Genomic DNA, 72,089 nt, shown 5'->3' with positions numbered 1-72,089 from the left:
CAAGTAAAACAAACCAAATATTTCTCTATTATTTTTGACAGTACATCTGACATCTGAAAACTGGATCAAACTTCCCAAATTTTACGGTACGCTGTCATGGATAATGACGGGGTGCAGGTTTGTGAGTCTTTTGTTGACTTCATCGACACAAAGGACAAGCATGCTGCTGGAGACGCTGAGATGATTCTAGAGAAACTGCGTTCGGATGGCTTAGACATAATGGACTGGAGTGGTCAAGGCTATGATATGCTGTGGTCATGAAAGGTCAAAACTACGGTGTCCAAAAACGTATTCTAGAAGTCACTATTCATTGCCTGCTCAAACCATTCTCTTAATTTAGCAGAAATTCGAGCTGCTGAAGCTGAAGTCAATTCGGTAACATTTTTTTTGGTACACTGGACCGTTTACACGCCTTTTTCTCAACTTCAATACACCGCTGGGATATCCTCATCAAAATAATCGGAACTAGCCTTAAACGTTTATTTGAGACCAGCTGGAGCGCCAGAGGAGAAGCCGTCAAGATGGTTAGGGATACATTTTCTAAAATTATAGAAACTCTGGAGACATTAACTAGCAGAGATGAAAATTCATTGACTACATCTGAAGCAGGTGGATTATTGGTTGCTATTCAGTCTTTTAGTTTTCTCACCTATCTTGGATTTTGGGCTCCTGTATTAACTGAAATTAATGATACGCAAGTCTACCTTCAAAAACAAGGATTGTCTATTCAAGACTGCTCACTCAAACTAAAAACATTAGAGACATTTTTAAGTAGTAATCGAGAGGACATCGCTGAAGCCAGCATTACCTTTGCCGAAAGCGTTTGTTCAGATCTGAGAATCAGTACAGAACCTCAAGAACGTATTGGCCATAAGAAAAAGATGCCTGGTGAGAAAAGTGACGACTCTGTACTTACACACAAAGAAGAGCTACGAAGGGAAATTTATTCTACTTTGGACTGGATTGTTCAAGAAATAATCACCCGATTCGAGCAACTTCATGATGTAGTAGAAAGATATGAATTTTTGTCGCCTTCCCGGCTATTAAATCCTCAGGTCGAAATCAATCTCGACAGTACACCTAGCGACATTGATAAAAACGAATTTCTGCTGGAGCGAAAGAGGCTTCAACGGTTTGTGACAGTTTCATCAGAAGCCTCCGCACTTCCAAAACAAGAACCAATTGAGCTCTTGAATTTTATAAAAAAAAAAATATCAGCTAGATGATTCAGTCCAGAAAATCGTCATCATGGATTCGCATATTTTTGACTATTGCGGTAAACGTTGCTACATGCGAGAGAAGTTTTTCCAAATTTAAACTGATCAAGAATTACTTGCGATCAACGATGACATATTTACGACTCACTCATTTGTCCATTTTGTCCATTAAACAAGAGCTGGTGGAAAAAATTGATAAAATTATTGATACTTTTGCAAGCAAGAAAGCGCGTAAAATTCATTTGTAGTATGTTTATGTAAAAGCGATTTTTTTGAATTAACAATATTTGATTAATGAATACGTATTATTTTGAACAAAAAAGTAAGGTTTTGCAATGTTATTGATTAGTTTTTTTTTGTTTTTTTTTTTGGGGGGGGGGGGGCATCAAGATGAGGTACCGCACCAGGCACCAGGCTACGCCACTGCGTAATGGAATTTTTTTCATTTGACGTCATATGGAGTTAATTCTTTAAATGAAATGCTAAAAGATCTCTCGCGGTGCACCAATGTCTATGAACACTCGACAAGCTGATCGTATAGATGACATTTTTAGTCTAACTAGGCCGTGTGACGTAGTGAATTTTTTTCCTTGACGTCATATGGAATAAATTCTTTAAATGCTAAAACAACTCGGTATAGTAATGTTTATTAAACCTCGTAATGTGACTCGCATTTTAAAGACATAATAGTTAGATTTAGATCTAATCTAGATTTTTTGCACTAGATTTTTTTTACACTAGAGCTAGATTTTTTACACTAGATCTAGATTTTTTTTTCTCACACTAGAGCTAGATTTTTAAAACTAGATTTAGATTTAAGTTCTAATTAAAATCATTATAGAATCTAGATCTAGAATTTCTTGGTATAGTTTAGAATGTTTGTTGTTTTACATGGACGACGGGGGATAGGAACGGGCAGGGTTTGAACCTGGGACCATCGATGAATCCAAACGACAGTCCAGCGCGCAAACCGCACTACCAGACAGCCAGGATTTAGACTAGATCAAGATCTATAATTAAAATTTCTAGGCTTAAAGTGTAGATTTTTATTTCTAAAGTCTAGATTGTCAATATGTCAATATTGCAATGTTATAAAATACTAAAACTAATCTACTATTTTAATATTTCATATTGCAATTAGTCTTTTAATTGATTATCTAGTGTGTTTTTTTAATATAAATCTTATCTAAATTACATCTACATTATCCCAAATATATATTTTAGATCTAGATCTAGTAGATATAGATATTAAGAGTGCTAAATTAGTAGGTTAATTTAGGTAGATCTTTATCCTCATTCTAGTTCCATTTAAATGTAAATGCTCAATTATCTAAAATCGCTCTTCTGACATATTGTACATATCCGGTAGTTGTCATTCCGTAATGTGTAGGTATATTATCAATAGTAGGCTATTAGTTTGTAACCAGTTTGTCATTTTATTAAGAGTAATGCCTGGTCGTGCGGGTAGCGCGCAGGACTGATTATCTCTACGGTCTCGGTTTCATACCCTGCTCGATGCCATCCTCAGTCGACCAGTGAATATGCGGATCCGACAGGGATCCGTCTCCCACGGGGGCCGCCTCTGAGTTTGTTTGACACACAAACTCTCTTTGTAATCTTGTTTGGTTTGATTTTGTTTATTTTAGGTGAGATTTTAATACTAAACTATCACTTGCCCTAGCACAGCATAAGAGGTTTTGAGTTAAAAACCCCTACCAGGGGGTGTTTGAGTTTAAAACCCCCTACCAGGGGGGGGGGGGTTGGAGTTTAAAACCCCCCTACCAGAGGTTTTCGCAGTTAAATTCCCCTCTTCTATAACACAAAACAAAAAAATGCAAACGACAATTCCCCAAATTTCACGCGCACAGTTAAGGAAGATTTTGATTTTTAAACCCCCTCCAAAATTTACGATAAACCCACTCTTCAATATAAAAAAAGAAAATTACATACTCAAAATTCTATGAGCGTAGCCAAAGGGGTTTTGAGTTAAAAAAAGCTAAAAAATACTTCTTCAATACCCGGTATAAAAAAAACGCAAATTACGCACTCAAAATTTTATGAGCGTAGCTAAATGGGTTTTGACTCAGTTTTGAATTTAAACCCCCCTTCAGCGGGGTTTGAAGCTAAAAATACCTCTTCAATATGAAAAAAATGCAAATTATGCACTCAAAATGTTATGACCGTAGCTAAATGGGTTTTGACTCAGTTTTGAGTTTTAACTCCCATTCAATGGAGTCTGAAGCTAAAAAATACCGCTTCAATGTAAAAAAAAAAAAAGAAAATTACAAACTCAGAAATCTATGACCGTAGCCAAAGGGGTTTTGAGTTTAAAACCTCTGAAAGCTACGCCCATGATATATATATATATATATATATATATATATATATATATATATATATATATATTAGGGGTGCACCGGATAGTCCCTCCGGCTCCGGCTTCTGCCGAATATCCGGCATTTTTTACTATCCGGTGCTATTCGGCTCCGGTCCGATATCACTACCGGATAGTAAACCGGATAGTAAAAAATACACCTATTTAATATGCATAAAGTGGACCTCGTTCCATTACTGTCTGTTATAGAATGTATTAATGCTTATATGAAAATAAAATAATGTGCTTAAAAATAGAGCCATTATGAATATGCACCAAACTTCGTTTATTATAAAGACAAGGCGTGTTAATAACTTAATATAAATAGAGATGAAACTTTACATCATAAATGCGCTTTACATACAGAGCAGCAATGGCTGGCACTTTTTTCAATTTGTCTTGACCTTTGAGTAAGTTAGTTAACATGTTAAAATGCTACATTCCTTGACTACGTCATGCTGACCAGACGTCTGTCTAGCTGTGCGGGTATATCTCCAGAGGTAGAGATGAACAACTCCCACCCCCTTTTATTTGTTTAGTCCATCACATTGAGTTCATTGATTGACAGGTGACCCCAAGTCAGATACGATGGACGTAGGTTTAATGTCAGCGTATTGACACTCTCTAGTGGTCATACCTTTCGAGTTCGAGGGAACTGAGTTTGTTTACTTAGTAGTTAATCCTTATTAGGGGGGGGGGGGCTGGACTACAAGAGCCACACCTCTAATGTAACCAGGTATATTTCTAGATGAACAACTCCCTTCCCCTTTTATTTGTTTAGCCCATCACATTGAGTTCATTGATTGACAGGTGACCCCAAGTCAGATACGATGGACGTAAGCACTCTCTAGAGGTCACACGAGGGAACTAGGTTTGTTATTGGGGGGGGGGGTGGACTAGACTTTACATTATAAATTCGTACTACATACGTAGCAGCAATGTCTGGCACATTTTAAAAGCTTGTCTTGACCTTTGAGTGGTCTTGTAAACACGTAATATTCCTTAACTACGTCACGCTGATAATCTGTCTAGATGTGCGAGTATATCTCCAGAGGTAGAGATGAGCACCCCCACCTCCTTTTGTTTGTTTAGTCCATAGCCTTGAGTTCACGGATAGGCAGCTGACCACATTAAGCCAGATGTCAACGTGTTGACACTTTCTAGAGGTCACATCTTATGAGGGAACTGAGTTTGTTTACTTGGAGTAGAATTTTTATTAGGGGCGGGACTACAAGCCAAATCTCTATAAGGTTAATCTGGTATGAGTTTATTTATTATGAGATAGGTTGTCAATCAAGGGTCTGGTCCACAAACCAAATTGTTAAGACATATTGACACTGTCTAGAGGTCACTAGATGATGACACTAAGTTTGTTTACTTGGAGAGAAATGTCAATTAGGGCGCTGAACTACAGGACACATCCCTACAAGTATTTTGTTACACAAGCCACGGGTATAAAAGTGGCTTGCAAGGGCATTTAGTAAATTAAATAATAATAATAATGGCTGATAAAAAGTCATCACTTATATGGCGTTACTTTAATGTCAAAACAATGGACAACTCTAAAGCAGTTTGCAATGCTTGTAAAATACAACTGTCACGTGGTAAACCAGGCAAACCTAAAGACTTCTCAACCACCACTATGCTTAGTCATCTACGCTCGAAACACCCAGACTTATTCAACGAAATGACTGCATTGAAATCAGCATCAAGTAATATCACTGCCTGTGCCAGTACGTCTACGAGCTCCAGTGATTCGTCAAGCCTCACACACAAGCAGCAACCAGGGATTAAAGAGGTCTTAGACAAAGCTAAATTGTGGGATATTAATAGTGATAATGCTAAACGCATTCACTTGGCCATAGCAAAGATGATTGCAACTGACATGGAACCTTACCAAGTAGTTGAGAAGCCTGGATTTATTGGACTTTTAAAAGTACTGGAGAAAAGATACACTGTGCCTAGTCGCAAATATTTTACAGAACGTGTTATTCCAGATATCTACGACAATATTTCCTCAAAGCTTCGTGAAATGCTATCTGATGCTAAAAGCATCGCTTTCTCAACGGACACTTGGACAGCTGATAATACCACCGAATCATATTTTGGTTTAACTGCCCATTGGTTGAATGAGTCATTTGACCGAAGCAGCTATGTTTTGCATTGTACAAAATTTAATGGCCAGCATACGGCTGCAAATTTGCTGTACTTAAGATATTTACTAAGCCATTATCTGTATTAGATACAAAACAGAAGCGGTTTGTGGCCTTTAAAACACGAGCCTAATGACAAGTTGATGGTGTCAAATACATGAACACAAACATCTACCCACTATACAACTTAGATTGTACTTAAGAAAGATTTACGCTATAAAACCAAGAGTGAACTTTACCTTTGAAAGATTTACATTAGTTACATATATGTTTATATATTCTGCATGAGTTATCCCACATTCTACTTTACAATACATACGCACACACCATCTCATGTTACAAAGATTAGTTTATGATAAACATATCTGTAAAAAAAATGCTGTTCATTTTAATTTATCAATCAGTGATAGAGTTAAAAGTAAGAAAGTAAATAACAAAATAATATGAATATAGGTATGTTATATAGAAGATTTGCAAAAACTTCAGTTAAACGAGCTGTTTGAGTCATGTAGGTATCCGGCTCCGGCTCCGGCCGAATATCTAATTGTACTATCCGGTTATATCCGGCTCCGGCCGGATATCAAAAAGTACTATCCGGTGCACCCCTAATATATATATATATATATATAAATATATATATATATATATAGAGAGAGAGAGAGAGATAGATAGATAGATAGATAGATAGATAGATAGATAGATAGATAGATAGATAGATAGATAGATAGATGTGTGTATGTGCGTGTATGTTTAATTTAAATTGACGTTATATTAGAAGCAATACGTTAATATAATTTTGTTATCCTCTTTTGAGCCCTAGAATAATTTTTTTTGGACATTAGCGGAGTGATAGTAGCCAGCTAAAGGAGTCTCAGTCTCTGACTCAGCCAGAGCGTCTAGAATTATTTCCTTTGTTTTGAACTTTCAAATGAATCATATGGCGTGTTTTCTGCGCCAAACAATTATTATAGGTCAATCTGCTTTGTACTTCTCTTTATTATTGGAGACCATTGACTGGTAGAAAAATAAAAACATTACCATGTGAAATATTTGATGTGGTAGGTTTGAAAGTTAGAAGACTATAGTTTTCCGGCGGAGGAAGAGTGTGAAACTCATAAACACTGATTGTTACACTGATTGTTAGACTGATTGCTACATTGATTGTCACACTGATTGCTACACTGATTGTCCCATTGATTGTTTCACTGAATGTTCCACTGATTGTTACACTGAATGTTACACTGATTGTTACACTGATTGTTACGCTGATTGTTACACTGATTGTTACACTATTACACTGATTGTTACACTGATTGTTACACTGAATGTTACACTGATTGTTACACTGAGAGTTAAACCTTACACTAATTGTTGTGTTACACTGATTGTTGTGTTACACTGATTGTTACACTAATTGTTACACTATTCATACTGACGTGGTTACCTTTGTTTTGAGTTTTTTAATGAAGGGTATCGTTAATCTCATCCCTCCTGGAATTTGATGTTTTTGTTAGACATTTGCTTGAATTTCTCGTAGATTAATGTTTATTAATGGAGCCCAGTGACGTTTATTGGAAAGGGTTGAGCCTTATAGCCACATCTCTCTCGCTACAATCCCCAAAATTAGTAATTGTAGTTTTGCATTCGTTTATTTTTTACCTTCGAAAAAACAACTGGGATATGTTGATTCTGTGATTGTAGATGTGATTTTGTTTTAGTTTTGAAGGATAGGGGTAACCTTAAATTCTCAATTGATTTGATTTGATGAGTTTTGATTTTTTTTTTATTAGGAGGGAGAATTTGGTTGGTGACTGTTGGTTTTCTATAGTTTTAACCTGAAACTAAACCTCTTAGCTAGGATATTGAATTACCTAACTGTAGATTGCTTTACAATTTTTTTTAATTTTATCTATGTATCTATGTATCTTTTGTATCTATCTTTCTATCTATCTGCTATCTATCTATCAATCTATCTATCTATCTATCTATCTATCTATCTATCTATCTATCTATCTATCTATCTATCTATCTATCTTTCTATCTATCTATCTATCTATCTATCTATCTATAAATGTTGAATTTGTATTTTCATGTGTCAAAGTAAAAAACTATCTGCGCAAAGTGTATTTCTTAAAATATTTAGTACGCGATTCATTACGGTATTGTCTAATGAAAGAATGTTCGTCAGGAAATCTGTAGTCACAGATATAAGGAACTAATTTATGTAAAAAATGCTTTTGAAACACAAAATTGAAGGTTAATTTTATTATATAATGAAATCAATGGATCTTCTTTTGTATTTTCATGTGTCAAAGTAAAAAACTATCTGCGCAAAGTGTATTTCTTAAAATTAGATCTAGGTCTAAATCCTTTCTATCTTTTCTCATGTCAACATTGTAGACATGGCCTAGATCCATAAAATACTATAGCTGTAATAGAGTCGGACAACTTTATTTTTTTTTGAAGGTCTTAAGTTTGTTTTAGGGCTACAATACATACACTACGGTCTAAGTTAGTACCCAAGGAACATTCCTGCCTAGTTTTATCAAGATTGGTCAAGCGGTTTTGATGTCTATAAGTAACATACATACACCTCACATTCTACTTTATAGTATACTAGACATATGTTACCCGCGACCCGCGGGTCTTTATTTGCGCATTACTGTTGATATAGTCACTGAGAGTGTTTTGTAAACAATTAAACGAAATAATAATGTAATAAGTAAAGCAAATGTGTCAATATAAAAATAGTGTGAATGAAGCTATCAAATCAAAATAGCTAATAGGCTTAAATCTTTTTTTTTTTTTCAAATTAAAACATTTGCTTGTAGGCCTACATATATTTGATTAAAATTTGAGATGAATAGACTAAATTTTGTATGTTCATGTGTATAAAGTATATATTGAGGTAGACATAGATCTAAATCTACACTAATCTAGAGTTAAACATTGGCTTTTATAGAGTTCATTCTGTGCTGTGCATGCGTGAACTTTTTTTCATGAATGAATATAGGCCTATCTCAACACGGCTACGCAGCTTTAGCGAACAGCGAACGAATGTATTAAAATGCTTTAGAAAAACAAATTTGAATGTTAATTTGATTAAAATATGAAATGAATGGACAATAATTAGTATATTTATGTGTTAAAGCACAAAACTATCTTTGCGAAAAGAAGTTTTATCATCTTAGAGTTCAATAAGAGTTTTAGACCTAGGCCTAGGAATAGACTCAGTAGAGAGATGTGTTAATGTGTAACCATTGGTAATGTCTAATGAAATAATGTTCGCCAGGAAATCTGTAGTCACAGATATCAGGAACTAATTTATGTAAAAAATGCTTTTGAATAATCTAGTGGATTGGATTTAGATGTATGTTAAACTTAGCTAATAATCCTTTCACGTAATTTCTCTTTCGTTACGAAAATAAAATTAGTTTTGCGAAAATGGGTTTACCCGAGACCGATACATTCATATCTATTAAAAACGAAAAGAGCGATAGCTTTGTTAAATGAATGGGATTATAAAGTGAACAATTAAACGAAATAATTTTTAGTACCGTACGCGATTCATGAATGAATATAGATCTAGGCCTATCTCAACTCGGCTTCGTGGCTTTCGTAAATGTATGTAGCTTTAGAAAACCAAATTTGAATGTTTATTTGATCAAAATATGAAATGAATGGACTTTAATTAATATGTTTATATGTTAAAGTATAAAACTATCTGTGCGAAGAGAAGTTTTATCATCTTAGTGTTGAATTAGAGTTTTAGATCTAGGGATGGGATTATAAAGTAACAATTAAACGAAATAATTTTTTGTACGCGATTCATGAATGAATATAGATCTAGGCCTATCTCAACTCGGCTTCGCAGCTTTCGTAAACGAATGTAGCTTTAGAAAACCAAATTTGAATGTTTATTTGATCAAAATATGAAATGAATGGACTTTAATTAATATATTTATGTGTTTAAGTATAAAACTATCTGTGCGAAGAGAAGTTTTATCATCTTAGAGTTGAATTAGAGTTTTAGATCTAGGGATGGGATTATTAAGTAAACAATTAAACGAATTAATTTTTAGTACGCGATTCATTACGGTATTGTCTAATGAAAGAATGTTCGTCAGGAAATCTGTAGTCACAGATATCAGGAACTAATTTATGTAAAAAATGCTTTTGAAACACAAAATTGAAGGTTAATTTAATTATATAATGAAATCAATGGATCTTCTTTTGTCTTTTCATGTGTCAAAGTAAAAAACTATGTGCGCAAAGTGTATTTCTTAAAATTAGATCTAGGTCTAAATCCTTTCTATCTTTTCTCATGTCAACATTGTAGACATGGCCTAGATCCATAAAATACTATAGCTGTAATAGAGTCGGACAACTTTATTTTTTTTGAGGGTCTTACATTTGTTTTAGGGCTACAATACATTCACTAAGGTCTAAGTTGGTACCCAAGGAACATTCCTGCCTAGTTTTATCAAGATTGGTCAAGCGGTTTTGATGTCTATAAGTAACATACATACATACATACCCCTCACATTCTACTTTATAATATAGATATATATATAACAAAGGTTTTAGAACTCGAAAAAAAAAAAAAAACTATAAGAACCATTGTTTTATTGACTCCATTTTTTTTTGTAGACAGAGAAGTTTGTTTTGCTTTGTTTTACTTGTTCAGCTATTCCTTCAGTATCCAAAAATATTACATTCTACCCCAAGACCTTTCCGGGACGGTGGTTGAGGACAGCAAGCAATATTCAAACCCTGGACCTTCCGCTGGACAGTGGGTGAAGACAGCAAGTGATATTCAAACCCTCAACCTTCCGCAGGACAGTGGGCGATAACAGCAAGTGATATTCAAACCCTGGACCTTCCGCAGGACAGTGGGTGAAGACAGCAATTGATATTCAAACCCTGGACCAACTAATGCGGTTATAGGGCATATGTTCACACTAATGCAAAAGTAGAGCATATGTTCCAACTAATTTCGGATGTAGGGCATATGTTCACACGAAAGCGGTTATAGGGCATATGTGCAGGGCCGGTCTTAGGCCACTCCAACCTATGCGGTCGCAGTGGGCCCCGCGCTTTCATAGGCCCCTTGCTAATTATATTTGTAATTATTAATTGCAAAATATATACGAAAAATTCCTGGAAATGTCCTGCACTTATTAAAATCTGAAAACTCATAAAAATCTCATGAAAAATAGACAAAATTGTCATTTGTATGTCATACAGTACGGAAAACACCAATCCTACTCGCGATAAAAAAAAAGGCATTGTCAGCTTTCGTGTAATAAAAGGTGATAATCTGAGGAATTTTCACCTTTAACCGGAAGTTCCAATACCTTAGTTACTTTTATAGTCACTGGCATATAAATATGCCATAGGTTGTAAGATTCGTAAAGTAAAGTTAACTTGATTGCATGAACAAAATGCAAAGCCGAATTGAATTTTCTAAAACAAAATCTTAATTTTCACTTATTATCCTTATTCCCACCCAGACTAAGCCCCGCGCGATCATTTTCGCATAGGGCCCCGCAATTGCTAGGACCGGCCCTGCATATGTGCACTCTAATGCGAATTTAGGGCATATGTTTACACTAGCGCGATTTCAATAGTCAAAGGCCTAGCAAGATACACGAGGTCACGGGTTCAAGAATGAGATGGCGGACTCCTCCCCCCCCCCCTTGTGTGATGTGTGGCTGATAGTGACGACGTAAGACCTGTGACGTGGCAACGAGCTATTGGTTGAAACTGCCATCAAGCCGTGACGTTGCAGGTCAGTGTTCAGGCCTTCTATAACGATTGGCCTCACATTAACTCGAGCTGAGTCTGCTAGACAGCACAGAAACCTGTCAGATACCGCACCACTCCCCCTTTTCAGTTCATAAGTGAGATATGTCCATAGCGCTCTGCTCTTGCTATAGCCTGAACAGTGGGCTAAAGAAAGGTTTGTTGTTTTGTTAATCGAAGGTTGAGTGTAATAAAGAACTGGTAATGTCTGAAGCCTCTTCTCACCTGCTCTGAGGACCTCCATGAATGTGTGGCGCCAAGTTGTACTAGGATGTCATCGCAACTCTTATTATGCGTATTTCATTAATTAATTCAGTTAAAACTGTAGTGTGTGTGTGTTTGTTTTCAAATGAGCAGAAAGAAGAGTGTTACAGTATATGTGGTCGTGATGTTCTCATTGTTACATTAGTCCCCGTGTTGATTGAATAGATGTTTGAAATGATGAATGATTTTATGCAGGTTCTTATTTGTTTTACCAGACATGTAGTCAGCACTGTTGTCTGGTGTGTGTGTGTGTGGGGGGGGTGCACCATCTGTCTGTATCTGGTTGCATGAATTTATGACAATGGTCCATATTGTAACTGAATGAATCAATGATAGTCGGAGTCACGACTATAAACAGTAAAGTCTTGAAAGTTATTTGTCACCCAATTTTATTCTCTCCTCTCTCTGTCCCTCTCTCTCTCTGTCTCTCTCTCCCCCCCCCCCCTCTCTCTCTCTTACTCATTGCGTTTTCATGAAAGTTCCTTACGGTACATTAGCATAATGAATCATCTGATGGTGTTTCCCTCATTAGCAAAAATCTATGACCTATTTTAAATGGTCTAATTACAACCCGTCAAACAACTGTTTAGTGTGTCTATTTATGGACAACCTCCAGCGCATACTAGATTTAGGGATAGTAATCCAAGCTTATTCTAATCATGAACTGGGTTACTTTTTTTAGCAGCCCCGAAACGGAAAAAGACCTATCAGTCTTGTGTGGAATGTCTCTCCGTCCGTCCGAGCGTCCGTCCGTCTCGTTTATATCTCGTAAACTATAAAAGATAGTGAAAATCCGACATCATAATATTTTAGACCATTCAAAGTTCCGATGCAACGGCTACTTTTTTCTTTTCTGAAAGCGAAAAATCTAATTTTTTAAATCACCAATGCAAGCAGTTTTTTCATAAAAATACACCACTTTTACTACTATTCACTATTAATAGTAACAAATACGGAAGGCTGTTTTGTAGTGGAGGAAAGTATAAAACATATTTTCAACACATTTATGCAAATGGTTTTAGATTTTTGGGAAGAAAATGTTTGTTTTTTTTACATTTATATTGCTAAGTTAGATAAGCTCTGTCATACTATTTACAACATTTACACACTAAAAATTGTTAACTATTTAGGAGAAAAAATCTATTTAGTATGCATATAAGTTGGGCATAATTTAAAAAAAACAATTAATATGCAGTTAATCTAATTACAACCCGTCAAACAACTGTTTAGTGTGTCTATTTATGGACAACCTCCAGCGCATACTAGATTTAGGGATAGTAATCCAAGCTTATTCTAATCATGAACTGGGTTACTTTTTTTAGCAGCCCCGAAACGGAAAAAGACCTATCAGTCTTGTGTGGAATGTCTCTCCGTCCGTCCGACCGTCCGTCCGTCTCGTTTATATCTCGTAAACTATAAAAGATAGTGAAAATCCGACATCATAATATTTTAGACCATTCAAAGTTCTGATGCAACGGCTACTTTTTTCTTTTCTGAAAGCGAAAAATCTAATTTTTTAAATCACCAATGCAAGCAGTTTTTTCATAAAAATACACCACTTTTACTACTATTCACTATTAATAGTAACAAATACGGAAGGCTGTTTTGTAGTGGAGGAAAGTATAAAACATATTTTCAACACATTTATGCAAATGGTTTTAGATTTTTGGGAAGAAAATGTTTTTTACATTTATATTGCTAAGTTAGATAAGCTCTGTCATACTATTTACAACATTTACACACTAAAAATTGTTAACTATTTAGGGGAAAAAATCTATTTAGTATGCATATAAGTTGGGCATAATTTAAAAAAACAATTAATATGTAGTTTTTCATATTCAAGATTCGCAAACATACAAAGATATAGCCATGACCTAGTAGCGCAACAGTCTGATTTTAGTGTCCAAGACTGTGCCTTTGTCTTTCCAAATTGTTTTGAACTTTGCCATTGCTGCTGTGGACTGTGCAATTCTGGCCAGTGGTTCAATTCTGGCCAGTGGTTCAATTCTGGCCAGTGGTTCAATTCTGGTTTCTTCGTCTGAAACAATAGGTATCAAAAACCTCTGACACTTGCCAGCTTTTTTACTTCAATACTGATGCACATTGTAAAGCCCTTTTGCCTATTGCTCATAATGTGTGTTTTTTTCAGCATCGATTAACCTACCATGTGCTGATGAAGTCTTGTCGATGCGCATCATCAAGTCAGCTTGCTCTTCCTCTGCCCCTGCTAGACTAAATTTAAAAAAAAGGGTCGATATTGAATTGTTTCCTTGTGAAAAGATCTGAGATTTGATGCATTCTCCTGGCGCATCTTAGTAGAATAACAAGATTACAAAGAGTGTTTGTGTTACACAAACTCAGAGGCGGCCCCCGTCGAAGTCGGATCCCTGTCGGATCTGCATATTCGCAAATAATATTCAAGAGGTGATTTAATTTTGATGGTCAAAAGTAATAATGTTTCAAAGATTCATTTGCCGTAAATTTAAATTTAAATTAAATAAAAAATAGTAGATTAGTTTTAGTATATTACAACATTACAATATTGATCAAAACGTTTGGAAATGAAAATCTACACTTTTTTTTTTACACTTTAAGTTTAGAAATTGAAATTCTACATCTTAATCTGGTCTATTTTAGTCTAAACTAGATCTAGAAATTCTAGATCTAGAATCTAGAATAATTTTAATTAGAATATAAATCCAGATCTAGATATACTGTAATAAAAATCTAGATCTAGTTTAAAAAATCTAGATTAGATCTAAATCAAGATATCATTCCTTTTTTAAACGCGAGTCACATAACGAGGCTTAATAAACATTACTATACCGAGTTCTTTTTTCATTTCATTTGAAGAATTAATTCCATATAACGTCAGAGGGAAAAAAAACACTACGTCACACGGCCTAGCTAGACTAAAAATCGCCTTCATCATTACGAGCCATTTATCAAGTGATCATAGACTTTGGTGCACCGAGTGCGTTCTTTAAGCATTTCATTTAAAGAATTCATTCCATATGACGTCAAAGGAAAAAAAAAACACTACGTCACACGGCCTAGCTAGAATAAAAATCGCCTTCATCATTACGAGCCATGTATCGAGTGTTCATAGACATTGGTGCACCGAGTGCGTTCTTTTAGCATTTCTTTTAAAGAATTCATTCCATATGACGTCAAAAGAAAAAAAAACACTACGTCACACGGCCTAGCTAGACTAAAAATCACCTTTATCATTACGAGCCATTTATCGAGTGTTCATAAACATTGGTGCACCGAGTGCGTTCTTTTAACATTACATTTAAAGAGTCCATTCATATGACGTCAAAGAAAAAAAATTCCATTACCTCACAATAGGCTAGTACCGGTACCATAAAAAAAAATGTCTTTATTTACACGAGATATTTAACGAGGGTTCACAGACATTGGTGCATTGAGTTCTAATAGAATTTATTTAAAAAGGATCAAAGCCGCATTGTTTTTGCTTTTTGTCTGTCAGTCGGTCTGTCCGTCATCTTGATATAAAAAAAAACAACTAAAAGTTATTAAAAATTGATTAACCTTTATTTTACGTTTAAAAACATCGCAATAATTTTTAAGTATGAACACAATTGAAGAGTTTATATAATAGATTGTTCCGGATGTTTGTATAAATAGTAAAAGAAAAAGAGAATTTCAGTTAAATGCAATACCGTTAATTAAATTTTTTGGATGGTCTCGTATAAAAATTAGATGTACTACAGCCATGTGGAGAGATTTTCATACCTTACTTTGGTGTTTGGATTCTGTTTTCCTTAAAAATCGGAACATAACATTATCGATAATTAGATTTTATAATGTTTTAGGTAGAAAGTTAAATGTACTGTAAGAGAGTAGTGAGTTAAAATATGTTTCATAAAAATCCGTAAAAACATTATTTCGTAAATGAGAAGATTATTTGTTAATTAATTAGAAGAGGGAGTTCAAACAATTATTTGGCGTTAGTAGATTTTTAAATAAATTCGGAAATTTCTGGCGACGATTTGTAAGAAACAAAATCCGGAACTTTCTTTATCGATTACAAAACTTCTATGTTATGTTTTAGCAAGAAAAAAAAATGTCTAAAAAGTAATTTTCAGTAATCAATTCTAGTAAATTACTTTTTTTTAAAGCCCTGAACAACCTATTGTCGATATTTTAAAAATTTGTTTAAAGATAAAAATACGGAACAATTTGATATTGATAACCAAATTATAGTGACGCATTGTCAAATAATATAAGTGTAATATTAGTAAATTATGCGATTTCAAACAATCATTAGGCATAATTCATGCTTTGTAAAACAATATCCGGAACATTTTTACACTTAATGAAATATAAGTCAGTATAGAGATTTTGATTTAGCATTAATATGCTTTTTACATAAAAAACGGAACAACCTATTATTGATAATGTGTTTTTGCAACGTTTAAGCATGGAAATTGAATGTAATATTAATTAGAAGAGCAAACAAACATTTGTTGGGGTTGATTAGTTTTGCACAAAAAAAAATAAATCCGGAACAATCAATTTTTAGATACTTAAAACTATTGAGATGTTACGGGAGGAACATTAAAGTGTAAACAGATTTTCAATAGCTTTTAGAGTTCTAGTTTTTTTAATCTAATCGTGACGGACAGACCGACCAACAGACAAAACGCACAAAAATAATATTCTTTTATTCGGATAGGGGCACTAAACAAAAAATAAATAAAATCTGATTTTTTAAAAAAGTTTAAGGAATTGGTTAAGCACCTGGTCATGTTGCGACGTTACGCTACTGCACGAAAATCGCTGCATAAAAAGTCCATTTAAAAAAATGTGCGCGATATTTACATACAAAGTGCATTATTAGCCTTTATAAACAAAGAGAAATGTTTTCTTTTAATTTTAGCTGCTAGTTGACCAGAAAAAACATCTTTAAGTATTATTTATATTTGTTGTAAACATTTCCTGTACATTTTTAAAATATATTTGACTTAGTGATACTGAAAATACACAAAAATTGTTAACCTTTGTTAGCATATTGTAACATTGCCTCCCTTACATTTACGTAATTGTTTTAGAATTGGTGTATTTTTATGAAAAAAATCGCTTGCATAATTAATTTTATAAATTAAACGGTTTGCTTTTAGAAAACCAAAAGTAGCCGTTGCACCTAAACTTTTCAAGCCGCATTTAATGATGAAATAATATTTTTCATATCTCGTCTAGTTTTCGAGATCTGAGTGTGACAGACGGACAGACGGACAGACGGATATTTTGCACAAACCTAATAGCGGCTTTTTCCCCTTACGGAGGCCGCTAAAAAGTGGCAGGTCAAATGAAGTTTCATAGAGTCAGAGAAGGAGGCAGCAATAGTCACTACCACTTAGTGAGGTACATTGCGGATACATATAGCGCACGCACGTATGTAAGATCATCTTAGAGTTAATAAAGACGTCTTGTCTCTGACTTTTTTTTTTTGTCAGACGAAAGTCATTATAAAGATTTACGAAAATCGGAAGAATTTCGCCATTTCTAACAACAAGGAGAATCATGTTGTCAGTTTTGAAATGTCGGTTTTGTCGCAGATGCCTATTGTGAAAACCAATTCATTTTAACAGACTCTCATTAGAATCTGAAGCGATGTCAATATTTTTAAATATTGGGATTTTTTTTTTGTTATTGAAAAATGTCATTAAAAAATGTAATTGCCCTTTTCAAACCTTTCGATCTATAGGGCAAATGATGTTAAGGTGATCTGTTTCTTAACGAGCAGAGTGTCATGTGGCCAACACAACGATCATCCGCCTTTACTTTCCCCAAGTAAAGTTGGATACCCATTAGAGTTGAGTACACTCAGATGCGCCCTGAAAATCCCGAAATTCAAAAGTCTACGCCGATATTCGAAACCAAGACCTCAGGTTGCTTAACCGCTCGGCCACCAGGCCCCCAATAATGTCATTTTACTTGGTTAATATTCAAACATGGATGAAAATACTTTTTTTTAAAACGGGTTCACCACTCTCACACCCTTTTGTCATAGTTCAGTCTGTTTTGTTGGTAAACTCCCTGCCCCCTTTGATGACGAAAGTGGTCACCATGAAAGCACGACGGAAGGTATATATATATATATATATATATATATATATATATATATATATATATATATATATATATATATATATATATATATATATATATATATATATATATATATATAATATAAACCAATTTGATCGATTGAAACTCTCTAAACTAGTCTAAACAGTGAAGATTTGAAATAAGAAATAATATATTTTTTGGGCCATTATTTGTATTTGTATTCAAAATTAAATTTCAACTATTCAAAGACTTTTTTTTAAAGTAGTACCACGGATGACCATTTACGTAAAACTAGCTTTTATAATACACGTCATGTAAAATATATTTATACATACCTTAGAAATGTAGGTTTCATCTTATTCACTACAAGGGAGGTTATCGGGATAATAAGTAATCCCTTTTTCCTTGGCTATTTCCCTTCAGTTCTTCAACATTCCTGCTTGCCTGTCATCTATCCACAGTATCGACGTTTCTTATATAGTACTATACTTCTCTAAGATTGATAAAATATTTTTCCATCTACTTTCTTTCCTATTTAAATTTGTTTTTTTTTTTCATCCTCAGCTTCATTAGACTAGAAGAATTGATGTCTCTAGGGCCAGTCTTACACATTGCGGGGCATAATTTAATAGATGCTTGCGAGGCCCCTCTTCCAGTTTTTTTTGTTACACTAAATATTACTATTAATTAGATCAGGGGTGGGCAAATTACAATCCGCCATCTTATCTTATGCGGCCCGCCGACACCTACAGAAATCAGGTGAGCCCACGGTATATACATATAAAAATGCAAATACATTTAAAATAATATCTATATAAATTATTGAATCTGTCTTATAAAATGTTTCAAGTAAACGAAGATTTTGCTATACATCAATACACTCAATTCAAGACACAATCTCTGATCAGCATTTATTCGATGCTATGAAGAACTGTGTTGAATGTTGGGTAGGCTTGGAACAAGATTGCAAATGTAACAACTGATGGAGCTCGATCTTTGAGTTTTTTTTTGTTTGTTTGTTTTTATATTTTTTATAAAAAATATCCCAACCATAAACTCCAAACAGGAAAGTTTGCACAAAGCTGCATAAAATTTCAGTATACTGTTGATCGGAGAAACATAACAATCAAACTTATTAGAGCTAGGGGTGTTAACCACAGGTATTTCCGATTTAGGAACAAAGTAATCCAGTGTATCCGCCAACTTAGCATGGGCAAGGCAAATGAGAACAATATAAAATCTCAAGGAAGAAATTTTTATGTTACTTGAAGGACACTGACTGTGAATTTGTTACCAATATTTCTAATGAGGAGTGAAAGACAGATTTCATGTGTTTCATAATTTCTATTGCAAAGGGCATTTTGCATATGAAATGTAAATGCATGTTAAATCTTTTCAGACAAGGCTTTCCCATTTCTACAAGCAAGCAAAAGAAAACAGGCTTTGTCATTTTCCTTTGCTGAAAGGTGAAACTATTTCTAGTGAAATGATTAAAAGTACAAAACTTATTTAGATTCCTTAATTGTGCAATTTATAAAAGCAAATTTTAAGATGTCAAGAACCAGTTTTCAATACCAATTCTAAGTAAAGAGAAGTTCCAGTCAGTACTTCCACGGGTGTTTATGGGTGCCAGAAGCTGTATTTCAACACTATAAAAATTTGCTGTTGTTAACACTATCTGTGTACACAAACACATATACATACATATGCTCTCCTTCTTTGTTTTCATGAACCGCGCAATGGTTTCCATATCATGCAGTTCACCTAATAGTTTTGGTTCTATAGGAAGGCTTTGGGGCCAGAGTCTTGTTCGGGTCTCTTGATTTAGTATGCACTATTGAAGGACATGGTCAGCATTCTCTTGTGATGCTCCACAAGGGCAAGTTTCGCTAGTCCCGACATTTAACTTCCGGAACATATATTGTCTGATTCAGTGAACAAGCTTTTTTTTTTTTTTTTTGTGGAAACTAAAACAGTATAATTACTGGTCGATTTTGACTGACTGTAATTTGACAGCAGTCACAAGAGTAACAACTAGTAAGCTAGTTCCACAGTTCCGGAACATATGCACGAGTGTAAAAAGTTGAATACTGCACATTAAGTACTACTGTATATTTGTGGGGATATTGTAATATAAAAAGGCAACAGAAATTTTAAAAAAATCGTAAAATTGATTTAAAAAATAGCTAACTCTTGTTGTAATTCCTAAACGTGGAGTGTGAAAAAAAAAGAAACGTGAATGTAATACAGTGTAAATATGAATTAAAAGACATTCTACACAGTTAGCTACAGTATCTTTCTATGTTGTATATATATACAAGGCCGCCGCGAGGGTTGTGGCCACCTGCGTGCGAAAGAATTGGAGATGCGGCAAGTTTCAGCTCAAGTCGCCAAGGGGTATGATTCCAGGGCGCTGAGCTTATTCTGGCGTTTTCAGCTTCAGAAATTCTTTCTCCTGGCGTCTGTAACGCCTTTTTTTCTCGTAATAAGAAGAGAGAATATTTTTAAAAGGCAAACATTAAAGTGTTTTCTTTTCGAGCGGACTTTTCATCCTAGTAAAAATAAAAGTTGAGGGTCATATTAAGTCTAATAATAAAGAGGCAGCCCTGGTCAACAGTATCATGCGAGGACATTCCAGGTACATATAACACACGGACCTCTGCAATGGGCGTGGTCTTTTTATGATCATCTTCGTGGAAAGTAAGACGTCTCTGTCGCGGACCTTTATTTCACACAACAATCGTCACTATAATGAAGTGTAATAGTCTCGCGAAAACACTCTACATTTGACAAAGTCTTTTTAGAAGATGAACGACGTTTCTTACTTAAGATATTTTAATTTTTAAACATTGGTAACATTTTACTAATATTACTAATATATTAATAACTACAATGAAAATAACTCCTTTTTTTTGTCGTCCCCCTCACCCCCCTAGCTGTTGGTCGGTCCTTCGCTTGTAGCTTACAACTCAATGTAGATCTACATCTATAATCACCCAAAACTTCTCTACGCTAAACTAACGGCCATTTCTTAACATACAAGTGAATTGACTGTATAATGACTAGATCTGCTTGCAAGGCGGGGTATTCTACTAAATAATAATATTCATAAGTAGTAAGTAGATACTAAGAAAAAAGAAACAAATGTGTTGACTGATCTGCTTCTGTAAGCGTCATTCAAAACAAATATTACAAACAATTCAAGGTCAGAAAGGAGTAGGCGCCTATAGAAAAACCCGCGGGAATCTTTCGCTCAATTTTTTTTTCATAAGTTTCCAAAAATAACTTCCATGTAAGAATATCTTTTTTTTTCTTTTTTGTTTTTGCAGGATAATGGAATAATTAGAATTATTATAAAACATTAAAATATTTAAGTAATTTTTTTAATTACACAAAAAAAAATTTAAAAAAGATAACCTTGGAATAATGATTTGGCCTCCCCCTAAATTCGGCCGCCTGCGTGCAAAGCACACATTGCACAATAGGTGGCGGCGGTCCGCCATTCCAAATTTTTTAAAAAAATGCGGCCCTCGATACAAAAAAGGTTGCCCACCCCTGAATTAGATCATTATATCAACATTTATTACATACATAGGAAGCAACTGAAACGCAGCAGGCGCGAGTGACTTTGTTAAAGTTACGATACACTAAATATATTAACCCTTTAAACCCTACATCCTTAACTCTAACATGGTAGTTAGTGATATGCAAAATGTAAATTGCGGGACCCCTGCAGCGATTGGTCAAATTGGTCAAAGACACGTCTTGACTGTCCCACTTGTGACCTGGACAATGTGCCACATTTTTGGCTATATGTAAGATTTGTTGAAGCAAGGCATTCTTTATTCCTTGTAGTAATCAAAATGTAACAACTCATGGGATATAGCCTATCATTGACAGTAGTGTCAATATGACTAGATACAAATGTATAGAAATAGCTTTACAGAAAATATCATCACCTCAAAGAAATAGACAGCTAATGAAGTGCTAGACATTTTTTTATTGCTCATTGAGCGCAAATGACAATTAGTCTACTTTTAATGAAGAATGCGTACTACATGAGACCTTTGTGAGCCCGGAATGTTCGGCTGCACACTGGACGGGTTATTCCAGCTTCAGCTAGTGTCATTGGCCTTGAATTTTTTTCTATGACGCTTTTATTCTGCCAGCGCTGATCTCTTGTCCTCCGCGATCTGTGCGCCAGTTTTCACAACGCGACGCCATGATGCTCTGTCATGTGCTACTGTCTCCCAGGTGGCTGGGCTGATGCTGAACGCTTTCAGAGAAGCTTTGAGGGTGTCCCTGAAGCGTTTTCTTTGTCCACCTTGTGAGCGCTTTTCTTCCCTTTTTGGACATACAAGAGTCGTTTAGGGATGCAGCGGTCTTCCATTCTGCAGACGTGTCCTGCCCATCTCAGCTGGGACTGCATCAGGGCTGTGTGGATGCTTTGGACTTCAGTATCTGCAATTTTTTTTTTTGCCATTTAACATTCAGAATTTTTCTGAGACAAATCATGTGGAACTGGTTCAGTTTTTGCATGTTTTTTATATACTGTCCACGTTTCTGAGGCAATGTAAGGAGGATGACAGCTCGATAGACCCCCTAGTTTTGTGTTTGAGGTGATACCTCGTCTTTTCCAAACATTTTAAGACAATCTGCCATACGCAGGTCGATTTCATTATCAATCTTTCCGTTTCAGGAGAGTGTGCAGCCAAGATAAGTGAATCTGTCCACTTCATTTATATTAGGCCTATGTCCATTTATCTTGATGCTTGGATACGAGTAGGCTTTACCTGGAGCAGGCACATGTAAGACTACCTATATTGACACTATTACTTGTATGGAGTCCTAACTGAATCACACGTAATTACATTACTACTTTTAATAAGGTACACTACTTGCATTGGAATGTCTATTGATAAATGTACCGATACATTCAGATCACTCAATTGTTTTGACACACACTTAGTTCGTCTTACTGGGGGAGGGGGGGCCCACCGAAATAGTCTTGAACCCGGGCCCACGGGAACCTTGCTGCCACGGTCTCTTGCTAGTTTTTTTTTATGGATTCTCAGCTCTTTTCTTTCGGCTTGATCAAGTACACTGTGTCGCTACGTTCTTTTGGGTCTTCCTCTACGTCTTGTACCCTAAGGGTACCAATCTAAGGCATGTCTAGCTCTGTTGTTGGTATCGTTTCTAAGGGTGTAATCAATCCATCTCCACTCTCTCTCTCTCTCTTAGATCTGCATTTCTCTGTCCACCTATTCCCCCCTCCCGTTTGGTGTTTTCTATATTGTTATACCTGTGGTTAGTGTGTAACTGTGGATGTTAATGTGTAACTGTACTTAATGTGTATATATGTGTGTATACATTTATTTATTTGTTGTCTTGACATTTTAGGTTAAACGGATATATTTACAATTTCGATAAGACATCTTTTGTTGCTATTGTCTTCAGCTCGGTGTAATAATGCAAAAATAGCAATCAATGATGTTCTTTCTTAAATTTTAGTTACTAGCTAATGTCGAAGTGACAAGCTAATGACAATATGACAAGCTAATGTCGAAATGACAAGCTAATGTCAATATGACAAGCTAATGTCGAAATGACAAGCTAATGTCGAAATGACAAGGTAATGTCGAAATGACAAGCTAATGTCAATATGACAAGCTAATGTCGAAATGACAAGCTAATGTTGAAATGACAAGCTAATGTCGAAATGACAAGCTAATGTTGAAGTGACAAGCTAATGTCAACATGACAAGCTAATGTCGAAGTGACAAGATAATGTCAAAGTGACAAGCTAATGTTGAAATGACAAGCTAATGTCAAAATGACAAGCTAATGTCGAAATGACAAGCTAATGTTGAAATGATAGGCTAATGTTGAAATGACAAGCTAATGTTGAAGTGACAAGCTAATGTCAATATGACAAGCTAATGTTGAAATGACAGGCTAATGTTGAAATGACAGGCTAATGTTGAAATGACAAGTTAATGTCAATATGACAGGCTAATGTCGAAATGACAGGCTAATGTCAATATGACAAGCTAATGTTGAAATGACAGGCTAATGTTGAAATGACAGGCTAATGTCGAAAAGGCAAGCTAATGTTGAAACGACAAGCTAATGTCGAAATGACAAGCTAATGTCAACATGACAAGCTAATGTCGAAGTGACAAGATAATGTTAAAGTGACAAGCTAATGTTGAAATGACAGGCTAATGTTGAAATGACAAGCTAATGTCGAAATGACAAGCTAATGTCGAAATGACAAGCTAATGTTGAAATGACAAGCTAATGTTGAAGTGACAAGCTAATGTCAATATGACAAGCTAATATTGAAATGGCAGGCTAATGTTGAAATGACAAGCTAATGTCAATATGACAAGCTAATGTCGAAATGACAAGCTAATGTTGAAATGACAAGCTAATTTAAATATGACAAGCTAATGTCAATATGAAAAGCTAATGTCGAAATGACAAGCTAATGTCAATATGACAGGCTAATATCGAATTGACAAGCTAATGTTGAAATGACAGGCTAATGTTGAAATGACAGGCTAATGTTGAAATGACAAGCTAATGTCAATATGACAGGCTAATGTCGAAATGACAGGCTAATGTCAATATGACAAGCTAATGTTGAAATGACAGGCTAATGTTGAAATGACAGGCTAATGTTGAAATGACAAGTGACAAGCTAATGTCGAAATGACAGGCTAATGTTGAAATGACAGGCTAATGTTGAAATGACAGGCTAATGTTGAAATGACAAGCTAATGTTGAAATGACAGGCTAATGTTGAAATGACAAGCTAATGTCAATATGACAAGCTAATGTTGAAATGACAAGCTAATGTACTAATCTCTATAGAGTAAAGAAGTTGGCCGGGGGTGGGGTGTCATTATGTGTTTGCTTCACACTGATATACGTAACACACCAAAAAATGATGGCGCAAAAAAAAAAAAATTAAATTAAATTAAAAAAAAAAAACAGACAAAAAAAAAAAAGAAAAAACAGAAGACAGGTGACATTATAGTAGGTTTTACTTTTTTTCCCCTTTAATTATGGAATATTTTACAGTATCAAAGTACCAAAAATGAAAAAGGAGAAGTAACAAACATATTAGTTTCGTACATTTACAGTTCATGGTTTCAAATTCTTGTTTTGTTTGCTTAGAAATCTTACATGTACACACTCCGTCTGTCTGTCTGTCTGTCTGTCTGTCTGGTAGAAATGTTGTGCATGTTATTTCTTCCACTTCACAGTCTCGGATCAAGTTGATACGTTGCACAATTATTCAGTGGCCCTAACAAAACATGAACCAATAAAATTGAAAAAACAAACAGACAATTAATTTTTTTTTAATATATAAAAAGAGAAATAAATCGCATAGTATTGAGAAATATGTCTGTAAATGCACAGTTTTTTTCCCTTATATAAGCATTATTGTTAGTTTTCGTAAAGGATTTTGTGTATCTTTCTTGTTTTATATTACAAAATAATGATACAGATTAAAGGACCATCATATGGCTGACAGCACTGACGACAGCTTAGAAAACAGCTTTAAAAAGGATTCTCTTCATTTAACTGGAGTTACGTTTCTTTTAAATGGAGTTACTTTTCTTTTAAATGGAGTTACTTTTCTTTTAAAAGGCCAAGATTGAAGTAATACTGAGATATCAATCATAAACAATTATGGACAATTGTGTTATAAAACATAGGCGTTAATGAGCAGCTGATTTCATAGCGATAATAACATGTAACTTGTACATCCATCAATCAAAGAGTATTATTATTTAATTCTGCATGAATTAACAAAGGTTGCGACAAAATGTAAAATTATGGGAGATTGTTCGTCAGAAAATTAATCTGAGCAGTGAAGCCTAATCAAAGTACAATCACAATAATTATTCAATACTTTTTGTTTAAAATAAAGACAGCCACGTGATGATATATGTTTTATAGGTTAGTTTACTTATATTGACCGATTTTATGGCGATTCTCGCTGAGGTAAGGTCAAATTAATTTAATGATTTTATGGGCATCTAAGATGAGAGACAGTTATTACTGGTTGTGAACTCGTAGCACCAAACTGCTAGTAGACAACTAAACCGTAATAAATCTGAGCTGATAAAAAACTTCAAATAACTGGAATAGCTTTCTCTTCTGAACCAACCAAATAACACTTTGTTTATAATAAAAACAAAATCAACATAAGTGTAGTAAACATTAGTATTGATATTTTAAACACAATGTAACTCTTTGTATTTTACATCGACAAAAAAGTCTATTATAGGAAATTTTACTGAATTAAAAATGGTTTAAGTTTTTTGTAATATAATCTGCACAAAGACCACATTTGAAATAATCACAAAAGTCATTAGGGAAACATGATAAAAACTTTAAAATCTTATGGCCACTATAGTAACAATATAACAAGTCTACTAGAAAAAGGGAGCGAGTGTAAAAACAGTAGATCTTTAAAAAGGCAAAATGAACACTTTATAAAGAACGGTAATCAGTACAGAGTGTACAGAATGCATAGGGGAGTTAATTGATACAGTTTATGACAAGCATTGAACATAATTATCAAGTACACACGTATAAATAAACATACATATTTAATAAATTCACAGATAGATGGATAGACATATAAATATTGACAGACAGACAGACATAAACAAACAAACAAACAAACAAATAGATAGATAGATAGATAGATAGATAGATAGATAGATAGATAGATAGATAGATAGATACAAATGTGAAATTTTACATTGAAAACATACATCAGGAGACCAACGCCTTCTAGTCTGTTCCTGTGTAGAACGTTAAAACAGTCTTTAAGACTCCGTGATGCATATAATACTTCACCATGGGATCTCTTCTATAGGATCCAAGCTAATGAACGGAAACAGATGGAGCACAGTGTCCGTATTACTAAAGACGCGACACGAACTATATGAAAGTATATCTAGAGCAGTGATTCCCAAACTGGTCTATATAGACCCTCAGGGGTCTACGAGGACTTCCAAGGGTCTACGAGACAAAAAGTTTGGGAACCACTGGTCTAGAAGATAGTAGAAAGATTTCAATGGCACTAACGTTTAGAGAGGGATAGTTTCTTTTTTTTTAAAAAAACTTAATCAATGTACATTATAATACAAAACTAACATATTTACAAAAGTTGTTTTTTTACATGAATAAATGAGCACATCCAGACTTGAATTACACGACCATTCTCGGGGTATTAGCCACCCACACATTTTAGAACTGCACCACTGTTTGTGGTGCTACTACACTGAAACAGACCCACACCCGCTCCATCCGATGGTTGAGGTATGGGAAAATGACCAAATGTAAATACACGCTCAGTTTTCGACATAAAATAACATGTCTGTGTTTTAACAAATAATTTTGCTCACAAAAATAAATTTGACCTGCTTTTTAATGTTGATGCCATGACTTAGACCAACCACATACAGGCACCAGTGAATTAATTTTTACAAAAAGGAAAAACTAAACATGTCAAAGAATACAAATAGTACAAAACAATTTTATCTAAAGCTACTAATTGTATGTATTTTAGCTTACCAGAATAAAGAAGACTTAAATAACTTATTAACTTAATGATTAAATAAATATATTACCGCTGAATTAAAAAAAAATTCTTTCCCTGGTTTTGATATGTTCGTACCGATGTATAAAGCAGTAAGCTCTGAATGACAAGTATATAACACATAAGAGCCAAACATAGTTCATATAACAATGCAACAGAAGGAAGCGAACATTCATGTTAAAATACTCACAGACACATAGGGCCTGCGTTTGAACCCTGAAACGAGTGTTTAGGTTTATAATTATGTTTATGATTGCTGTATTTTAAATGGTGACATTAAAAGCAGAGTTTTGCATGCGCTTAATATTTCTTCTTTAAAAAATATTCCTAAACGAAGACTTCTAGAGATGTATTTCTAATATATGCAAAGAAATCAATATATATTATATATATATATAACAAAAACAATAATGTTAGAGCCCAATTACAAATGGCAAGAAAAACGAAAAAAAAAATGGTTTTGAAAAAAAAACAAACATCTACTGATGGAAGAGCCCTAGTTCCATACGATTGCTGCACGGGTCCCTTTCCTACAATATAGGGATCTTTTCAATAATGTAGTTCAAGAAAATGCTGTTTGAAAAGGGCGATGGTATGGTTCTCAAGTGAAGTCATCAGTTCAGAAAATTCTCCGATGTGCATTAAGCTGAGCTGGTCTGTGGACTAGACTGAGAAGAAACACTTTGCAAGATAATTAGTTACTAAGGCGTGTGTCAATAAAGCGACATAAATGCGCCATTATTTCTTGTTCAACTCCAAAGGTTTTGGATCAGCACAGTCGAGGTTTTTTCTTGAACAGTGTATTCAACAGCATCATTAAATACATAATACATTCAGCATACAACATAACACATTATTATCTGCATAAGTACATCTTATCATATAGAACATAATGCCACAATATTAACTACATCCTACAACTTGAACATCTTGGTTTCATTCATTTACAAAACAAATTCATATGTATTTCAAAATTAACAAACATTAACTTTAAAAATGAATTTTAAAAATCTAAAAGCCATTTTTTTTATTTTGGAAAACTGGCTCACAGTGAATCTACTAAATCTCTTATTTTTAAAATAATCTCAGAAAAATCTCATGATGTGATTGACTACATCAGTCAAAGGTCAATTATGTATTCACTACTTTTAAAAGCCTATTGTGTAAAACCTTGTCCCATGCATGAATCTGTTGTGTTACTGTTTTTCGATTAACAACATGTTTATATATATACTATAGACAAAAATCACAAACAATATTGAGCGGGAAAAAAATTGAATAGAAACAAGGATACACAAATACAGTGGTTCCCAAACTTTTTCCTTAACGGAACACTTCGCTCATTCTGAGTATTTAGCCAAACACTTTAAATTTTTGAGAGAGATTAATTCACGTGGTGGCTTACTAGTTTAATAGTCCAGTAGATCTTGAAACACCTATTCAGGCATAGTGGAACAGTAGGGTTTCGTGGGAAACAGTTTTAGAAACACTGCACTAGTATAATTAACAAGGGAAGGGGATTCAATATATTTGTAGTGGTTTGTAGACGGTAGAAATAGTTCAATAAATGAATAGTGTGACTTGACGTGGTTTGTGGAAACTGATATTTAGCAAAAGAAAATCATGTTTTAAAAATCTCTTTACCTTTTAATACCGTAGATGCTATGACTTTATAGAAAGAGAGAGGGTGAGAAATAGAGGTAGAGAGAAAGAGAGGGAGAGAGAGTACATGTTTGTGTTTTGGAAAAGTGTTGGGAGTGTGTAGAAGATGACTTGATCTGTGATAAAAACACCCTTTTTTTGTGGTTTAAATTTTTTTTCTAAATAATTGTAAATACCAAAGATGAACATGTCATAGACAGTTGAAGATGTCAAATGATGTCTTACTCATAGGATAATGTCAGAAGATGTCACAGATGTCATTCACAGCTGCTGATGTCACATGGTGGGATACACTTATCACGTCTAAAGATACACAGAATATGCTCTGTGTTTAGATTAAAAGAGTACGCTAAGACTTGAGCTGCATCCCTAAAAGAACGTCCTCTAGTTTTTGCTCAGTAAATCCTTTATCAAGCAGCTTCATGATCAGAGCTTCTTTTTCACGATCAAGTGAAAAAACTGTTTCTTTCAGATCAGAATTCTTTCCCATGAGAAGTTTCACTTCCTGGATGTAAATAATAAAAAAAAAAAGTAAAAAAAAATCAATGGGCCTAAATATCTACCCGAATATCTACCCGAATATCTACCCGAATATCTACCCGAATATCTACCCGAATATTTAGTACAGATTGTATGTATATGTCGGATAACTACAAACATCAAGGAGGTAATCAAGATTGTGCACGATAAATTGTGTACACTTGTTGGCAAATAAAAACTAAATTCTCATCTCTTACGCTTTATCATATTGTTTCTGTAGCATGAGAGACCATTGAAATAGCGCAAACTTTTAAATACCTTGGTGGCGCAAACTTTTAAATACCTTGGTGGCGCAAACTTTTAAATACCTTGGTGGCGCAAACTTTTAAATACCATGGTACTATCTTAGACAATAGATTTAAATTTTACATATTTTGCAAATACTGATTATATCAGCAAAAAAAGGGCAGCAAAGATTGCGATTACTTAGAAAAATTTTCTCATTTAATGTTACCGAAAAGGCCTTGGCTGTGTTTTATCACGCTCACATCTGCAATATTTTTAGCTTTAATATATATGCCTGGTCTGGCAATCTGAACATTAAAAATAAAAATAAACTTCAAAGAATCCTAAATGCTGCTGGTAAAGTTATTGACAAAAAAACAAAACCCATTTGTACAGCTGTTTGAGAAAAACATCCATAAGAAAGCTAAAAAGATTCTAGAAATAAAAAATCACCCTTTGGGTCAGTATTTTGTGATTTTACCATTACACAAGAGATTCAAGACACCTATAGCAAACACAAAAAGACAAAATATCTCCTAGCAATCAATTATTAAATAGAAACTGGTGTAAACTTTTCGCATGTAAATTATGAGTGAGTCAGGGTGAATGTATATTTTGGTTTTCTATAATTATAATGTTTTGTTTGGTGTAATGCACAAAGTGTAACACACAATTTTTATAGACAATAAAGATTTTTTAAATTTACCTTTGAACAGCAATCTTTTAAAAAAAAGCGTCATGACATGGATTATTTTGTGTGTGTGTGTGTGTGTGTGTGAAAATCACCAGTACAAAAATCACAAACTCCACCAATGCAGATTTGAAAGAATCGGAATAAACTATAAATAGCTTTTGGTGTCTCTGGTGTACTAGGTTGTTGTTTTAAAAGAAAGGTCATTTCTGTGTGCACTTTGTAACACTGGGGAATCACATTGTCTAGGCTGACCCCAAACTGTATTGGCACTTGCCGCTCATTTGGATAAATCAGCTGTCTGGAGAGGCGGGAACTGATGTGTGAGCGACATGGTGCTGTCCACAACTAATGCCCAGGCATTCATCACATTTCTATGAGATACTCCATAGTCGCTGTTAGAATTCTCTCTCTATTTAATAATTTAATGCCCTAACCCTAACTTAAAGTCTATAAGAAACAACTCAGCAAATAGCAATAGAACAAGAAATCAAATGAGGCAAATAGGGCACACAGTATTGTAGGACAGGCTCTAGACAGGAGCCCACAGGGGAAGAGAAAGGCTGGGATACACAATCAAACATAGAGGAGATCGGTAGACCAGGAGGTAAAGATGGCAGGATGACCCAACTGTGAGAATGTCCGATGGTAACTTACTGTTGTGGGAGTCGAAAGGATGAAGTCAAAAGTATGTCAAAGCTAGATCTAGATTTAAAAACCCAACCAACCTTTTCTTGGTCTTCGCGTTGCTGGAGTTTGTTCTTTCTGTGTCTCGCTGCGGCCTCCCTGTTCAAGCTCTTCCTTCGCTCGTTTTTATCAATCTCTTCTTTTGTTAGCTGTAGAATACACGACGTCATTGGGGGGTTTTATGTATAAAGACAAAAACCAAAAAATGTTAATATTTCATCAACACAAGACTCAAAATTAATAAGAGCAAAGTAGCACCAATACAAAACTTAGAATAACAGTGTGGCAAGGCACGTTTGTGACGAGAAGACTGTCTCCTGACCACAACAAAATATCAATACAGATTACAACATGGATCTACAATTTGTATCTAACTGCATGAATAACAACTCTTTTTACTGTCAAGAAGAAAAAAAAAAGGTTAGTTTATATGGTCATACCAACACATTCTTTCCTTTTAGGTCTAAATCTACAAAGAGATCTAGTAAATTTATTGTTCCTTTAAAGAGACTTCGAAAAAATAAATAAAAGTTCAAAATTTAGGAGAAATTCAGAAAACCCACAATCAAAATTATAACAAAAGTAATCCAGCCAATTACCAAAGAACGATGCCATAAGTGGGTTAGCAAACGGGAGTAATAGTGTGACAATTATGTTATTTTAGGAAATACAATTTTCAAATGTTTATAAAAAAAATTTTTTATCTATGTTTTGGTTGTATTACAATTATTCATGTACTATCTATCTATCTATCTATCTATCTATCTATCTATCTATCTATCTATCTATCTTGATAGCTAACTAGCTATCTATCAGTGTATCTGCTTATATCTATCATTATATTTATCTATCATTGTATCTGTTTATCTATCTATCTATCATTCTATCCATCTATTTATGTATCTATTAATCTATCTATTTATCATTGTAACTGTTTATCTATCATTCTATCAATCAATCTATCAATCTATCTATCTATCTCATTTGCTATAATTCTTAGATGTAGGGTAATTGTGTAGAAAACAATTGAGTTTCTGTCCTCTTGTCTACTCACCGGTGGCTTGGGTCTAGGACTGAAGTCTGCTTGTATATCTGCTTCACCTTTACTGCACCTCTTCAGCAAGATCTTTTGTTTTAATGAATACTTTATCAGCGGCGTTTCAGATCTTTGAGCCATCGCCTGCTGGTTGGCCTCTTCCAACTTGGGGTCAGCAATGCATTGCACTTGTGCGTAGTCATTGGAAACTTCTCCGGAAGTAGATTTGAATAGATGTGGAGGATTAACCTCTAGCTGCCCTGTGGCCGTAGCATCAAAAACGCTGGAATGACTAGATGAAGATGCCATAGAAGGAACTCTTTGGAAACTTGTTTGGAAAGAATGTGATGCATGGAAAGACGAAAGTGAAGTAGATGTTGTCGGACCTTCAAAAATGTTTTCTTGGTAATGTAAAGGTTCATGGCTCTGTGACGAGTTCGGAATTGTTTTACTTTTACTGTATCTCCGACGCTTTTCTTGTTTTTTGTTCTGTCCCTCATTGAGGAAAGACTTATCGTTGTGTGCTTGTTGATCGATGATACTTGGAATTGCACAGCTCATTGATGGAGCGAATGTATTACGGCGATTTGGATTTGCAGAATCCAGTGAAGATTTACTCTTTTTGTTTCTTGCGCGCTTTGGCTTTGAGTTGAGATGCTTTTCGAGCTTTTTAAGTGGGGGTTCCTCATTGTTTGGAAGAGCTTCACTTATAGGGACAAAATTATGAAGTGTAAAAGGCACGACGCTGGAGATAGGAATATATAGTATGGGCTTAGAAGCAGCATTCTCATGACCTGAATAAATGTTTGATTGTGGTGGGTATTGGTCAGATGTATGGGGACTTGTTGGTGAATAAGTATTGCTTCCCGACATTTCGGTAATACTGTTGGCATTGAAAGGATCAAGTATGGGAAGCTGAAAAGCATCCAAATGTGTATTGCTCTTTGGTGATTGATGGGTAGATTCAATCTGATTGTCATTCCAAAAGGATTGATGAGGATTTAGTGTTGAGTCTTGGGTGAACAGAAACATGTTCCCATATTTGTCCTCCTGTTTGGACTGGGGAGGAATGCTATTTCCATTAATATCTGTAGTCAAGTCGTATATGCTGGATGAGTGTGTGTGTTGCCTTTGACTTGACTGAATCCGATCATTAGTATTATGGTCAGGGTCATCACTTTTTAACTTTTTGGACTTATTATAATACAAGTCTTCACATTTGCGCTTACCTGAAACCAGACTAGAGGAGTTAGTCTTTTGGAAAGTTTCGTTTTCAGAGTCAGTAAAACCACCTTTGCACCAAGACTCTTCTGGCATATGGCTATCTGACGGTGCATTCTCTTGGGCGTCTTGGGTATGCCCATTCATTAAATTCAGAATATTTATCAAATTGTTGATGTTATTCTCATCAAAAAGATCCTCCTCGATTTCTGTGTTGTTGTCCAAAACACTAGGCGCTGGTGTACTGGAGCCAAAGAGTTCTTCAGGGTAAATCGTATTGTAGTTGATTATGGACGGAGGGGATCTAATGCGCCCGAATGGTGTTTGGGGGGAGAAGGGTGTTAAGGGCGCATTGTCTAAAATCTCTTCTGCATGATCTGTGGAGGCAACACTGTCGACGAACTCGTCCTCCAAATTCTCAAAATCCAGGTAGGTTTCTTGCAGACAACTGTTGAGGTCTTGATTCTGCATGTCCAAGGTTTAAAACAACCTGAAATTTGAATAAATTTAGTGTTCAAATGCAGTTATATAATATATGCACACAAAAAAAAATATACAAAAAAAAACTTTTACTTAAAGAACTCTGTAAGTGGAATACAATGTTATCTCGCGCTTCGTTTATGCAGACTCAGGGCCGGCCTTAAAAAGTGCGGGGCCCTATGCGAATCGGATTGCGAGGGGCCCAGTCTGGGTAGGGATAAGGATAAGGCGTGCAAATTAAGATTTTGTATTAAAAAATAAATAAGTCTTTATATTTTATTAGTTTTTTACTAAATACAAAATCATGATGAAATTTTACGAGCCTTGCGTGTAGCGAAGTCTTACAGTATATCATTAAGTTCTGTTTCCTACATAGATCATGCTCTAAAGCAGTGGTTCCCAAACTTTTTTGTCTCATAGACCCCTTGCCATGTTTTCCAGTTTTCGGTAGACCCCCTGAATTTTTTTGAAAATTCATTAATATCAAATGTGTTTTTATTGCAGATATGTATGTACATTGATGATATTCAAATTAAAATGAAGCAAAAAAAAATTAATATGCATGACATGAATTGACTAATAAAAAAAAAAACAAAAAAAAAACTATTGGTGGAAAGTTTGATAATAAAATTTTCATATTCAGCTTCAATTTAGGTTTAACGTTATACCTTCTCGATAAGATAATGTTTGACTAAGTTAAAATTGGAAAATAAAAATAAAAATTCATGCTGTCCAATGCACGCTACATTCCTTTAATCCTCCCAAGAAACACTGAGATTATGACTTCGTTTTGACAAAATCCAGGTAATCACCTTGTTACAGCAAATAAACTACATTAAATTATGAAACAAATCTGTTAAATAGATTATGTCCGATTCCCGCTTATATTTTTTTGGTTTTAAAATTGGATCTTTAGCACCCAAGAACTCAAATATTGTCACACTGTTTAAGTCACACATAAGCCTTTTGACAACTATCATACTTCAGTGTGATAACGCCATTGATCAAAAAGTAGATCTTTATGATTTCTTGATTCATAACAAAACGAAAAATATGATAGTAATAACACACTATATTGTAGCAACGAGGAATTTTTGATTATGATATCAGATATAGGCAGGGCTTTTTATTTTGTGATGGTACACACCGCTATGGCATACCGGCACCTTTTTGAAAAAATTATTATTTTTGTCGTATTTTAACGTATATTATTAATTTTTAGTAGTTAAAAGTTAGGCAATCAACTACTGAGTACTGGCACCTACTTTTTTTTATATTTTTTTTTTACAAAAAAAGCACTGGATATAGGATTGTGTAAAACAGGTTGCAAAACCTCTTCACTGGCTGGCAAAGTCTATTTTTTACCTACAGTGTGCAGTTTTCTAGAGTTTGATAAAGTAAAGTATTGTTAAATGTTCACAAACCTCTTCTCTTTTGTGATATTCAATAAAAACATTTCAAATCTTAATCTATTATATCATGTTGGCGTTGCCTCAAATGATGTTACAGATTTAATGGTTTCATAGCGACATAACTTTAAACTTTATTGCATAAAAAGCACAAATGCATTTGCTTGTTTCACAAGGACAAAATGAAGCCAAAGTTCTAATAACCAATGGACTTTCTATAATTCTTTTCAGACTCGGTCATGTACTAGATTAGGTACTTTCATACAGACAAAATTAAGCTAATTAAAATAAGATGTTAAAATTGTAAAAATAAAATAATTAGACTAACAAGGCTAAAATTCAAAGGATTAACTAAGGTACAAATCATTAATAGAAAATGAAATTTCAAGTTTAGACATGCTTAAATGAGATCCACTATCGTAGACCCCCACTTACAGGTCATAGACCCCCAATTAATTTTTTCACCTCCGTAGACCCCTTGGAAGTCCTCGTAGACCCCTGGGGGTCTATATGGACCACTTTGGGAATCACTGCTCTAAAGCAAGAATTGCCGCATTGTTCAATCTATCTTCATGAATTGTTGGCCTCAAGTAATTCTTGATCAGTTAGAGGCGCGAGAAGCTTCTTTCACCAGATGCCACAACTACGGGCAGTGTATCTTTCATTAGTGACAGATAAGCTAAAATTTCTACCGGGGTTTTGGCGGTATCTGGTAGAATATGCCTTAAAGATGACAATTTTGTCTATTTTTCAGGAGATTTTTAATAATTTCAGATTTCCAAGAGCTTTTAATTAATTTTAATTAAACTTTTTAGTTAGTAATTAAAAAAAATAATAATTGAACTACGATTTTAACTAAACTTTTTTTTTCTACTTAAACACTGGCCTTAACTAATTTTTTTTTAGTTAAACTAAAAGTTTCTAACTTTTTAGTGAACTTTTGCCTACCTCTATTGGCGCCCCCCACCCCCATTTTACATGAACATCACATAGAAAAATAGGCTTATAAATACAAATCTTTTAATAATAATATAATACAAATAACCTTAGAATGTATTACCTAACTACAATATTTTTTTTGGCGCTTCTCTGCGTGTGGCGCCCCCCTCACTGCGCCTCTAGTGTGGGGGAGGGGTAATTAGCAATCAAACGTAGTTATATACTTCCCTCCATTTAGACTATACAAGTTTATTTATCGAGAGCATGAATGTCAGCAGAATCATGAGGACAACAAATGTTTATCTAACTTATTAGCATGGCTTATATAAAACACACTCCTGTTTGTCAAAATGTTTATCTAACTTATTAGCATGGCTTATATAAAACACACTCCTGTTTGTCAAAATGTTTATCTAACTTATTAGCATGGCTTATATAAAACACACTCCTGTTTGTCAAAATGTTTGACATGTTTCGGATGTCCCTTCAGAGTTGAAGATAGTTTACTTCCCAGTCCAAACCTCCAGCAGGACGACTTGGGATTGCAGCGGCCAGGGTTTGAACCCGGGACCATCGAGACGATCGAACGACAATGCAGTGCGCATAATGCACGAACCAGGCTCATGACCCCCCCCCCTTCTTTTTTTTTTCCCCATCGTTAAGGAATAAGAGCGTACGGTAGAGTTTGGGGGGGGGGGGGGGATCGATTGTTTTACACCGCTCCTACATGTGTAGGCGTCATGGGCGTAGCCAGGGGGGTTCTTGGGGTTCAAACCCCCCCTCCCCCCGAAATGAAATCCCCCCGCAGGGGGGGAACCGAATTAAGTGACTGATTTTTGCTTTCATTTTGTTTATTTTAGGTGAGATTTTAATACTAAATCATCACTTACCACAGCACAGCCGAGGCAGTTTTGAGTTAAAAACCCTCTACCAGGGGGTTTTGAGTTTAAATCCCCCTACCAGGGGGTTTTGAATTTTAACCCCCCTACCAGAGGTTTTTGCAGTTAAATTTCCCTCTTCTATAAAACAAAACAAAAAAAATGCAAACAACAATCCCCAAATTCCAACAGCACAGTTGAGGAATATTTTGATTTTAAAATCCCCTCCAAAATTTACGATAAACCCCATCTTCAATATAAAAAAAGCAAATTACACACTACACACTCAAAATTCTATGAGCGTAGCCAAAGGGGTTTTGAGTTTAACCCCCCCCCCCCCCCCTCCAGTTGGGGTTTGAAGCTAAAAAGTACCTCTTCAATATAAAAAAAAAGCAAATTACACACTATAAAATCTATGAGCGTAGCCAAAGGGGTTTTGAGTTTAAATCCCCCTCCTCCAGATGGCTTTTCCTTTAAAGTTTAAAACCCCTCCAGATGGTTTTGAGTTTAAAATTCCCCTACAGAGCGTTTAGAGTTGAAAACCTCTCTCTTCAATATTATTTTAAAGCAAACTACAGTCACCAAATTCTATCATCGTAGCTAAATGGGGTTTTGAATTAAAAACAAAACAAAAAAACTCCAGAGATTTCTTAGTTTAAAATCCCTCAACAGATTATTTGACGAAAAAACTTTCCTTTTCGATATAAAATCTAAAGCGAAATACAGGCATGTAATTCCAAGAGCGTAGTCAAGAAATTGAAAATCATTAAATGTATCTCAACAAAGATGGCTAAGACAGATTTTATGAGTCAGTCATAGAGATCGGGACTAAATCAAAGAAATCATATGCCGAACTGGCAGTCGAATCCTTAGTAAGGTTGTGACAGAGCGTCGCATGAGGTTTTGCGGGACATGTTCTCACACAAAATGAATTACGCAAAATAAGAGTTGCGGAAACAGCTTACCGGAAAATGCGCCGAACGGCGCGCGAGGGTCTAAGTAAGTAAGAATAGCACATTAGGTTTTTGAAATAAAACTTTTTAATAGCAAGATAATGAACTGTAGATACCTCAAAATATGCATTTTGTTGGCTTTCAATACCAGAAATAGTGCTCGGCGGCGATTAGGGAGCGCTGCGAACTCCCCCAGACCCCCTTGCTAACAAGGGCGGGGAGTCTACAATAAACAATAAACGTCTTCCGAAAGGGTCAGAATGTAATAAAGATTAATTATGTACACACACACACACACATATATATATATAATTTTTTTCCGCGGGGATTCCCCCCCCCCCAAACCCTCCTTGAAAAAAAAATCCTGGCTACGCCCATGGTAGGCGTACACATAAACATATAAAGACTGGCCAACACATAAACATATAAAGACTGGCCTACAAATAAACATATAAAGACTAGCCTACAAATAAACATATAAAGACTGGCCTACAAATAAACATATAAAGACTGGCGTACACATAAACATATAAAGACTGGCGTACACATAAACATATAAAATGTTTGTAAAATGTTTTACATGTTTCGGATGTTCCTTCAGAGTTGAAGATAATTACTTCCTAGTCCAAACCTCCCGCAGGACGACGGGGGATGGGAACGGGCAGGGTTTGAACCCGGGACCATCGATAAATCTGAACGACAGTCCAGCGTGCAAATCGCACGACCAGGCAGCCATATCAAGACTGGCGTACACATAAATATATAAAGACTGGCGTACACGTAAACATATAAAGACTGGCGTACACATAAACATATCAAGACTGGCGTACACATAAACATATAAAGACTGGCGTACACATAAACATATAAAGACTGGCCTACACATAAACATATAAAGACTGGCGTACACATAAACATATAAAGACTGGCGTACACATAAACATATAAAGACTGGCGTACACATAAACATATAAAGACTGGCGTACAAATAAACATATAAAGACTGGCGTACAGATAAACATATAAAGACTGGCCTACAAATAAACATATAAAGACTGGCCTACACATAAACATATAAAGACTGGCGTACAAATAAACATATAAAGACTGGCCTACAAATAAACATATAAAGACTGGCCTACACATAAACATATAAAGACTGGCGTACACGTAAACATATAAAGACTGGCCTACACATAAACATATAAAGACTGGCGTACACATAAACATATAAAGACTGGCGTACACATAAATATATAAAGACTGGCCTACACATAAACATATAAAGACTGGCGTACACGTAAACATATAAAGACTGGCCTACACATAAACATATAAAGACTGGCGTACACATAAACATATAAAGACTGGCGTACACGTAAACATATAAAGACTGGCCTACACATAAACATATAAAGACTGGCGTACACATAAACATATAAAGACTGGCCTACACATAAACATATAAAGACTGGCCTACACATAAACATATAAAGACTGGCCTACAAATAAACATATAAAGACTGGCCTACAAATAAACATATAAAGACTGGCCTACACATAAACATATAAAGACTGGCGTACAAATAAACATATAAAGACTGGCCTACAAATAAACATATAAAGACTGGCCTACACATAAACATATAAAGACTGGCGTACACGTAAACATATAAAGACTGGCCTACACATAAACATATAAAGACTGGCCTAGACATAAACATATAAAGACTGGCGTACACATAAACATATAAAGACTGGCGTACACATAAACATATAAAGACTGGCGTACACATAAACATATAAAGACTGGCCTACACATAAACATATAAAGACTGGCGTACACGTAAACATATAAAGACTGGCCTACACATAAACATATAAAGACTGGCGTACACATAAACATATAAAGACTGGCGTACACGTAAACATATAAAGACTGGCCTACACATAAACATATAAAGACTGGCGTACACATAAACATATAAAGACTGGCGTACACATAAACATATAAAGACTGGCGTACACATAAACATATATAGACTGGCCTACACATAAACATATAAAGACTGGCGTACACATAAACATATAAAGACTGGCGTACACATAAACATATAAAGACTGGCGTACACGTAAACATATAAAGACTGGCCTACACATAAACATATAAAGACTGGCCTACACATAAACATATAAAGACTGGCGTACACGTAAACATATAAAGACTGGCCTACACATAAACATATAAAGACTGGCCTAGACATAAACATATAAAGACTGGCGTACACATAAACATATAAAGACTGGCGTACACATAAACATATAAAGACTGGCGTACACATAAACATATAAAGACTGGCCTACACATAAACATATAAAGACTGGCGTACACGTAAACATATAAAGACTGGCCTACACATAAACATATAAAGACTGGCGTACACATAAACATATAAAGACTGGCGTACACGTAAACATATAAAGACTGGCCTACACATAAACATATAAAGACTGGCGTACACATAAACATATAAAGACTGGCGTACACATAAACATATAAAGACTGGCGTACACATAAACATATATAGACTGGCCTACACATAAACATATAAAGACTGGCGTACACGTAAACATATAAAGACTGGCCTACACATAAACATATAAAGACTGGCGTACACATAAACATATAAAGACTGGCGTACACGTAAACATATAAAGACTGGCCTACACATAAACATATAAAGACTGGCCTACAAATAAACATATAAAGACTGGCGTACAGATAAATATATAAAGACTGGCGTACACGTAAACATATAAAGACTGGCCTACACATAAACATATAAAGACTGGCCTACACATAAACATATAAAGACTGGCGTACACGTAAACATATAAAGACTGGCCTACACATAAACATATAAAGACTGGCGTACACATAAACATATAAAGACTGGCGTACAGATAAATATATAAAGACTGGCGTACACGTAAACATATAAAGACTGGCCAACACATAAACATATAAAGACTGGCGTACACATAAACATATCAAGACTGGCGTACAGATAAATATATAAAGACTGGCGTACACATAAATATATAAAGACTGGCGTACACATAAAGATATCAAGACTGGCGTACACATAAAGATATCAAGACTGGCGTACACATAAATATATAAAGACTGGCGTACACATAAAGATATCAAGACTGGCGTACACATAAATATATAAAGACTGGCGTACACATAAAGATATCAAGACTGGCGTACACATAAATATATAAAGACTGGCGTACACGTAAACATATAAAGACTGGCCTACACATAAACATATAAAGACTGGCGTACACATAAAGATATCAAGACTGGCGTACACATAAACATATAGAGACTGGCGTACACGTAACTACAGAGTAAACAAATAGGACACAGAAATTTTCAGAGACCCTAGACTGAAACGACTTAAACTAGATCTATCTAGATCAGTAGATCTCGATCTGTGTGAGAGAGAGATATCTGAGCTACTAACGCACCGCACCAACCCTGGCAGACGAGATGTCTGGATAAAAGCTACCAATCGCGAGTAAGGTCACATGACGGTCTAAAACGCGCGTGACAAACGTTTGCCGCTAGTTTCTCGCTTAACGGCGAGAAAGAGGGACGAATGGGCTAAAAGACACGTGGTCAGGCATCCAATGCGAAAGGCGGGGAGGAATGGTGGAAGGTGGCTGACAGATCATGAGTGGTGCCCCCAACGGTTTATCAGGCAAAGGAATAGGTGAAGGTCAAGGATCAGAGTGTGGGTAAGAAGTCTAAACTCTTAGTTCACAACAAAATGTATCAAATGGTCGACTGGATCGAGATTTAGAATCTTTAAAGCAGTTGGAAGGGATCCTACGCCTTGTGGTTGACTTGCTTAACCCCATCTTGGGTGAAGCAGGTTAGGATTGGGAACCCTCCTGGTCTTAGCGGACGGGCTGAGGAGAACTAATGAACAGGGCATGAGTTAGTGAGGGCAGAATGTCCACTCGGGACATTAACCAGGGCCCACCTCAGGAAGGCCGTACCATGCGCCATGCAAGCGATCGGTTGGTGCTGTCAGCGTTTAGCCATCACCTTGGACATCCCAGTCCGGCGTCTCCAGCAACGGTAGAAAGATGTCACAATTTTTTTTTAAACAATTCTATTTTGTATTGCCACAAAGCACAAGTGCTACAAATGCCGTCAAAGTTACAAATAGTAAAAATATGAAAATAAATCCAATTACGGAGCATATTATTATTAATAATAGCTATAATAGTGATAATAATAACAGCATTGACATCGCCGTACCACTATCCCATGATTTAAGGAAAAATGAAATGGAAATTATGTCAGTCAGTTCTGACCCTAACCATCAGTGACAGAGGCACTCCTTTTAAACTTCCTCACACCTATTTTTTTTTTCTATTGAAGGAAAAAACAAAACGCGCAGTATTCTCGCTTAACCACCACCAACCACCCAAACCTGACTAGTTGAGTGGTCTGAATTCACCAGTGACACTGGTACGGCCTGGACTCGTTCATGAAAGTCTAGCTCAATGTCCCAAGGCTCTTCCACTCAAGAACTTTCTTGGTTATCATAGCAGGAACTCTCCCTTGTTTGTTATTACAATAGTTAGAGAAAGGAAAGTTGGTGAAGCTATTAGTTTTGCTGTTGTTTTAATAATGCTAGGAATAGAACGTCTGATCAGGTCAGGGATGGAGATTGTTGTCAGTTTTTTTTTTCAATTAATACGATTACCGATTGATGGCTTGTACAACACTGGCCATTGAAAGAGAAAATTATATCTAGCTTAAAAAAAAGTGACATTTACTCATTTATAAGGAAAGAAGTTAGGAAAGAAATAAAAAAAAAGTTTTCAAGCGAATACTGACAACAGCTCATATTCTTTAATTGGAGCCCACCTTTGCTTGAATGTAATGTAATGCGACTAAATGCGTAGTAGGATAATGGTGTCTGGCAGTTATGAAGACCACATGACACCCTTGTTTAACATTTTATTTTTATATAAACGGGTCAACTTTATATCTTTTTATATCTTTCCAATGGAACCTTTTTTTTAACGATAAAAAATGAAGCAATAGAAAATTGCCCCTTTTACTTTAGGAGATAGGGAGAGAGAGGCTGATATATAAGAACTGATCATTTTTGTTTTTCAACACTTATTGGAGTTTTTTTTTTTTTTTAATCGCCAAAATAAAAAAGTCTTATGAAACAAAAAAAATATCGGCCAATCACTCCGTAGTCTTCTAAATATAAATCAAAGCTACTTCGATGAATACATGTGGTTAGAAAAGTAGTTTTGATAACCGAGTTATTTATTTTATATATATTTTTAATATATATCTTTACCTTCCATGGAAGCACATTCAGATATTTTTTTTTTTATGCATTTAGCTTTTTTTTGTATTTAATCGATTTATTATCACAAATCCGAACCTATCATGCACTGAGCGAAATACCGACACTGTGGGCGCTCTGATAACGAACATGCGTAACTTCTTAAATACCTTATAAATCAACGTAATAATCGGGAATTTCAAAGATTATTTGTCTGAGCGAGGGGAATACCCTCGTATGATAATTAGGTCAGCAAACGGATAGTTGTATTATTCGGACACATGGTTAGGTTTATTGGTATTGGTTAAGATGACAACGACTGACGAACGAACTGGACGCTTGACCCATAGTCCTCTTAAAACCAGTGGCGTACCAAAGGTTTCAGGTGCCAGGGCAGCAAGAGCATGATCTCTCTATCTCACTATTGTATACATAATTCTTGTTTGCCTAAGAAGTCATCAGTAAGTAAAACAATACTTAAATATAATGTAACCGAACTTAACGTCTGTATCTACAGAAACCTATACGTATGACATGCTGTGCTTTGAAACACATTTTGTCGCCCCCTAATCCCGAGGAGACAGCCCCACCAAACATCTCCTCGGTACGCCACTGCTTATTAAGGCGGTAATTAAAAACCTATTTCCAGTATTGCATTGATATTCGTTATGGAAAGCCTGAACGCTGACCTGCAACGTCACAACGTCGTACAGACCTGTGAAGCGGCAACAAGCTATTGGTCTAAACTGCCCACATGTTTTGACGTTGCAGGTCAGTGTTCAGCTCTCGCTATGACTCATTAGGTGCTGTACGGTCTATAAAAAGCTTCTGAACTGTATAGAGATACCCGATGGTATAAGCTGATTGTTCTTTGAAGACGTTCCACTCAGTAGAAGGCGAGCTGTTCAAATGAAGATTTCCCTGTTCTTGGCTGTTAGTTCAATCCGCTACATGTGCCCGGTGTTTCCATTGTCAGGTCAACCTGCAGTAGAGGGAGAAGTGGGTTGGTGTCTGGAGGACTAGATGTGTGGTGACAGTACAGAGCGTAGCGGGGTGGTGACTGTAGGGCGAGTAGGGCTGGGATGTCTGTGGAGGGAGAAGCGGGGCTGTGACTGTAGGGCGAGAGGGGTGGGATGTCTGTGGAGGGAGAAGCGGAGCTGTGACTGTAGGGCGAGTAGGGCTGGGATGTCTGTGGAGGGAGAAGCGGGGCTGTGACTGTAGGGCGAGTAGGGCTGGGATGTCTGTGGAGGGAGAAGCGGGGCTGTGACTTAGGGAGAGAGGGGTGGGATGTCTGTGGAGGGAGAAGCGGGGCTGTGACTGTAGGGCGAGAGGGGTGGGATGTCTGTGGAGGGAGAAGCGGGGCTGTGACTGTAGGGCGAGAGGGGTGGGATGTCTGTGGAGGGAGAAGCGGGGCTGTGACTGTAGGGCGAGTAGGGCTGGGATGTCTGTGGAGGGAGAAGCGGGGCTGTGACTGTAGGGCGAGTAGGGCTGGGATGTCTGTGGAGGGAGAAGCGGGGCTGTGACTGTAGGGCGAGTAGGGCTGGGATGTCTGTGGAGGGAGAAGCGGGGCTGTGACTGTAGGGCGAGTAGGGCTGGGATGTCTGTGGAGGGAGAAGCGGGGCTGTGACTGTAGGGCGAGTAGGGCTGGGATGTCTGTGGAGGGAGAAGCGGGGCTGTGACTGTAGGGCGAGAGGGCTGGGATGTCTGTAGAGGGAGAAGCGGGGCTGTGACTGTAGGGCGAGAGGGCTGGGATGTCTGTAGAGGGAGAAGCGGGGCTGTGACTGAAGGGCGAGTAGGGCTGGGATGTCTGTGGAGGGAGAAGCGGGGCTGTGACTGTAGGGCGAGTAGGGCTGGGATGTCTGTAGAGGGAGAAGCGGGGCTGTGACTGTAGGGCGAGAGGGCTGGGATGTCTGTAGAGGGAGAAGCGGGGCTGTGACTGAAGGGCGAGTAGGGCTGGGATGTCTGTGGAGGGAGAAGCGGGGCTGTGACTGTAGGGCGAGTAGGGGTGGGATGTCTGTGGAGGGAGAAGCGGGGCTGTGACTGTAGGGCGAGTAGGGCTGGGATGTCTGTGGAGGGAGAAGCGGGGCTGTGACTGTAGGGCGAGTAGGGCTGGGATGTCTGTGGAGGGAGAAGCGGGGCTGTGACTGTAGGGCGAGTAGGGCTGGGATGTCTGTGGAGGGAGAAGCGGGGCTGTGACTGTAGGGCGAGTAGGGCTGGGATGTCATCGTGGAGAGGCGGGATAGTGACTGTAGGCGAGAGGCGAAGGGTGTACAAGTACCAGTATAAATATTTTTCAAACTCTAGCTTTTGTTTTTCTTAGTAAAAGTAAACATTTATTCTCTTTAAAAAAAAAAAGGTTATGTGTTTACAAACAGGACAAGTTCAAAATTAATATAAACACTATCCGTATAAAAAAAAATAAATAATAAAAACAATGAAGTTAACTTGAGAAAATATATTAAAGTTGACTTCTTTCCAAAGGCCTGCATTTTTTTTATTTAATTCACCCTTGTCATGGTTAACAAAAAAATTAACACAAAAATTTACCCCATATATAGGCAAAAATCTCTTAAACTGTCGTACATATCCGCGTCAAATTTCATACACAGGTTCCCTATACTTGTGAAGTGTACACTAAGAACAGATACACAACCTGACCGCCGCAGTTCGTATGTTATAGTTGGTATTTCTCCAGCAGTCTAATTTTGAAAGCATTAAAATACAAATATTCCGTATTTTCAAAGCAATTTTTTTTTTCTTTTCCCCAAAATCTACTTATTTTTAATATGCCTTACGTCATTGCCACTTCCTTTTAGACGCGGTCTAAATAAATGTAAAAATAAATTCCTAAAAGCATTAAGAAGATAGATCTAGAGCAATGATGCCCAAAATACGGCCCGCGGGCCAGACGTGCTTCCTTCCGGTCCTCCGAAACGTCGGTACAAAATTTAGAAAATCCTCCCCCCCCCCCCCCCCCCGAAAAAAAAAGGTCGAAATGTATCTCTACCTACGTTAGGGCCATCATTTTCTTCTACTGCATTACTACCAAGGCATTTAACATTTGAAATAGGACTATAGAATCTACTAGGAAAAGTGAACGGATCTTTACATTTTTTTTGTAGAACATGATACCATTGCTAGCCAACATGTTTGTTTTTATAAAGAAAGTGTGGCTGTTTTTTAAAAGAAAAACAAAACATACACAAATTCACGGGCTAAAAGGTATGTTAGGTTGTTCGTTAAAATAACAAAAAAAAATGGTGTTCCGGACACAATAAACAATATAAAGCCTGGGAACATATATATGTAAAAGGAATTTTATACTTCAATTTCTAATTATAATTGATGACACCAACTGTGTTCTAGAAACACTGAAGAGTCCGGTAAGGGGGATAATCAAGAAATCTTACGTTAGAAATACAGTATTTTGTAATGGGGAAAATGGGAATTAATTTATCTATCAAAACATTTAAAATTCAATGCGAGGTGAGAGGAGTTTTAAACAATGCAATTTTTGAGGAACTTTTTTATAGGTAAAATTAAAAAAAGTAAATAAACGATTACAACTCTAACCATATCATTTTTTTATGGCATGTCTGTTGAGTTGATATAATTAATATACCACATAATACAATACATCATACATCGATGCGGAATTATAAACCGTAATAGAAGGCAAGTTTGAATATTATAGGATATCCATTAATAACTTAAAAAGCAAGTGAATTCTCACAGGTACCAGCAATGTTGTATAACTATAGCCCCTGGCCTTCCTCTACTTGACAACGGCCCAGAAGTTTCCAAGGATCTACATGTCCCCTTCTTCCCTTCTTGACCAGATTTCATTCCAATATTATAAGCAAGCAACTGATTTTTTTTTTTTGACAAAGATATTTCTCAAGCTTTTGAAACCAAAGGTCCCGGGTTCAAATCCTGGTGAAGATTGGGATTTTATTCCGCGATCTTTGGGCGACTCTGAGTCCACCCAGCTCTAATGGATACATGGCATTAGTAAAGGCGGTTGGTCATTGTTCTGGCCACATAACACCCTCGTTAACAGTGGGCCACAGAAACAGATGACCTTTACATTATCTGCGTCTGCCCTATAGATCGCAAGGCCTGAAAGGGGAACTTCACTTTTTTTTTTTTTGAAATAACCGAACTGTTATTCACTAAACACTTCTAAGGTTTAAATTTTTGATTTCATTATTGCTTCTGAACAACAGACTTAAATAAACATTCCCCCTCCCCAACACCACCCTTCAATCATTAAAAATAAATAGAAATTCCTCAATACCGAATTTCTAGTCACCCAAACGGGGTATGTAAATCTAAACACACACACAAATGTACTGAAAAGTAATGTACTAAAAACAAATGTTATCTAAACAAATGTTTTCATAAAAAAATCAACAAAAGTACTAAAAACAGAAAGATGTGTGGGGTTGGATGGGGTCCTAATGGGCTCTTAGGATAATTTACGTTGACATTAATGCGTCCCTGTCCCCGTCAAGGTTATGCTCCCCTCAGAAAGTAGACAATCTCGTCATGTCCTCACCCCACATAGTGTACGGACATAATCCACCCGAATCCACTCTCCAACCTCAAGGGGCGCCATTGTGAACATCTGCTCGGACAAACAAATAAAAAATAAATAAAAAGTGGCTACGTCTTGGAACTATGTGCAGCTCCCTAACCTAGACTTTATTGGATCTTAATATTCAAGCTCACGATTAAACAAATTAACTTTCAATCAAATCAATGTATCAGTTTAAGTGGGGGGGGGGGGGTCGAATTTTTGTTTTCATTCTCTTCTTCCCCAACCTTCTATTATAGTCATAGTCTGTGTTTCCAATAGTTTCCATTAGCGTATGTAGATCTAGTAGTATGCTTTACAATCTATACCTAGAATGGAGACCTATGTTTGGTATCTGATTTGAGGTGGAGGCCTTTATGCATAATGAAGCAAAATGACATGTGGCCAGATCTACAAGTCATCGGTATTTAGATCTAGATCTAAACGTCTGTATCTGGTTCTAGAATCTTAAGTTTACTTGCCTAATTACTAAGACTAAACGTGCAGTAGAACTGCCTCAATTGGGGGCTTCTCAAAAGGGGGCTTCTCACTAGGGATTTAGTACAATAAATAATTATGATAATAATAAAAAAAAACATAGATTCTAATTGTAACAGACTTACAAATTTGTGGTGGGTGATTGCTCACAGTTGATTGATAACACTTTAAACACAATTTAAACACAATTTAAACACAATGTCCACTAGTAAATTGAATCCAAAACTAGTCGACTGGTGGGCGAAAAGAAAAACAAAATGCTTGTTATGCAGCTTTCACATGACAACACGCAAGTCGTCTCAAGGCGATTCATCGGACACATTAATCTACACTATAAAAGTAAATAAAAACATACTTAACATTTAAATAGCAATCTTACTGGCAATTTCCTTCTTTTTTAAATCCGCGGGGCAGAGAGATATTGATTGATTTCTGCTTAACGATTGGACGTGTGATACGACTTCGCCCTATATCCATGAATGAATGGTAAAAATCAAGTCTATACTTGCTTCGACGCGAGAAAAAAAACATTCGCCGCCCAGTATGTTTCTAAAAATAGAATCTGTACACGGGTATTCCCCTTTGAAAACGAGGCCGTGTCTTCTAATTCGCTTCGTCAAGCCGCTATGTTTACAAATAACGTTTGCGATGCTATCTGTTTTTGTTTGTATTTGTGGATTTTTTCATTGTTTTTATGCATTTCTTAAGCAACTCAGAGTATTTTGTTGATGAATAACGAATACTTATCAATTTCATTTGACAGATAATCAGCCGGCTAAGCGAGGTCAAATCTAAAACGAGTTTACCGAAACGTTGGCAAAACGTTTGGTGACCTACTTTAACGAGATCGGTAGCTTCCGTAGATCTATTCGGGTCCACTGAATGGCAACCGAAGACAAAGATTGCATCATAGACTTAACAGTAACTGTCATGCTCCAGCGTGGCCGCAAACGCTGCGCATGTCCGAGAGAAAAAATAACAGGAGAGAGAGAGAGAGAGAGAGAGAGAGAGAGAAAAGTACACCAGGTTTATTTAGGGGCCTAAAAAATCTAGGTCTAACTATAGATTCTATTTTAACAAATTATTTTTTAAAAGTTGTGTTTGTCAAATAGAAATTATATTTAGTATCCAACGAAGTTCTCCCCCCCCCCCCCAAAAAAAAAAAAAAAAAAACAACCGTCCAAGTCTGTTTAGTTTTGTTTGAACTAGGGTAATCAGACCTATTTTGTTGTAGAAAAAGAAGCCGGCATATATAGTGACTTAAACTATTCAGACTAAATGATGTAGTGTAGGCAGCACGTCTTAGCTCGTAGTCTTTCTCTTGTCAACTGTCATGTCAGGGTTAAATCACTTGTGATTCCATTTGAGTACTTCCAGGATTGGATTTAATGAAGGGCAGGTGGGGCTACAGTTCCAGGGGATAGGCCTACATAATAAAGGGGCCTCCACAATAGAGATAAAAAAAATAGGCCTATATCCGAATTTAGACGAGCCAAAAAAAGTATACTTTTTTTTTCTAACATTTTTTCATATTTTTACAACTGACAAAACTATCGTAATTAAGAAGTGTACACTTGTAGCAAGCTCGGAATAAGTCAATACAGCCTTTCATCTAGGACAGTACGTCTACCAAGGGGCTTACCCTCCACAAAATAAAAAATATACTCTTTTTTTAACGAGGGTAAGAAAGATAAAGGCAGATTTCTAACTCCATACGCTAGGACCAATCCGCACTAGTGATCCTTTTTCCAACATGGGACGTGTCGCCTAAATCAGCCAGGAAAACCTAAGACTAAGCAAACCCTCTAATTAACATGCATAGCTAGATTAACATATGGCTACGCTTAGGACGCAATTATATTGTCTTTTCAAGTGACCTTTTGTGATTTAAAAGTTAAGTTAAGAACCTTCCAGAAGCTGTGCTCCGGACATTTAGGCCGGATACCTAAATGTATCCATAAATATGGCCTCTATTTAGTTCTGATAGTATTTTGGAAGCCTCGATTAATTTCTACCTAGAAGTGTTTTGGCAGCCTCAGTTTCGCTCTAAGAATGTTTTGGAAGCCTATTTTTGTTCTAAAAGTGTTTTGGAAGCCTCTGTTGTAGTATTCTTGTAGTAGTGGTTTGAAAGCCTCTGATTTGCTGTAATAGGAAGCCTTTATTAATTTCTCTCTAGAAGTGTTTTGGAAGCCTCGATTTTTTAAAATAAAAACTGTTTTGAAAGTCACTATTTTGTTTCATAGGTTTTATAATTCTGTTAACAGCATTACACTGCTTCCTTGAAGTTCGTGTAGGTACACCTCTTTTTGCCTTCACAATAATGTATATCAAATCAAGTAATAATGAAAACTGACCTCACAGATACCTTCAACAAGACCTTTAACATCCCTAAGAAAATCTTCGTTGCCTGACAGAGAGAGCTACTGCTGGTCTGCTGCAGACCGGCCTAGTCACCAGAAAATTCCTCAGTGTACAATTTTAAAGAGACCACAATGCATTTTGTTTCTCTCTAACGAAGCTCGATCCTGGCAGTGCCAGAGAACGAATATTAGTTCGTTTTTAATAAAGTAATAATACGTTTAGACCTATTTATATAGCGTCATTAACGAACGGAATGAAAACATCCAATGTTTAGATATCCACATACTACTTCAATCTGTTCGTTAATCACCAAATTGTCCAGTTGAAACTAAAATTAATTAATATTCCTCTAAATAATAAGATGTGGGGACGGCGAGTGGAATCGGGAGCGAAGAACAAACAAACACAGACACACACGCAAACACACCCATACACAGGTGTTGCTATGACTAACTCGAAGAAAGATGTACACATTTAGAAGTGCTGTTTGCTAACTCAAAGAAAGACGTGCACGTGTCATGGCGTTGTCGTCTGCTAGTGTTCTGGTCGGAAAGTAACACAAACAAAGTGTGTGAGGGGGACTAAGGGTTGATAGTCACACAAACAAAGTGTGTGAGGGGGACTAAGGGTTGATAGTCACACAAACAAAGTGTGTGAGGGGGACTAAGGGTTGATAGTCACACAAACAAAGTGTGTGAGGGGGACTAAGGGTTGATAGTCACACAAACAAAGTGTGTGAGGGGGACTAAGGGTTGATAGTCACACAAACAAAGTGTGTGAGGGGGACTAAGGGTTGATAGTCACACAAACAAAGTGTGTGAGGGGGACTAAGGGTTGATAGTCACACAAACAAAGTGTGTGAGGGGGACTAAGGGTTGATAGTCACACAAACAAAGTGTGTGAGGGGGACTGAGGGTTGATAGTCACACAAACAAAAGTGTGTGAGGGGGACTGAGGGTTGATAGTCACACAAACAAAAGTGTGTGAGGGGGACTGAGGGTTGATAGTCACACACAAAAGAAGTGTTGTCGACATATGATTTACAGTAGGGGGAGGGGGGTTGCAAGGTCTACCCATTGAAAAGGGGGAACTGGAAGATGACATCAGCCGAGCGCCATTTCACCAATCGTTCGACTCTAGGTCCAACCATAGGATGATTGTGATGGTCTCATCATCCTACAAGACAACAAAAACCGTGAGCGATGTAATCTTTTTTTTTTTCACGTTTACCTCCCTCTAGTCTGATTTTGTTTTCTCTTGAAGTGTTGTTTTTTAACCTGTTTTGTTTTTTTTAAACACTCATATCATGGATCTTTTTAAAAATACTCCTCCTAACTAGAATCTTGACTTTTTTTTTTTGTTTTTTTTCCCTTTAAAACTTGTTATATTTTTGTGAGAACCTCTCTAAATAGTCACCTGAATACAATCCCCATAAAATGGTCCCCCGAATGCAAGCCCCATAAACTGGTCTTATCTTATCTTATATAATACAGACGTTACTTCAAAAAAGAAGATTATTACGTCCTACGCGTCATGCATTCAGTCATGCATATTAACCAATGACTTAAATTCTGCCAAGTCACTGGTTTTCCTGGCTAGCTCAGGCAACCCATTCCATGCTCTAATAGCACTAGGGAAGAAGGAGCATTTGTACAAATTTGTCCTAGCATATGGGACGAGGGATGTGCCTTTATCTTTGTGTCTTTCAGAGTATTTTATTAAATTTTGTTTTTGTATTTGAAGATGATGGTTCAGTGTTTGATGTATAATTGCTACTTTACTTTTAAGTCTTCTATCCTAAAGGCTTTCTAAATTTAGTGATTTTACTAAAGGTGTTACTCTAGTCAAATGTGAATATTCGTTTGTTATGAATGTGTGTGTGTGTATGTGTGTGTCCCCCGAATACATGTCCCATAAAATGGACCATTTAATTAAACCGATTACACGCCAAACACTGGTTTGAAGACTAAACCCATCAGAAGACGACTTAACATGGACCCACCCAACAATGACATGTGACTAAAATGATAATGACCTACAGTTCTAATAAAATTGTTAATAGACTCATCATGTTGCTCACTGGAAAACAAAAAGTTGGGGTGGGGGGTGGGGAGGAGTTTTGAAAAAGCTTTGATTAAAATAATTAAAATAAAGGCATGAATTAAAGAATCAGTCAAAGAGAGAGAGAGAGAGTGAGGAAGAAGAGATTGAGAGAAGATAGAGAGAGAGAGAGCAAGAAGAGATAGAGAAGGAAGAGGGTGGAAATAAAAAAAAAATGAGATCACAGTGACATATTTCATAGGTCTGGTCTAAGAATGGCATTGACTTCGATTCCGAAGTGCAGTGCTTCACATGCCTACGCAAACCTAGTTGCTATCTTTATTTTTTATTTTTCTCGGCTCCTTAGTCTCGTACTGAACACGAGAAACGATTGGTTAATCATAACTGTCTTCGTGGAGACAGCTTGCCGCCCAATTGGGCCGAAAGGCGCGGAAGGATCTAAGTCTGAGAAAGTTTAAGTGAAATAAATATAGACCAAAAGAAAACATTTTAAGAGTTGATTTTAAAAAATATATTTCTTAAATTTAAATTCTTTCAAAACATAAAACTTAATCTGATTTCACATCTACATCTGCAAGTAAATCTGTAAAGCTGTAAACTGGTAAATCTTAAAAATTAAACATTTTGCAAGTTTTTTTTTTCACTTCCACTTTTTCTCGCGCACACCTCTTCACCTTAACACACACACACACAGTCACACACAGATACACAGAGTCACACACACACAGAACACGCATATACATTTTAAAAATCAATCAACTTTTTAAAGTAAGGGTGTATTCAAAGTGTTATTGATATACTGGATGGCTGCCTGGTCGTGCGGTTTGCGCGCTAGACTGTCGTTCAGATTTATCGATGGTCGAGGGTTCAAACCCTGCCCGCTCCCATCCCCCGTCGTCCTGCGGGAGGTTTGGACTAGGAAGTAATTATCTTCAACTCTGAAGGAACATCCGAAACATGTAAAACATTTTACAAACATTTTTACACAATATAACTTTAGGTATACGCATGCGTACATATCATTATCTTAATCACGTGTTTGTTTCACGCATGCTCACACAGACACAAAACAGCAGAAACTTACTAGCACTAAAAATAATATCTAGAAATATTGTGTATAAGGTATAAATAGTCTGATAATGCTGAAAATGCGAGATCACAAAGTGAGTAAAACTATATTCAATCGAAAATAAATTCATTCCATACAAACATGATTAAAACAATTTAGTATGTTCTAGCTACACTAATAATGAGCATGATTAAAACTATAGAAATCTATAATTAATATCTCAAGCCCACATCTGCAGTCTGAAACTAAGTGATCCACATTGACTTCATCTTAAGGTACTCACATACAGTAAAATACTGATAGATAAAAGTCATTTTACATTTCCGTTGAACATTTTTAGGAATGCGACTATGTGCCTGTGTGAGACGGTCTCGGGTTTGAGCGTCACGGCTCGTCTCTTGTTAAACATGCGTCTTCTTCACCATCTTCTTGCACTTCCTGTATTGGGGTCAACTTCTTGAATACTCTCTGTCCTGGAGCGTAGGGTGCTGGAACTGACCACGGATTAGGGGAGTCTGCCCAGAAGCTGCCGTCGGTTCTGCTCTGAAACAAATCGACGCCGGCTTCGGTAATATCATCGAACGAGTCGCTAAGGGCTTTGTCCATGGAGTTTTTTATGGAGGTGAGGGACTCGACTTTGAAAATGTCACAATCAGAGTCGTTATCGTCAGTCAAGTTCTGGAGTATGGAGGTGGACTTGACTGTTGAGCCGTCTCCACCGCCTTGTTCCATGGGGGAATTCCTTTTCACCGTGTCCAACTGAATTCCCAATTCTCCTTTGCTGACGTCATTTTGGATTTTCGAAGGCGACAAGGAAGGGGATGACGTGTTTAAGTCGTCAGAGAGGCTGCGCTGTTCCTGATTGTCTGGAGTGTTTTCTAAAAGATACATTTTCGCGTCTTCGACGTCGATGTCGTCGAATTCGGACAAGTAGTCGTCATCTGCTGTGAGAAGCTCCTTTTCGTCATCACGGCATTCGTCTAAAAACTGCTGGAACTCTTTCTCCAAACTCTCAGCGGCTTCAGACTTTGGCTTATCTTCGGGAATCGTGACAGGCTCACGCATGAGTTCTTCTGGGACGCCATCAGGCAATGCTACGGAGAAGTACTTCCTTGGAACGTTAGAAGTTGGAGAAATAACGGTAATCAATTTATTGCGTTTATCTTCGCTCTCTTTTTCTTTGGCATTGATGTGGAATACTGAAGTTTGAACAGGCTGCTCCATAGATCGCTGTATGTTGAATGTCACGTCACTAGTACCACGTGAAGTGGTGCCTTCCAGTCTTCTACTAATGATCGTGTCGTTTCTTCTTTCTGTTGGTCTGCTCAAATGGCTAGACTTTTGGCTGTGCTTGAAGTAATCTGGAAACTCCATAGCAAAAGAGTGGTCTGTCATTCGTTTCAGCTGCTCCAAAGATTTGATTTCAATATTTGGACTATCCTGGAGCACAATATTTGGACTATCCTGGAGCACAATATTTGGGTTGTTTTTGTGAACGTTTAATGAGGAAATCCGATTTGTTGTTTCTTTCGAATCCTCTTTTTTAGAGGTCCGGATGTCTCCCCCACCAAAGGTCAAAGAATTCATAATACTCTGTCGCGTTTCAAGTTGGTCGTCTTTGATAAACTCGTCCGAGGGTTCGTCGAAGGCTTTAGAGGACGCGCTTTCCTCTTTAGAGACATTTTTGACAATTTTGAACCCACCTCGCTCTATCTGTGGTTCTTTGGCTTTAGCTGCAAGGAGACACTTGGGTTTGTTGACTTCAAGCCTCGGCGCTGAGTCAGCTCTACCTCCAGTGATTACAGGCAAAAGCTTTTTCGCATCTTTGATGCATTTGTCGCGAGCGGCTAAAGTTGTGATAGGTGATGACGGTTTAGAAGTGCCGTTTGCCAACGTGTTCTGCTCAATGTTGTCGCTAATGCTAAACGGTTTTTTAAACTCTCGCTCGAAGGATTGAATCTTATACATTAGTCTCTTGGTTGGCGACGGTGGCTTTGCTGCAAGGCGATTCACGCTACTGGCAATATCTGAGCGCAAGAGAGTTTTCTTAGGGATCGGCTTGGCCTTTGCTTCTGTGGACTTTTTGACTGATGATGCATTTTGGCTTTGTTTTGAGGCATGACCTGCACGACTATTTGCCCCATTGGTCGACTGTTCAATGCCATCGGCTACAGGAACCGCTTCGGGAGAGTTAATTTCATTTCCACCTATGGGTTTGAGATTCGAACTAGGTTCGATGGCGTTGTGAGCTGCAAGAATGTTGATGTCATTGTCTATTTTATCCGATGACTGAGATGGGACAAAACCAGCGCTCTTATCTCTCATCTTCGTCTCCGACGAGCTCGACTGCGATTTCTTTTTACAATTGCTGTGCTGTGTCAGATAGCTTTTGCAAAACTTGTTTAGACGCTGTTTTGTGTCCAGGTCGCCGTGAGCCAGCTGGTCTCCGTATTGGCTGTCCAGCCTCTTCACAAATTTTAGAACCTTCGAGCTTTCCCGCGCAGATGCGCTGGCCATCGCTGGTAGTGTGCATACCGTGTCTATAGGGCTCTTATTTTGATTTTCGTTACCGCTTCTCGCGTTGTTTATTAACGGAAATTGACTCAAGTCTGAGGGTGTAGGGTGAGCCGTGCTGTCCATGTCAGTAGCAGGGGAGACGGGGCGTTGCAAAAGTGAGAGCGTGCGGGGGGCCTGGTGCAAGGTCTGGTGGTGTTTCCGAAATTTATCAGTCGCCTTCTCCAACTTTTTTCTATCTTTTTCAAAACTGGATGAGGTGTCACAAACTCGTGGCAGCTGCAGACGTCCTTCGTTTGCTGCTGACTTTTTGGAGTCTTGAATCTTGCTGTTTTTGGCAGATTTTAATTTGGACCCTCCTGTCTCAGCTCGATCCCAGCTGGCGTTGTTGTTAACGTCTAGAGGTCGAGATACACGAGACTGGTTGGGCTTTTTCACAGTGGTTCTACTGACATACGACTTTCTGTGGTTCGAATGCCGCATGACGCGAAATATTTTAGTAGATACGCGGTTCTCCCTTGATTCCAAAGGAGATTGGCTGTTCTTTTTGGATCTTTTGAGGAATCCAGGGCTTAATTTCAACATCTGCTGGGTGAATAGCGATAGAGTTTGCTGTTGTTCGTTGAAATAAGTAGTTAATGTAGTGGGGGATATTGTCTCGTTCAACGAGCCGCACCACTTTTTTCTCGCCTCGCTGTAGGTCTCAAATGATGGAATAGTTTTTTGTGTTGAAGACATGAACTCGTGAACTACAGGACACTGTAAAGAAGTATTATCCGTGGGCAGCTGATCACTATTTGTATTCAGACCAGAAGCTGAGCTGTCTTGATCGTTTTCGGAACTATTGATATGTGTCTTATTGCTTATCCTTGAGTTTACAGAACCATCATTATATAAAGTAAACTTTGAAGAGTTCTCACAATCATAGGGAACTGTATGAATGTAATCACTGACAGTCGGCGCTTTTGTATCACTCCAACGTCTTACGTAATCCAAAGTCCTAGCAACAAAACAATGACTTTTATCTTGGTTGAAACCTGTTTTATCTTCATCGAGGCAGCTTTCTTCAGCTAGGTTGACATTATTACCAGTGTAGGTCGCAACAGCTTTTGCGAAATTTTTACGAAGTTTAAGTTGTTTAGAAACACTGCAAGTAGCGGGAGTTTTCGAGGCGCTAACTCTCGATTTTCTTCGCTTTTTTCCACCGCGCAAGTCGCTTATAGATTCATGCGCGCTCGGCGTCCTCCTGACATTCTTGGTAAGTCCAGTCCCAAGGCTCGTGAGAGGATACTGACAAGCATCGGAGCTCCCTCCCGGCAGGCATTCGATAGCATCACTTAGTTGCTCAGAGTTTAATGTGGTGCTGACCTGCTTCGTTGATGGGCATACACCAGGATCGTTGACGTCACTTAGTGGTCCAGTGTCAAGATAGATCAAATCAGACTCGTCAAAGTCGAGGTCGATGTACTGCTCTGTCAAAGAACTGATTGAGCGCGACTTAATAGCGCCATCACATTCTAGATTTTCACACCACGTGCGATCTGACGAGAAAGTATCGTAAGGCGCGTAATTATCGTAGTGGATGCTATCTAGATCGAGAGACCATGGGCAAGTATGCTGGTTATTTTCATGAAATAATTGTGTATCGTTTTCTGGCTCGCATAGTCCTAATGTAGTGGTGAAATCAATGACCTCTGCTTCTTGTTGTTTGTCCTTCAACGACGGCATGTTTTCAGTACAGTCGTTAAATGAACAGAAGATAGAGTTTAAGAAGTCATCAGCTTCGACTTGATTGCCAGTTGGCCCTGCTTCCTCCAAAAGAAATGACTGTAGTGAAAAATCCGAATGCAGAAAAGAACGGATATTTCTTTCAGACAGTCCCGCGCTTTCCATCGCTTGCGCTAAAATATCTTCCGTCACCTCGTTTAAGTTTAAATCCAATAAAATGTCACCGACTTGACCATGTTGTACAAGATCTTCATTCACGAGCTGTGCAACGGACGCTTGAGTTGTCGCTGCAGCGTGCGCGTCAACGTGGATAAGCTCACGTGACCAGTTCAAATCCGAGGGAGTAAAACCGAGGAGGTCTGAGCCTTTCACTGGGGCCCATGCTGTTTCACACTTAGACCCGCTGACGTGGTACACCCTGTCGGCGGCGCTCAAGACGATCGGGGTGCTCATGTCATCGCAGACATATCTGTCCCAGGTGTCAGTTGGGCCCGTCAGTAGATGACAGTAATCCGAGTCCGGCTCATCGTCACTATCGTTAGAGTTGTTGACGTTTGCGATAGATACTTTCGTCTCTTTGGAACATTTCAAAACGCCGCAGCTTTCACGGTCTGAGCACACCTCTGCGAAATTTCTCTTGCACGATTGACGACAAGAAACTACGGAAGAGCTAGATTTTTTGCCTGAAAGAGCTACCCTGAAGTTCTTGTTCTGCGAAGACTTTGAGCCAACACTGCACGCGCGCACTGGTTTTGGCGCGAAAATATTTTTATTTTTAGCTATAATTATAAAACATAGTTTTTGAAGAGTTAAAGGGCAATAACCTCCTCGCGCATTTTCTACGCTATTAACCGAATGGCTACACAGATCCTCGGAATCAGTCACGTGGTTTGTGGACGTAATATACACAATGTGACTAGCAGGCGCCCCGAATAACTTCACGACAGTTATCTCACACAAGTCATCAAAGCCAGATAAAAGGCGGGGGTTAAAGGCCCCGACGTCGAGATTCTCACTGATTACTTTCTGTGTACGGGGCGATGAAACAATCTCGCCCCCTTTTTCAGCGAAAGATTTTGGAGATTGCGAAATGTTAGAGACAGTTCTTTCGTCCGGAGGCAAAGGAGAAACGGGCCTCGGCACGTTACACAGCTCACTCAGGGCGTAAATGGTTTGCGCCTTGGTCAACAATGAGCAGATGGAGGGGAAAGAGAATTTAGGCAACTTCCTCCTTTTGGGTTCGCCTTTAGATGACTTTAATACTGACTGTTTCTGCGATGGTTCCTCGACAGAATACATTTTCACTGGCGGACATTGCGAACATTCTGTTAGGGTTACACTTGACGTCTTGACATCTAGGTCGATCTTTCTCTCTTGGTCATTGTCAACCGTTGTGGTGAAGGTAAATGGGTTCCTGTATATGGGACAAGAATCTTGGTTTATTTCTTGGGAAGCCGTTTTACATTCCTCCAATTTATGACAGTCACACTTGTATGGAGATTGTAAATTCTGTCTGCGTGGATCACCGGAAACGCATTTGGCCAGTGTGTAGGCTGGGATTCTAGCGTAAATGGAGGCACAGCAACGAGAAGCGTCTTTGCATGAAGATTTTGCACATTTAGCAGGAGGTAGTTGGAGTTGAATCAAATCAATAAGCTTGGGTTTTCGAAACGCTCCCTTGACGTTGTCCTCATGGCCTTGACCCTCGTTCTGATCCTGTTTCATGGAGGTTTCTTTTTCTTGAGTCGCGATTGTCATTTTATCGGCATTAAAAATGTTTAGAACAGTATTCTTTTTAGAGTTACAATCAGTTGAATGGTTTTCGATGGCCGTCGTAAGGCTCTTTACGTCTAGAGCAGAAGGAATGATGGAAGGTGAAACGCTGAGGCTTTCTTGGAGAGGCTCATCGACTTTACTGATTAGCGGTCGTGGCTTAGAAGCCTCGTCTGAATTACTTTGTTGTATTGACTTATCAGAAGTGCACGTATTTGGTACGAGGGCTGCGCTCTTTTGTTTTTTCGGATCGTCTCTACAGCAGCAGGTACACGGTGATCTCTTCAGGTTCTCTGAGTGCGAGGATCGTTTCGAGCTGGTGGATGAGTCGGCGCTCCGCTCTGATGACACACCCTCTTTGAATCTCTTTGAAGGTCTGTCACAAAGAGACGATTCGCTGCACCTTTTGGAGAGAGACCGACTTTTTCTCGTTGAGCCCCTCCTGTTGAGGCTGACACTAGACCTTGAAGAACGACTGCCCGAGCTGCTGTATCTCCTCCTGCGCTTGTCGTGCTCCCGAACACTTCCACACGTGTCTTTTCGACTTGTCCTTGAACGAAGCTCGCCATTAGCACCAGGACGATGTTTGTGGCGCAAAGGAGATTTTTTATTATGTTTAGCGTAGTCAGGATTCGAAGCCAACGTGCTTCTTGGGCGTTCATCGCGGTCGCGCTCTTGGCCCTTTTTATAGCGGAGGAAGAGAGACTCGAACTCTGAGCGTGTTCGCTTCTTCGATGAATCATATTGATGTCTGAACTCAACGCTGCTGTTTCTTTCATTTTCACCTGACCAAATTTGTTTTGCTCCAGACCTGTATGTATGACATCTGACTAGATTATTTTCAAATTTCACGCTTTGTTTCTCCACACCAGTATTCCTCGTTAGTTTCTCGAATAATTTTGGCGGGTAATTTTGCCAAGATCTCTTCTTGGCAGAATTGGAGTAAACTTTCGAATAAACGGGTCGACGAGGTTTGGTTTCAATTGGGATCCTTAACTTTTCTTGCAATCCAGTGTTCTGACTTTCAGGCTTCCCTTTTGTTTCTTTCTCAGCACATGTGTTTGTTTGATTACAAATATCGTCTCTCGTTTTAGTCTCCTTTGCTGGCTGAATCTCCTCGTGTGATTTTTGATCGTCTCCACACTTTGCTAGCTCACCCAAAAGAGACAGTGGCTCATTTTCATTACAAGGTTCCGATGATGCCGTTATATTCTGTATGGGCAATGAAGAACCATTCATGATTTCAGCTTGCTTCATGGGCAGTGACAACTTGTGAGAACCATTCATGACCTCAGTTTGTTGCATGGATAAAGACAACTTGTGAGAACCATTCATGACCTCAGATTGGTGCATGGGCAGTGACAACTTGTGAGAACCATTCATGACCTCAGTTTGTTGCATGGATAAAGACAACCTGTGAGAACCATTCATGAACTCAGATTGGTGCATGGGCAGTGACAACTTGTGAGAACCATTCATGACCTCAGTTAGTTGCATGGATAAAGACAACTTGTGAGAACCATTCATGACCACAGATTGGTGCATGGGCAGTGACAACTTGTGAGAACCATTCATGACCTCAGTTTGTTGCATGGATAAAGACAACTTGTGAGAACCATTCATGACCTCAGATTGGTGCATGGGCAGTGACAACTTGTGAGAACCATCCATGACCTCAGATTGGTGCATGGGCAGTGACAACTTGTGAGAACCATTCATAATCTCAGATTGATATATTTCCCTATAGGTAAGATAGTTCGTTTTCTTCGACAGCGCATCTTTGTAGATGATGGCGTCTATCATGAAGTTGTCAGGAAACCCCAGAGCCAACAACATATTTGTGTATTCGGCCACAGCTTCGTAAATGTCCAGGCGACGCTTGAGTTCACCCAGAGATTCATTGTCAGAAAGTAGAAGATCCTTCTGGCCTATCTTTATGGAGCGATGATTGATCAAGTACCACTCTCGACCTCGTATTACCCGGAGACGATTGTTTATAACTTTCGTTGCGGTTTCAGTACGAGCAGCTAGCTTTTCGGTGCTGGGCGTTTTGACGTGAATGTGATGATATCTGGTCACGTCTGCAGTCTTTTCTTCTTCTAAGCTTTGTCCTGATTCCCGCTTTAGGCTCGACCTCTTCGACGACGTGCCAGTTCGGCGGTACGAGGTCAAGGAGGATGAACGTCGGATGTTCTGTTCGTATTTGAAGCTGCTCTCTGAAACATTCTTTACGATAATATGACACAATGAGTGCCGACGAGAGCCTCTCTTAGAGCTTGGTAATTTTCCAAGTCTGCTTAAGGGGTCAAGGGCGTCGCGTCCAGAACAATTTAGTCTACGGCAACAGACTGGGTTTTGTGACGTGCGACGCTTGAGAGAGTCACACCTGGAGAACTTGCTTCCCGTCTTGTGATGGTCCAACACCGCGTCGTCCAGTGCCCAACTCATTGTGCCAACTTCAGTGTTCAGGAGTGTCAGCACACATGCTTTGATTAAATCACGCGCATTGAAGTCTTCAAAGTTCTTTAACTACGTTCCAGTTGCCTGTCGTCAAGAGTTGGTTTTGTTTTGTAACTTTACATTCTGCCGTGTTTTAACGCTAAGACGTCAATTTCAATGTCATCATTCAATTAACTGTTAAGTTGAAAAAATCGAGGATCCTTGCTTAGAAAACGTTTATGAAATCAGTCTTCTCTTATCAGTATTACATATATGCAGCACCTCAGAGACCTGTTTAGAAAGCGTGGAGAAATAAATAAAGAGTTAGCGAAACTTATGTTATAAAAGTACATGAGGACCTAGAGACAATGAGATACAATCTGCAACAATCTTTTTCAAAATGAGATGAACATTATAAATAGGCCTACAGTCAAATCGTTTTGGTTCCTATAACCGGTTGATCTGATTAACCAGATTCGACTTAGTCGTGTGTATACAAATTTAAATTTAAAAAAATGAGTGATTGAGGTCAGCAGGTGGAAGTTCTTATGTTTGGACAGCATGATCTAAAGTTCAAATCAATTTCGTCATCACTTCTGAAAGTGAAAGCAAGGTCTCCTAAATGTCTGGTAGGGAAGTCAAGGTTAAAGGGGAGGGAGAGAGTTACAAAAGGCCGCATCAATCTCTTGTAGTTGGACAGTCAAGGTTAAAGGGTAGGGAGAGAGTTACAAAAGGCCGCATCAATCTCTTGTAGTTGGACAGTCAAGGTTAAAGGGTAGGGAGAGAGTTAAAAAAGGCCGCATCTATCTTTGGTAGTTGGACAGTCAAGGTTAAAGGGTAGGGAGAGAGTTACAAAAGGCCGCATCAATCTCTTGTAGTTGGACAGTCAAGGTTAAAGGGTAGGGAGAGAGTTACAAAAGGCCGCATCAATCTCTTGTAGTTGGACAGTCAAGGTTAAAGGGTAGGGAGAGAGTTACAAAAGGCCGCATCAATCTCTTGTAGTTGGACAGTCAAGGTTAAGAGGTCGGGGAAAAGTTAAAGCAAGTCTTCCTAAATGTCTGGTAGTTGGTAGGTCAAAGGTATTTCAGCCAGGCCTCTCTAACCTGTCGGTAGGAAGTGATGGACTCTTCCCATGACAAACAACTGAACATTTAAGTCGTTAAAAAGAAGCGAAAGCCTGTTCAGGTTTGTTTTCAGCACGCGATTATTGATCTTCGACGATTGTACCTTGATGTAAAAATGTATTATAAATATAGGCAAGTGATTTGAGTCCAACGGCTTATGAACACACCATGTATGTCGACTAGTTCTTTATTATCATTAGTTTTATTTTTTTAGTTTTACACATTTTTCGGGTTTTCTTTCAGATATGAAGCTAATTAAATTCTAGCCCAGCGGGCGGGGAGGGCTCCAACCCGGGATCATCGAGCGACAATCAAGAACGCAAAGCAAACGGCCGGGCACTCGTATTTAAAGAGTAGCGCAAACAGTTTGCTTGCCATGAAGCAGGATTAGCTTAACAGTCGTCCAGAAACTCTGCTGTATCGAGCAGGGATGTCATGGTGCCAGTGGCCAATGACAAACCTAACATGACCCGAGAACGATATATCGGAAAGACAGATATTTCCTAGACCGACTGCTAAACTGTGAAATTCTTCAGACGCTCGCTCAAGAATTTTTTAAATCTAGTCTACTTAGAACATTATTGCATTTAATCTCTTATTTAATATTATTTATGGTTCAGACATTGTCCTGTTATTGCACCGGAAATTTAGCAATAAATCACACAGATGTGCAGACTAATTACATAACAATTAAAAGCTTTATATTTTAGATCTACTAGTCTACATGACCATCTGCGAAACAGAGCGTTCTGGGTTTTGTTTACATTTCATGAAATGTTTACATAATGAGAGAATACGAAATCTTGAACTATATATATAAACAATGTGTTTCTAGGTTCATCTGATACCCTTCCGTTCTACTGTCAACTTAGTCCATTCAGTGCTGCCATATTTGCACACCATCGATGCTGAAACTATTATTGATACGTCCAATTTAGATTTCATTTTTAAGAAATCTTTTCTAAAAACGTTTGCATTTGACATCATTAGGTGACCAGGGGCCAGGCAGTGAATGGTAAAAACATAGGTGTAAGCAGCATAGGAAGCTTTGAGATTTAACAAAGGCTGCGGGACACACATTTGAGACCCTAATGAAAGCCCTTACTGAAGACAGGGGCAGACGACGGGAAATAAAACCTTAAATAGACAGCCGTAGGACACGGCTTTGTCTGCTAGAAGCGGGAAAATATGCAGGTCGCAATTGGGTTTTCGCAGTATGTGAAGCACTGCATTCATCCTTAATCTTCGGAATCGAAGACATAGCCATAACTATTATTAAAAATGTTCATTGTAATACTTGTGAAGAAAGCAAAGACAACTCAAAATGTTTTGGTTGTAAAATGTTTCACATTCTTTGGATGTTCCTTCAGAGTTGAAGATAATCTAGCCTAAAGCCGGAGGATGGCAGCGGGTAGGATTTGAACCCGGGATCACCGAGAAGACCGAACGACAGTCCAGCACGCATACACTACAAGGCAGCCATAAAATATTGGCTATTCAGTAAAGTTCAGTACAAATGTACAGGAATATCGTAGTTCACATTAACGTTATATCTCTTTGATGCGTTGTTTTGCCTTAGTCTTATAGATTAGTATTGTGTACTATTCTCAGGAAATCCAAAGTCCTATGTATATAATAATAATAATAATAATAATAATAATAATAATAATCTTTATTATCCGTAAGGAAATTTGTCTTACAATTTGTGCATTACACCAAACAAAAAACATTATTATTCAATTGTGGTCACGTCACATATTGAAATAGTTTGCCTGTGGACTGGACGAGCCTCTTTACACTTTAAACAGTGACGTTCCCACAGAAAAAAAAAAAAAAAGAACACAAGTCCTAGTCGAAACCTTCCGCAGAACGACAAAGGATGGGAGCGGACAGGTTTCGAACTCAGGAAAATTTGTTAGTCTGAAGCGCATACCACAAAACGAGTCAGTCACCCATCAAATTGAAACAGGGTTTTGTTTAAAAAAAAAAAAGCTTGTTTTTGACCAAACCCAGCCCAAAAATTGTCTTCCGTTAGTCTGTTTGCTTTAGTCAATTCGTTTCTTTTTTTTCTCTCTCTCTCTCTCTGTAGTCGATAGGAAATTGTTTCGTCAACTCGTGTTGTTTTTACTGAATGCAGGTTCCAGCTTACTTCAAAGTAAGTTCAGTTTAGCTACCAATCCCTCAAAAGCCCGCCAGCTATCCAAGAGACTACGTGTGTTATAACCCAGAGCAGTGCGATCCATAACACCGTGAGTTTCGTTCTTGTTTAGGTCAGGTCATTCTGTTTGATTCGCCTCTGTCTCCGTACGAAAACAAACGAACTGTGCCTCATTTTCTTTGTCCAAAGTTACATGCCACAGGAAAGGGAAGTCAATTCCTCTTGACATGGGAGCAGACATGCCCCAAGAAGAACCACAGAATAATTGTCCTGGACTTTCAAAAGGGAAGATTTGAGGCTTTCGGTGATTCAACTTTCAATGATCTATCGACCGTCTAGAATCACTTCCAATGACAGGCCCACCCATTCTTTGATGTCTTCTCATCACTTTCTCTGGCCATACACTTATAGCTTGCATTTTTTTTTTACAGTGGTCAGGAGGTCATCATAGGGCCCATATGCAATTTAGATTCTGTTTCGAATTATTATTTGCGGTGTGGCCTTAGTAGGTTCTATCTAGTATATAGTATCTAATAAGTTAATGTGACATGCCTGCTAGTCTACACTTTTAAAACATGAGCAAGTATTCCAGAAGGGTTCTCTGTCCAAAATTAGAAGTTAAACTACAGAGAACAAAACAACAAGGAGAATAAATTGGATCCTTCCAGAAATGTCTTGTAGAGCTTCTTATAACCAACACACAAACTGATGCTATAGTTAACAAAGTGTCATCAAGAAAACAATCGAAACTCCACTCCAGCATTCAAAGCATGTAGCCCAACATTCTGAATACCTTAGAACACAGTTTTCATTTAATAGGAATTATTTTTATAGTACACATTTCCTTGCATCCAACAGTCTTTAAAAGAAAAGATTAAATGTTAATTACAACTGAGATAACACAAGACTAGCTTAACACTTAAATAGAATTGTTTTGTTTTCAGAACAGCTGATCTGCTGCATTCAAGAAAACAAACAAGCCTACTGACTGTGACACAGGTTCTCAACTCAAACTACTGATCTTGAGACTCAGATTATTAACTTCTCAAAATGGAACTTCTTTTAATATTTCCAATTATCCTTAATGATCAATTTGTTAGGTCAAGAGTTTGGGAAAACCAGAAGCTCACTACAGTGGCCAAAATGGAAGTCTACAAGGCATGCGTTATGAGTACACTACTGTATGGACCACCTACGCAAAGCAAGAGAGAAAACTTAACTCATTCCATTTGCGATGTCTCCGTAGGATCTTGAAAATCACTTGGAAAGAAAAAGTGCAAAACTGAGATCCTTGCACGAAGAGGTATTCCCAGCATCTTTACAGCCCTCAGACAACGCCGCTTGCGCTGTTCGCTGGATGGACAACTCGCGACTGGCTCAAGAAAAACTGGTCGCCCCCACCTCCGTTACACAGATGTAATAAAACGTGACCTCAAATCAGTAACATCAATACTGACCATTGGGAGACATAGCTCTAGACCGCATCAGATGGAGAGAGACAGTGACCAAGAAAGCTATGGATAGCGAAAGAACATGGGCCTCAGCCCTGGAAGAAAAACGAACAATGCGAAAAATGGCCAGATCCTCTACCACCGAAGTAAAAGCCGTCTTAACCTTCGATATTTGTGGACGGGAGTGTCTCTCCAAAATAGGGCTCCACAGACGAAGTGTGCGCAATGAACCATAGTCGTTCTACGACTGAAGGAGGCCAATGAATCCTTAATGATCAATTTGTTATAAAGTATCCACTAGAAGGAGAATCAATGAGAGGAAGAGGAAGCTGCTAGCAGTTATAGAAATTAGGAGACACCCCTGTGAGCTCAGCCTCCGGACTTCACATAGGAAGAGGAACCTATGATGTTGGCTCAACAAGTCATTTCTCATGAAAGACGGATGTGAATAAATGATCACTTTGTCATTGGGGGCCTCCTGACAGGGAAGTGGGTGAAACGTTTACTTCCCCTTCTGGCCACAGGACAATATCTGAATGGGTCAAAGGTTCACCAAAGAGATTGTTCTGGAACATTTGTAGAGACTTTGAGGACATGCCGCAATTGTACACATGTGATTCATTTCAATGCCAGATTTAAGTCTGTAGCAGATGTGGTGGACATCTTTTAAGTAATTAGATATAAGCTAGATAGCTTATAGTTTGTAGCCTAATGAAAGTGTTTTTTTTCTTTCTAGAGACATTAAAATAGAAAAACATTTTTCTAAGTAATCTTTAGTATAAAGTAGAAAGTAAAGCGTATGTATGTATGTATGTTACGAATAGAAATAAAAACTGCTTGACCAATCTTGATAAAACTTGGCAGCAATGTTCCTTGGGTACTAACTGGGACCGTAGTGTATGCATTGTAGTCCTAAAACAAACTTAAAACCCTCAAAAAAAAAGTGGACCAACTCTATTAAAGCTATAGTATTTTATGTATCTAGGCCATGTTTACAATGTTGACATGAGAAAAGATCGTAAGGATCTAGATTTAGATCTACTTTTAAGAAGTACACTTTGCACAGATAGTTTTTTTACTTTGACACATGAAAATACAAAATATAGTCTATTGATTTCATTATCTAATAAAATTAACGTTCAAATTTGTGTTTCAAAACCATTTTTTACATAAATTCGTTCCTTATATCTGCGAATTCAGATTTCTATAGCATTCATTCGCTAGAGTTGCAAAGCCGTATTCTAATAGTTTCATTCATTCGCGTAAGGTCATGCATGCGCAGACCGAAATGTTAGGAAACTCTTTTTTCCTAGGTCTAAAACATATTTCAGCTCTAAGATGATAGAACTTCTCTACGCAAAGATAGTTTTATAATTTAACACATTAACATACTAATTATAGTTCATTCATTTCATATTTTAATCAAATTAACATTCAAATTTGTTTTTCTAAAGCATTTTTTACATAGATCTAAATTCGTTCACCAATGTTTTCATAAAAAAATTGAATAAAGGTCAATTAGCTATTTTTAGCTCCATTCATAATATTTTTAAAATCATGAATTCATGCATTCGCTTTACTTATAACATCATTGTTTTCTTTAATCGTTTCTAATGCACTAAATCAGTGACTATATCAGCAATACAAATCTTAAGTTACTTTCAATAACAAGATACAAAGACAGATATTATCCTAGCATTAACAGCTGAAGTCTTACTTTACAGACATAAATTAAGAGTAGCCTGTTGAAATGTAATAAGAGAAGACATTCCACAGACATTCACAAGTGAAGCCTCTTTGTACAGAAACATAACAAGTGAATCAATTTAATTTACACACAAACAGCAATCAAAGCTAGGCACACACTTAATATCCTTATTTAGATGCACAGCATCCTTAGCTACACACACACAGCATCTTCAGCTACACACACAAAGCATCCTTAGCTACACACACACACAGCATCTTCAGCCACACACACAAAGCATCCTTAGTTACACACTCAAAGCATCCTAAGCTACACACACACACAGCATGCTTAGGTACACAGATATCCCTAAAATAATGTCAGTGTCAGAGCCTTTCGGAAGTTAAACTCCTGTGCAGCCTTATCAGTCCAGCCATTGTGAGTTGTGGAAACAGACTGGCCAGTAGTGGGAGGGCTGGACAGTCTGAAATGAGAATGGATGGACAAAAATCGTGAAAATTTCTTTCTTAAAAAAGACAAACAAAATCCCTCAATCAAGTATTTTAAACAGTACAATATTTTTAGTGAGTTCACTTGTGTTGATTAAAACTAAGTCTAGTCTCATTTGTGAAGGATGATAAAACATATATTGTAATAACTAGTTATTAAGTAACAACTAATTATCACATCATGGCCATACACTAATCTATACTCACCCCTTGCTTAAGTTAAAAAGACACTAGAGACAACAATAATCAGGGTTAAAATACATGTAGAGAGGATTATTATTATAGTTATGTATTAATGCCTTAATCAAAATTTACCATTGAAAATACTTTCTGTGAGGTCTTGCCTTCCAGGGATGGAAAACCAAACTAAGAAATGAGCCAAATGGCCAACTGCTTGGTCAGTTGTTTGACCATGAAAATACTGCAGCAAAATGACCTCATTTTCTAAAAAGAAAGTAATGGTACAAGAATAATAAAATATAAAGTAACATAAGTTAGACTTGTCCAAGAGAGCAATTTAAATTAACAAGAGAATTTAAGGGTCAATATCAACAGTCATTAAAACTTTCAATAAAAGATATGTTACAGGAGCATGAAATATATGTCACTGTCACAATTTGACTTTTAAGTTCTAAAATTAAAATTACGAAAGAAGATTATGCACACATAACTATATACTGTATATTTCTATGCATGAGATGATCAACAGTTGTGAAAAAAAGACTCCAGGAGGCCATGAAACAGGTTTGACTATCAAATTCTATTGCTCCAGCCTGAATCAAACTACAATGTCTTTAGGCTAACATCAGATTTCTGCAGATACTTTGTGTTTAAGAGAGATAGGGGTAGATGTGAGCATGTTGAAGCAATAATTTTAGAAGACAATGCCATCTGCTCCATCATAACTAGGTCAAGTTGTGGCCAAGTAGGCAACTTCTGTCCATTAAAGCAAGAAACGAGCGGTTGAAAAACTTGTTTGTTCCTTGTTCTGTGAGACTATAAGTGTACATTGACTAGGGAATGGGAAGACAATGGTTATGGAATGTTAGGTGTTAACTATTCATGTCCATAAAGAAAAAATAAAAAAAAATAATTATTGACTGACCTTGCAGCCACAAGTCCAACAGTTCTTCAATCTTACACCTCAAACTTAACAGAAATTCTGTGTGGATGAGACGACTGGAACCAGACTTGATCAGACAGTGAGAACTGGTGTAATAGTTCATGACTAGCTTGATCTGTTGAAGGCCTAGGGTGCTGCTCTTGTTGGCAAAATATTGACCAATCTGTTAAAGAGGAGAAACACACATTTTCATGACAACTCTCAGAGGAAATTTTAATGACCATTCAAGATACTATTCTTTCTCAACCCTCAAAACAGCTGTTTGGTTGATTTCATTGATTACCTTGTTATCATAAAAGTAACGGTCCCATGCTGAATATCTAACTAAACTAACAGAACAACTATACTAATGGCAATGTCTTCAAATTCCGAAGATTACAGTGTTTCATATAACTATGCAGACCCAGTTGCAATCTGCTGCATCTTGTGGAGATAACGCAGTTGACCACTGGCGGTCTATTTAAATCAAAGTGACCAACAGTTATATCCAGCAGATTGTTGGCAATAGTTTGCTTTATAATTAAGCCTACTCCAGATTGTCTGTTTTCCTCAGGGCTTCTCCCAGATCAGCAGACTGTGTAACCAGCTCCCCTCTCTACCAGTAATCCTAGACCTGCCAGACATACTTTAATAAGGGCTGCAATGTCCACAACCAGCTGAGACAGTTCCATTGTCACTAGGGCAGATTTCCGCTGCAGGCAGTCCTTTATGTCATTGCCCTGCATTGTGCTGACATTCCAACATGAAATAGTAAGAGGCAGCCACTTTTTACTTGGGCGTGATTCCCCATTACATCATACACTGCAGCAAGGCTTCCAACCTGCCCTAAGTATGTTTATAGTGCAATGTGGATTGCGCAAACCAAAGCCACTCTTTAGGGCCAGATGCCAACCACAGTGGCTCAGTATTCTGAGACGGCTGTAGATAGCAGATGACTGTAGGTTTTATTTTGGAGTTTTCATCCTCTAGACTACTATACTAGTAGACAGACAACACACAGACAGGGACATTAAGTGTACAAATAGACTGGAGACACCAAATACACCACTAGATTGGAAACTACTTCTCTTAGCCTACAGCAGTAGTACAGTGCAACAAAATATCAAAGGACCAAAAGATGTTAACAAAAAGAAAGACCAGCAAAAACAAAATTTTTATTAAAAAAAAAATAAGACTAAAGGTTGGAATCTCTTTTCTGACTTTTGATACTCAACAAACTTGCAAGAGAAAAACTTAGACCAGCATAAAACAGTACAAGTAAAGAAAAACAAGGAGAAAACTTGGTCCGATTGAGTCATATAAAAAAAGAAATATTACATATATAATATTAGTTCCTAGCATGTTACTGTGTTTAAAGGAAACCTTCCCATGGC

The 72,089-nt window shown here is 37.4% G+C and overlaps 3 protein-coding genes across 10 annotated transcripts in view; all 3 read right to left on the bottom strand.

Moving 5' to 3' along the window:
- Positions 1 to 26,303: 26,303 nt before the first annotated feature.
- On the bottom strand, positions 26,304 to 49,231 carry LOC106079512 (homeobox protein 3-like). Of its 4 annotated transcripts, none has more exons than XM_056024620.1 (4): positions 48,845 to 49,231; positions 32,397 to 34,089; positions 31,384 to 31,491; positions 26,304 to 29,704 (listed from the first exon to the last, which is right to left on the bottom strand). In XM_056024620.1, exons 2-4 carry the CDS (start codon positions 34,068 to 34,070, stop codon positions 29,549 to 29,551), a joined length of 1,938 nt encoding a protein of 645 aa, XP_055880595.1. In that variant the 5' UTR covers positions 34,071 to 34,089; positions 48,845 to 49,231; the 3' UTR covers positions 26,304 to 29,548. The 4 variants fall into 4 exon arrangements, with proteins under 4 accessions (XP_055880595.1, XP_055880596.1, XP_055880593.1 ...); XM_056024621.1 differs by having other exon boundaries at positions 49,075 to 49,231; XM_056024618.1 differs by having other exon boundaries at positions 49,099 to 49,230.
- A 4,406-nt stretch (positions 49,232 to 53,637) lies between these two features.
- On the bottom strand, positions 53,638 to 64,628 carry LOC106078243 (uncharacterized). 3 transcript variants are annotated; one of them, XM_013239069.2, is made up of 2 exons: positions 64,553 to 64,628; positions 53,638 to 62,955 (listed from the first exon to the last, which is right to left on the bottom strand). In XM_013239069.2, the coding sequence occupies exon 2, from the start codon at positions 62,671 to 62,673 to the stop codon at positions 54,595 to 54,597; it is 8,079 nt and encodes a 2,692-aa protein (XP_013094523.2). In that variant the 5' UTR covers positions 62,674 to 62,955; positions 64,553 to 64,628; the 3' UTR covers positions 53,638 to 54,594. The 3 variants fall into 3 exon arrangements, with proteins under 3 accessions (XP_013094523.2, XP_055880084.1, XP_055880085.1); XM_056024109.1 differs by having other exon boundaries at positions 64,518 to 64,627; XM_056024110.1 differs by having other exon boundaries at positions 64,513 to 64,625.
- Positions 64,629 to 68,798: 4,170 nt separating this feature from the next.
- Positions 68,799 to 72,089, bottom strand: part of LOC106078235 (anaphase-promoting complex subunit 1-like) — a 49,077-nt gene continuing 45,786 nt past the window's right edge. For all 3 annotated transcript variants that reach the window (XM_056024106.1, XM_056024108.1, XM_056024107.1), the window contains exons 49-51: positions 70,699 to 70,879; positions 69,909 to 70,037; positions 68,799 to 69,568 (exon numbers count right to left, since the gene is read on the bottom strand). In XM_056024106.1, the coding sequence (XP_055880081.1) occupies positions 69,471 to 69,568; positions 69,909 to 70,037; positions 70,699 to 70,879 (408 nt within the window). In that variant the 3' untranslated portion in view covers positions 68,799 to 69,470. The remainder of the gene's footprint in view (positions 69,569 to 69,908; positions 70,038 to 70,698; positions 70,880 to 72,089) is intronic.

Source organism: Biomphalaria glabrata, chromosome 3 (assembly GCF_947242115.1).
Source record: "Biomphalaria glabrata chromosome 3, xgBioGlab47.1, whole genome shotgun sequence".
NCBI classification, from domain to species: Eukaryota; Metazoa; Mollusca; class Gastropoda; family Planorbidae; genus Biomphalaria; species Biomphalaria glabrata.
The sequence above is the reverse complement of the archived record's forward strand: the minus strand, read 5'-3'. Positions and strand labels throughout refer to the sequence as shown.

What these genes read in the sequence shown, in the direction of transcription:
- LOC106079512 (XM_056024620.1), bottom strand. Translation starts at nt 34,070, where the DNA reads ATGCAGAATCAAGACCTCAACAGTTGTCTGCAAGAAACCTACCTGGAT. An exon ending in GTCCTAGACCCAAGCCACCG is followed by an intron (nt 31,492 to 32,396) that starts GTGAGTAGACAA and finishes TGTATTCTACAG; the next exon opens with CTAACAAAAGAAGAGATTGA. An exon ending in AACGCGAAGACCAAGAAAAG is followed by an intron (nt 29,705 to 31,383) that starts GTTGGTTGGGTT and finishes ATTTACATCCAG; the next exon opens with GAAGTGAAACTTCTCATGGG.
- LOC106078243 (XM_013239069.2), bottom strand. Translation starts at nt 62,673, where the DNA reads ATGAGTTGGGCACTGGACGACGCGGTGTTGGACCATCACAAGACGGGA.